The sequence below is a fragment of the Lynx rufus genome, unplaced genomic scaffold (assembly GCF_022079265.1).
Source record: "Lynx rufus isolate CCGP_SWC_20201006 ecotype Redwood Valley unplaced genomic scaffold, mLynRuf1.p SCAF_12, whole genome shotgun sequence".
In the NCBI taxonomy this organism is placed as follows: Eukaryota; Metazoa; Chordata; class Mammalia; order Carnivora; family Felidae; genus Lynx; species Lynx rufus.
This window is the reverse complement of record NW_025814826.1, coordinates 18,839,025-18,911,113: the sequence shown is the minus strand read 5'-3', so window position 1 is coordinate 18,911,113 and position 72,089 is coordinate 18,839,025. Positions and strand designations below refer to the sequence as shown.

Genomic DNA, 72,089 nt, shown 5'->3' with positions numbered 1-72,089 from the left:
GACTCCACTTGCAGGTCCTCTGTGAATTCAGGAGTCACACGGTGTGGAGGCTGGGAGGGGAAACCAGATTGTAATCAGGGAGCATCTCTGTACAAGCAGTTCTGGTAAATTGCCTGAAGAGAGCTCAGAAGAAAAGATCAAAATCTCCAAATCTCCAGAAATTTGTTGTGATTTCCTTTTTCATTCCAAAGAAATACTTAATTCTGCTCTCAACTTTGTATTCTTTTTAAAAAAATTTTTTTAATGTTTATTTTTGAGAGAGACGGAGACAGAATGCGAGTGGGTTAGGGGCAGAGAGAGAGAAGGAGACACACAATCCAAAGCAGGCTCCAGGCTCCGAGCTGTCAGCACAGAGCCAACACGGCTCTGGGCTTGAACTCACGAGCTGCAGGATCATGACCTGAGCCGAAGTCGGACGCTCAACTGACTGAGCCACCCAGGCTCCCCTCAACTTTGTATTCTTAAAGACCACCTCTCCTCAAATTGTAAAAGCTTTGGGCCCCGTAAGATATACATCTGCCCTCGTAGATAAGTGGTAAGGTGGTAGAAATGCATTTCGAACCTGGGCCTTCTGATTCCAAGACCTGTTCTATTTTTAGACTATGTAGAAACACAGAAAAGTATAAATAGAACATCAGGTGAAAAAACAGAGTAAGAGAACTATAATTGTAATAATGTAAAATTTTTGTATCTGGTAAAAAACTCAAAGGAAAAACTTTCAAGCTAGCTGTGGATATGTTAGAATTTGTGGATTATGAGAGATTTTTCCCCCAAATTTTCTGAAATGCTGAGTTACTTTAATAGTATAAGACAAGACTGGAACTATAAGAATTACTTGCATTTGAATTTTTTTACTGGTTTAACGAATTACAGGATTAGTTAAGTGCTGATAAGGCAAGGGCAATTTACCAACAATTGAACTTATGAATTCAAATAAATTTCAGCAAGTAGTTAATTTTTTCTTAAAGCATTTGTATATGATTTATCTTATCTTGGTGGAAGAAGTAAGATTGAATTTGATTTCCAAATACTACGAGGTTGCATTTGTTTTGCAACATATCCTGACATCCATTGTGCTTAAATGTGTTTTCTCATTTATAGAGTAGAGCTAATATTGCTTATCCCTCCTCTAAATCTGGTTTCTGGAGGTGGTGGAAGTGAACAGGAGGTTAGAAGGCCAGAATCTTCATCCTGTATCTGACATCAGCCTTGGTCAGTTAACTTAATCTCTCTGAATTTCAGTCTTCTTGCTTTCTTTCTTTTTATCTTTCTTTCTTTCTTTTTCTTTATTTTAGAGAGAGAAAGAGAGAGAGAGAGAGAGAGAGAGAGAGAGAATTCCAAGCAGCCTCTGCATAGTCAGCACAAACCTGGACATGGGGCTCCAACCCACCAACTATGAGATCACAACCTGAGCCAAAATCAAGAGTCAGACACTTGGCTGATGAAACCACCCAGGTTCCAGTATCCACTTTCATAAAATGGGCACCTTTGAGTTGGCATAAAATGAAATAATGAATGTGTATGTGTCTGTCAACCATGGATTGCCTATACAAATGAGGCATTCTTGTTAGCCAAATGACTAACTATCAGGAAAATAAGTCATTGTAAATAGAAACGCTGCTCAAATTCTCAGAATAGACTGTCCAACCAGCAGAGGCAAGGATGATGATGAGGGCAGGAAACCCCATTTGTCTCATTAACTACTGTGGTTTGAGCACATAACAGGCAGATAGCAAGTGCTCAATAAATTTTTGTGGGATATATACACATATGCATGTATGGAAGAACAGTTCCATTTTGCTCTACTCCAATGTTGGGCTCAATGCTAGAGGGTAATTTCGATCAATGATGGATGATGGAAGAATTGCATTTTAGGCAGAGAGAATAAGAATGATTAAAGAGTGGAGAAATGGAAAATTAAGGACATTAAAAGGGGATGACAAGTGGCTCACTTTGGTTTGAGTGTGGAGTGCAGAGTAAGAAATAATACAGTGAAAATGCACATTAGATCCAGATCCTGAAGAGTGTTTAAAATCCTGGAAAGAGGTTGAACTTTATCCTGAAGGAATTTGGGAGCTTATCCATCTCTGAACATGATCAAAGAATTATGTGTATAAACCAGAGCCTATGTGTAAATAAGATATGGTATGTATTATTCCCATGGAACAATGGGAAAATTTGTTCTGGCAACAGGATGGGAGACGAACAGTATGGTTCATAAGTAATTAAAACTTATTCCCATTCAATTAATCAACCAATATTCATGAATACCTCCTGTGTTCAAGAACTTGCTGTGGGAGCCGTGTGTAGCAATCACAGATGTGCAAGACAAAAGCAAAGATACATACTGCTTAAAGCTTCCCCCGAAAGATGAACATATACATGTGAAAAGTTTAGCAAAAACACATACATTCCTATATAAAGAAAGGGTTGTATATAAAGAGCTTTAAGAGTTCTTGGAAGACTGGAGGCTGGGCAAGAATAAACATTTCTATGAAGGTCATTGGAACCATTAGCGTATTAGTCTGCTTGAGCTGCTGTAACAAAATACCATATGGTGGGAGGCTTATACAACAGAAGTTTATTTTTTCCCAGTTTTAGAAGCTGCAAAATCCAAGGTGCCTGCAAATTTGTTTTCCGTTGATGGCCCTCTTCCTGGCTTATAGAGGGACACCTTCCCTTGTATGCTCACATGACCTTTGCTCTGAGCTTGTGCTCAGATAAAGACAGGGAGAGAGCTCTCTTGTGTCTCTCCTTATAAGGACACCACTCTTACTGGTCAGGCACCCCCTTTATGATCTCATTTAACCTTAATTTCTTCCCAGGAGGCCCCATCTCTAAATGCAGTCACAATTGGGGTTTAGGGCTACAACATATGAATTTTGGGGAGACACATTCAGTCTAATAACAATTACCAACACTTGAATAAAATTCATAGATTAGATAATAGTATTGTATCAATGTTAAACGTCATGATTTTGATTATTATACTATGTTGTAAAAAGGAATAGATTTTCTAGTAAATATTCACTTACATATTTAGGGATAAAGAAGTATGATGTCTCCGACTCTCTTCTTTAAGGAAACAGTGTGTGTGTGTGTGCGTGTGTGTGTGTGCATACAGAGAGAGGGAAAGAGAAAGAATGAGAAAGCAAATGTGGCTAAAAGGTCAGCAATTGGTGGAGCTGGTTTGAAGGGCTTTAGGAAAGTCCTTTGTACTATTTTTGCTACTTTTCTTTTAGTGTGAAATCATTTCAAAAGGAAAAGTTAAACAGAAAATGTTTGGGGGAAGCGCAAGAAGGCTGGGATTGTGGGAGAGATAGGAACAAATACTCTCTTCCAAACATTGTTCCCTTAGCCTTCCCTACACCTTTGGTGTTGAGGGCCTATGCTCTAGGTCCCTGTCTTATCTCCCTCCTTAAGGATTGCATCCAATTCGTCTCTGCCGCTCACAGGACCAAGGGAAGGCAGGCAGTTGATTAGTAGGTGGTTGATAAACCTCATTTAAAGGACTTGAAGTAGTAAATTTAATTTATACTTTTATATTTGGTTTACTGTTCACTTTTGGAAGGAGAGAGTATATGATGTAACCAGGGAATCATAAATAATTTGGGGGATAGGTATGATAATAGTATCTAAAGGTACTGGAATTATTGAGCACTTTAGATCTAGTGATAGGTTAGTTGTATGGCTTGAGTCCTTTAATTGTTTTCTCTCACTGTAATTTTTACAATGTGGTTATAAAGAAGAATGCTTTCTCATGTTTGTTGAAGGAGAAAGAGTAGCATAAGAAATCATTTCCCTAGGCCGTAACACAAATAAAAGGTGTAGCGGGGACAGGATAAGAACACAAACTCTTTGGAATTCATTAGACCATTGCAGCACTGTATTATATTGCCTGAATTCTATCATTCAGTTTGGGATTGCTTTGATCAACCTTTTGATCTGATTAAAGAATTATAAAATGTTTTTCTAATTCCTTTGTCTATATGAAAAATGATTCTATCTTGGATGAGGATATGCTCTTGAGAAAAGTAGGTGGGCATAATACATTAAAAAACTTTTTTTAATGTTTATTTATTTTTTGAGAGAGAGATTGACAGAGTGTGAGCAGGGGAGGGGCAGAGAGAGAGAGGAAGACACAGAATCCAAAGCAGGCTCCAGGCTCGGGGCTGTCAGCACAGAGCCCAACGCAGGGCTCGAACCCACGAACCATGAGATCATGACCTGAGCTGAAGTCGGATGCTCAACCGACTGAGCCACCCAGGCACCCTTGGCATAATACGTTTTTAAGTAAAAAAGAATTAACTTATAGAATAATCATTCTGAGAACGTTCTTTTTATTTTGGAGGTGTTCAGATAATAACCTTTCTTTTTAAACCAATGAGGAAGGGGCACCTGGCTCAGTTGGTTAAGCATTTGGCTCTTGATTTCGGCTCACGATCTCATGGTTTGGTTCATGAGTTTGAGTGTTGGGCTCTGTGTTGACAACATGGAGTCTGCTTGGGATTTTTTTCTCTCTCCCTCTCTCTCTCTGCCCCTCCACCAGTTGCTCACTCACACGCTCTCTCTTTCTCTAAATAATGAACATTTTTTTAAAAATGAGGATATCTTTCTTTGGCAAAATATCCCAGACTCCAAAGGTATCACTTCTCTAAGCTCCCAATGTTTTTGAAATCTTAAATTTAAATGTTTGGGACCCACTCCTGGGACTCCTAGATAAAAAACTCCATCTCCAGAGCTTTCTGCTGGAGGGTTCCAGAAAGATTTCTGACTTTTACTCTCTTCCAGACACTTCCTTGTATTGTCGATGTTCTTGGATGTGTTCTGTGGTCAATGAGCTAGGACATCAAGCTTGAGGAGAAGTTAGGATTTAGGTCTTCTTGTTATTTTCCTGGCACATTGATATCAGAAACTGTACTCATAGTAGTTGGCAGGGTAGTTGCTTCTATAATATTAAATGTGAGATAAATGTGTGTCATGATGGTATCTTTCTAGAGTCTGTGATGAAGAAGTTGGTCAATGGTTTCCAACCCCAAATCCTCATACAGAACGTGAGGTGTGGGAAAGAACAACTGGCCGGTGGGAAAACAAGGACCATTGCTCTCTCAACAGCTGCATGGATTTTCTTCTCTGATAATCCAGAGAAAATGTCTTAAATGACAAGTCAGGATATCCATTTAGTAAAAACCACAGTGAGAGTGGGTGGCCGAGAAGGTAGAACGGTTGGGTGAGCCTGAGCAGAGGAACCTTAGAGGCAGAACTACGCTGGGCTGTGTAATTAATTATCAGTTGTCAGCTCTTGTTTTTTCCCCCGGCATTATAAAGAGAGAGAGAGAGATCTCCTCGTTTGTGATATTTTCATGAAACCATAAGGTGGAGTGTGTCCTGGGAAAAAATACTAAAGTACTATCATGCTCAAGAATATGATTGCTGTTTTTTAATTCTCGTTTATTATCTTAAGAGTTGAGATGAAGTCATTTCCTGACACAGATATAAATTATTATAAAACTGAAGGAGAGAAAGTTCCAGAGTGTATATTTGGAGTTGTGTGCATTAAATAATTCATGTTAATAGAAAGCTCAAGATATACTTGATTTCCCACCTATAAATAAAATTAGTCCAATTATTTTATTTGGTTTCACAACTGTGAGTTTACTAAAAATTACTGAATTGAGCGAGTAAAATGAGTAAATTTTATGGTATGTAAATTGCACCTCAAAAAAGCTATAAAAATTCAATTTCGTTTGATATGTGTAATCAGTAAAATCGTAACAAAATTAAAAAATAGGAGCAAAATATTTTTAGAAAGGTATAGCTCAGTTCACACCCGTGTGTAATACACTGGGGTTGTGGAGGGATGGTCAAAAGTGAGAATCTGACACTGATCCACATGATAACCATGAAAAAGTTTTGAATTTTCAGTTTGCAGACTGTTCTGAAAGGTTTCTCTCAAGCAACCAGCCCTCATCTGAATTCCACGACCTCTGATGACTCCATTAATAATTACACCGTGAAAATAAGCATAAGCAAATCCTATGCAAGGTCCCTCTAGCTTGAGTCATGTGTCTGATAACATGACCAATGTTAATATGTTACTCTTGCTGGGTTTTATAAGCAGAGTTTGGAAACAGAAGACCTATGTTTATCTTTCTTAGTCTTTTTTTTTTAATATTTATTTATTTTTGAGGGAAAGAGACAGAGTGCAAGTGGGTGAGGAGTATTTATTTTTTGAGAGAGAGAGAGAGACAGAACATGAATGGGTGGGGGCTGGCAGAGAAAGAGGGAGATTCAGAATCTGAAGCAGACTCCAGGCTCTGAGCTGTCAGCACAGAGCCCAACTCAGGGCTTGAACCCATGAACTGTGAAATCCTCACCAACTGTGAGATCACTACCTGACGCAAAGTTGGAAGCTTAGCCAACTGAGCCACCCATGCGCCCCTACCTTTCTGAGTTTTTATTTCCTCAGTTCTAAAATGAGGAAACTTTTTCCTCCTTACCTTCCTCCCTACCCGCTCCGTCCCTTCTCCTTTCTTCCCTTCAACACCTGTGTACTGAGCTGCTAACTACTTCAGGAAATACAGGTAAGCATAACCCATAAGCCCTCAAGGAACTCCTAGTTTAATTTTCAGATACCTAATTACAGTTCGTGTGCTTAGTGATAGCAACTCCCTCAGCTCTTTGAAGCCTGCGACCCCTAAATTAAGTCTTAAAGTCAGTAAATAGGCTTTGGGCCAAGGTGGAGAAGTCTTTGCCAGCAACCGGCTGAAGCACAGCAGAAAGGAATGCTTGGCGGGTGCAGGCAGCGTTCACGACGCCCTGGCCATCCCCATCTGCACCGTGGGAAGCCCGCTCACTCACACAACACCAGAGCCCGGCTAGAGGCAAACACACAAGAGTGCCAACCGACCTCCTGTATGACGTGCATGGGTGCGGAGGCCGCAAGCACAACCCTACCCCGCACCCCTGCACAGCTGACTCTTCCCGGGTTTGAGGAGGTCGTGCCTACCTCTCTTCTCAGACTTCCCTTCACTCACAGCTTGCTCCTTTTTATTTATTTATTTTTAATTTATATATTTTTTAAATATGAAATTTATTGTCAAATTGGTTTCCGTATTTGTTTGTTAAAAAAAAAGTCTAGCACAGGTGGAAATACCTCACCTCTCCCCGGCCACACCTCCCAAGCTTCCTGCATCGCGCCCACCTGTCTGCTTTTCCCTCCTTGACGGAGGTGAGCTGGACCCTGCGCCTCTCACTCAGCCAAGCTTGTGCTTTTGCAACCCTCCCTTCTCTCCCAGCATCCCTCGCTGCTTGGCCATTCTTGTCATCCTTACAGCGGTGTTGAAATATCTCCCACCTTTAAAAAACAGCCCTCCCTCAGCAGACAACAGTCTCCACATCTTCCATTTTTGTCTTTCTTCACAGCAAAACTCTTCCTCAATTTCCCTCTTATTCTGCTTGCCCAGTTTGCTGTCCTAATCTGATTACCTGACCGCTTAGGACGAGTGACAGTGCCTCTCTCTTCTGCCAGAGCCACTTCTTTCACTCGGCCTCTGGGGTCCTTCTGGTTTTTCCCCTCTCTTACTAGCTGCCCCTTCTTGTTTTCCTTTCCTGTCTCTTCCTCCTCCTATGCCCAACTTCTAAATATTGGTGTTCCTAGTCCTCTGCCCTGGAACTCCTTCTCTATAGTTTCCTTCAGATGACTTCCTCTAGTCCATGCTTTAAATAATATTTGTAAGTAAATGAAAGAGTGGTCTCCAGCATTCATTTTAAAATTTCTTTGTTATATAATTATAGAAAATGTTTAAAAGTCAGAAAATTCAGATAATCAAAAATAGAAAGAAAAATCAGCCATAAACTCAATATCCAAAAACAATGAGTTAACAGCCTGGTACATATATTTTTTTCTACATACAGACATACCCACATACATGCATGTATATATCAATTTACATAAAAATATTTTGTAATGACATAGGCTTATATCATATATATTATTTTATAGCTTGCTTTTTAAATTTAAGAATGTTTTTGTGGATATCCTTGGATGCCAACATCCACAGGCCTCCAGCATCACCTTTCATCACTACATGGTATTTTATAGTGTGTATGTTCCACAATTTATGCAACCCAACCCATTCTTAATTGTTAGAGTTGTTTCTAAGTTTTTGCCATCGTGTGAAAAGGTGGTGCTGGGAACCTTTGAGGTCTTTGTCTTTGGGCCCTTCTGAATTGCAGTCTGGGACAGTCTTAGGAGTTAGGAATTGCTGAGTCAGAGGCAAGCGCATTTTAATGCATACTGCCAACTCAATGGGGTCCTGGGGCTGGTCCATCCTGGGGCTGGTCCATCCTCTTTCTCTGGCTGAGAGCCATAACCCCCGCCCCCTGCCCCGTCACCTGTCAGTCCTGGGCTGACAAACCATGCTGGTGCCCGCCCTGAAGCACAGGCCCACCTCGCCAGGCACGGCCTTTGTCTTCCTCCCCTGAGCTGCCAGCCGGTCTGAGTGCCTGGGAGGCCCCTGGGCCTTGGCGCACGCCAGCAGTGCGCCCTGTCGGGCCTGGCAGGGTGGGCCTAGCCCATGCTGCACAAACGCACAAAACTGCCCAGAGAAAGGCCGGGGGCGGGGCCGGGCCGGTGGCCTTTGTGTGTGCCAGACACCAGATGGGACGCAATTAGGGACCTGCGGAGCAGGTCAGATGGCAGGCTCTCCACGGACCTGCTGCTGCTGCTGGTACAGACATTTTGGCGGGAAGAGAAAATTCTTTAAGCACACACACACACAAGACTTCTCCTCTGTGACAGGCCCTTTGGACAAATGTCTTTTTGACTTTGTGTGTGCTTAGGGGCGTGGTTGCTGCTCAGAACTGAGCTCTTTCCTTCTGAGATAAAAGACTTTAGCTCTGTCAGATGTGGCGGACAAATGAGGGGGAGTTTCCATATGGCCTTTCAGGGAGCAGAGAGCAGAGCCCTGTTTGCACTCGGGTGAGCGCCCGGCTGGCCATTGTTCAGAGAACTCTTTGAAAGCAAAGGATGTCAGTGAGGGATGGGTTTGTACTGGGTCCAGGCTGTGTGAGCTGCAGAGAGAGAGGGTAATGAAGAGGAGGGAGGGACATGGGGACCTCCCAGAGAGACTCCCCCTGTTGATGTCTTAGGCCAGGGTTCATGGGCAGAGCAACACCTGACAGGTAGGAGATGTGGCCAGCTCCTTGACCAGGTGTTGATTTGTAGAGTGTTTGTGTGTGTGGGAGTGAGGGAGTGGGGAGCAGGGGGGGTAGGTTGGTAGGAGATAAGTGGACAGAGCCTTACTCTATCCGCAGCCACATGCCTCATGGCCCTACCACCTGGGGTGATCCTATCTCTAGGTCTGCAACAGAACTGATTCCAGTAAATGGGGCTTACCCCAGTCTGAGGCTTGGGCACTATTTAGACGAAATGGTAAATGCCCTATTGTTTAGGTTTGAATGGGGCATTCATTTCTGGAGCACCACTGACCTGGAACAGTAGACTTAAAAGGAAATGATGTGAAGATCCCTCTCTATCTTCTGAACATCTGCACCACTGATTTACTCTCTTCAGGTCTAGGTGTTCTCTCCAGAAAAGGTCCCTGTTATATCTGCTGTGGTGACTTTGAGTCCAACACATGAGCATACTTCATCATTTAAACAGAGAGAGCAGTGTGTGCAGGTAATGACACTTGGCCCAAATGTACTATGGGGCATGAGGAGCAGGGAGAGGTCCATAGTGAGTGAATCCAGGGTAAGAGCCCAGCACAGGGGTGAAGGGAGGAGGCGCTCCAGAGAGGACACCAAAAAACAATTCTGACATGTTTGTCCATGGCCAGCCTTTCTTGAATCCACCTTCCCACCTAACCCCACATTTCTAGAAACCATCCTGGATAATATACACAGACGCCCATCTCTGTTGGGTTGATGTGTCATTGGTCTTCTAAAAAGAGAGTAAAATCTGTGTGGGACAGACAGAAGGATGTCACAGAGAGTCCCCTGGAGTTTCAGGAATTGTCTCCTGGAAGTGGGGCTCTTCCAGAGCATTGCATGGCCAGCATGAGGAGTCAGGAGGCCTGGGCTTGAATCCTATATCCACTTATTCCCCGGGGACTTTGGCCCAGCCTTTAGACTACTGACCCTGTTTCCTTATTGTTAATCAGGAGAGAATAATATCCAGTTCACAGGGTCAGGGTAAAGATGAAATAAACTCCATAAAGACGACGATGTGGTGGCATCTTCCCAGAGAAGCCATCCCCCTTTGCCTCGACTGCAGTAGGCAGGCAGCCTCTTTTCAGAATAGTGGTGTCCTTAGATTATCTTCCTCATTTATTTTTAGTTCTCTGACTCTGAGGGGTTCAACACAGTGGCCATTAACCACGTGTTGCTATTCATCACTTGTAATGTGGCTGGTTTGAATTGAGATGTGCGTTAAGGGTAAAATACACACCAGGTTTTGAAGACTTAGTACAAAATGGAATGGAAAATATATCCCTAATAATTTTTATATTGGCCAGATATTAAAATGATAATATCTTGGATTCATTGTGCTAAGTGGAAATATTAAAATTAATTTCTGTTTCTTTTTGCTTTTTAAAATGTGGCTTCCAGAAAAATTAAAATTCCATACGTGGAATGCATTATATTTCAATTAGACACAGCTGACATAAGTATTAGGAAAAAGACGACTTTCTTACTGTCCAGCCCTCATCCTCCCTCATCAGGCTGGCTGCTTGGGTGACACAATTCTCTGATCTGTCTTTATCTTACTCTCAGGAATTCCAGTCTTTCTGACTTCAGTGTTTTTTGTTTTTTCTTTTAATGTTTATTTATTTATTTTCAGGTGGGGGAGCAGAGAGAGAGAAAGAGAATCCCAACGGGCTCCATACTGTCAGTGCAAAGCCTGATAGAGGGGTCAATGCAGGGCTCAATGTGGGGCTCGATCCCACAACTGCAAGATCATGACCTGAGCCAAAATCAAGAGTCTGACACTTAAATGACTAAGCCACCCAGGCGCCCCTGGCTTCAGTGTTTTCTAGTACGAGATTGTTTTGAAGCTGGGAATCTTGCCTTGTTTCTAAAAATCAGGAGCCAAGCAAGGCTCTGCCCTCCGGTTGACTGGCACTGTTCTGGAAATGAATTCTGGCTCTTAGCCTTGTGTTTTAGCACCGGTGATTAGACAAAGCCCAAGTCAAAGGAAAATCTGCCAAGAACTTTCAATGTTTGTTGTCTTTTTATCTCACCGTGTCTTTTCTCTTTTATAAGTTTATTTCTTTAAAGTTTATTTCTCTATTTTGAAAGAGAGAGAGAGTACAGGGGAGGAGCAGAGAGAGAGGGAGAGAGGGAATCCCAAGCAGGCTTCGTGGAGGGATTCCACAGCCCAGAGCCCAATGCAGGGCTGGATCCCACCAACCTATCTGTAAGATCATGACCTGAGCCAAGATCAAGAGTCGGAGGCTTAACTGACTGAGCCACCCAGGTGCCCCTCTCCTTTATAAGTTTAAATCAAAGCGTAAGACAGTTAAGGCCTGAGGGGATATTTTGATATGGTGAGACCTGTGGCCGTGACTTGGAGAAGGTGTCTGTGAGCAGCAATAAGCCCTGAACACTTCGGCAGGGAATTTCCCCACGTGTGGTGGTTCTCCACAAGGACTCAGAGAAGGATAACTCCTTCTCACCTCTGCTGGGAAGCCACTGAGCGTGTCTCACTTAGTTCCCATTGAGGAAGTGATTTCACACCAACCTCTTTGTATTTTGGTCTAGGCCAAGCAGAAGAAGTTGCGTTTTCTTAACGTTGAATTCCCTTCTAAATAGTTTATAATTCCGTTACATTTCTGTTTTTAAGAGGAGTGAAAATGGGAGTCAGGCCAGGGGTGGGGACATCCAGGCCAGGCCCTGCGGGCAGGTCTCCTGCTTCTGCAGTCAGAGGGTCTGCCGACCTTGGCACCTGGTGTAAAGGAGCCTTCCCACTGGCCTGCAGCCCACACTGAGGCTGGAGCTGGGCCTCCTGGGCACCCACCCAACAGACTTGTGGACGTGGATGATGGGGAAGCCTCCCCACTTCCGTTCCAAGTGTGTGTGTGTGTGTGTGTGGGGTGCTAGGGACCCTCCTCCAGGTTTTACATTTTGTTTATTTTTAAAAACATTTTTAAAAGTTTATTTATTTTGAGAGAAAGAGAGGTGGCACAAGCAGGGGACGGGCAGAGAGAGAAGGAGGGAGAGAGAGAGAGAGAGAGAGAGAGAGAGAGAGAGAAAGAGAGAATCCCAAGCAGGCTCCACACTGGCAACGTGGAGCCCCATGTGGGGCTTGAACCCACGAACTGTGAGATCATGACCTGAGCTGAAACCAAGAGCACTTTCTACCTACCGAGCCACCCAGGCACCCGTATGTTTTGTATATTTTTAAAAGGTCCTGTTCTCGCCTGGCTGATAGCAGTTGGGTAAGTCGCCCAGCCTCTCCAACACATGATGGAATTGGCAAAATGGTTCTGCAGTCCTATCCAGTTCCCAAGTCCTGTGATGTGAGAAAGAAGAAACAGCTGGTTCAGGGGAATCAAGTTCACCAGAAAAGGGCCTGGATGTTCTTCTCAGAACAGCACATACCCAGAAACAGAACAAACAGAAACAAGTACAGGTGAAAGGAGATTGTTGTCAAGTGGGGTTTCTTATCTGATCATCTTCTCATTTCTGATGATGAACATGCCCAGTGGTAGTCATCACAACCCCAGGCTGTGATAAATCGGAGCCTTTAATATTTACCGTCATAACACACCTGTGTTCTGTGGCCATCTCCCTGGTAACAGGGCTCGTGCCACTTCCCAGCCCTCGGGCATGGCCTTGGGGTGGGGGGAGGGGTGCTGGACTCCACTCCAGCCCCTGTTAACTTCGAGATGCTGAGCAGGTACTGATTGCATGGTCGTAAGGAAGTGGGGGGAGTGTGGGGATGGAAGACCATGAAGGAAGGGGATAATATCTATGTCTTCCACTGGGAATTGCAGGAAGCAGTAGAATTCTCATAAATTGTTATCCTTTCCCACTCACTCCCTCACCTGCAAAGAATGCCTGGCGTATAAAAACTCCAAAGCACAGATATGGTCAGGTCAATGCTCTACTCAGAAATCTTCAGTGACTTCCTGCTGTCACATTTGGGCATTTGGGACTATGCCCGAACTCCTGGCCTTGCTTCTTGGCTTGCTCCCTCACACTCCTCAGTCGGCTTCTCTCATCTCCTCAGAGAAACGCTTCATTTTCCCGCCCCCATACTTCTTCTGGGCTAGCTGTTCTTTCTAAAGTGCTCTAATTCTATGTCTACCTCTTGAAATCCTAACCATCATTTAAGGCCCAGATGGGTCTGCTGACTTCTTCACAAAGCCTTCACAAAGCCTTCCAGGATTTCCTGAGCCAGGAATTTTCTCTCCCTTATCTGAACATTCATCGTCTTCAGTTTCTCTCTCTCTCTCTTTTGAGAGATACTACTTGCTTTCTACCTATTCTTAGAATTATTTCTACACATCTTTGACCACTCCTTTATGTACCTGACAGCATTTAGCTCATGTTAGGTACTTACAGGTACTTAATAGGTATCCCCTGCAAATGTTTCTGGATCCACATATGAGATGAAACCAGCATAAAAATGCACGCATTGGTGCTGATGTGGCAGTACAGCAGGACAGCTGCCAGGCCAGGTGAGACAGGGATCTAAGAGCAAATGGCCTCAGACCACCTCAAAGCACAAAGGCTTTCTTTTCTAGAATTGAATCTGCTGGTAGCTTGCCAGCCCTGTCTGCCTCCCAGACAGGATCTATTTTTTTCTCCTTCTCTTTTCTTTTTTGAGCCTCACACACCTGCATCCCTCTCAGATTGAATAAAGGAAGAATTGGAAATACAAGATGCACTTAAGGGAAAAGAAGGACTAATTTTGAAAGATTATGTTGTGGTTAGGCTAATCTCACAATACAGAGAGTTTAGTTCTGCGTATTGTTTACCTTAAAAAAAAAACATATTTAAAACAAGCTTTAGAGCTGTATGGGCTCGAAACCAGTACTTCTCAAGCTTGACTGCACATCCACACCACCAGAGGGTTTTAGTAAAATGCAGATCCTGGGTAGAGTCTGCAATTCTGGATTTCTTACAAACTCCCGGGTGATACCTATGCTCCAGCTGTGTGGCCCACACCTCTAGAAGCAGGGATCTACACATAATTTTCAAATTGTGCATAGTAACTAAGTTTCTCAAACCACTTTGCTCATTTTGAATCCCCATAATATCTTCTTTGTGCTGTTCTCAAGGCACATTTGGTGGATTTCATTTTATTATAGCTATGGTATATATCAAAAGAAATCTCCCTGAAGACAGAAAAAACTAGCAAGTCCTCCTCAGGGCCCCTGTCTCTTTGCTCCTCATCTGTTTCATGTTCATCCCATTATGTTATTGCCAGAGCTCTACCTCTGTCCCACCTGCCTTCTCTTCTGTGTCTTCAGTCTTCTGTGGGCACTTCACTCATGGCTATTGAAGACATGAAGTCAACAAGGGAAACTAAATCACTGAAAGCTTTCTGAAGATTTTGTCTGCAGATTTGGGGCCCAGAATTTAGCCATATGCTAAAAATTGGGGCTCTAGGGACCTAAATCCCATTAAGCATGCACTGAAAGCATGTGCCTCCTTAAAAAGGCTGATTGGTTGGGCAGGGAGTCTGTCGGTGGCATCTGAGTCACTCATTCCTGAACCAGGACTTCCGACGTCGAGTGGAATTTCCCCTCTTTTCCATCCCTGGTACATTCATGTGACTCAACCTGAGGGCACAGTAAGTAGGGAGCTCACTGACTTGGTAGGTATGACATTGAGGGTGGGGCAATATTTCTTAACCACAAGTAGCCAAATTATTTCCCCTTTCAAGGGGGGTTATTGTTGCTCATGGTCATGTAGCCATCATTTGAAAACATTTTCAAGAAATTTTTTCTTTTTCTTTTCCTGTTAAATTTAAAGACAAATGGTTTCATGCTTCTTGTGTAGTTCTTTCAGATACACTACAGCTGTGGGTAATGGGCCAGTCTAGGATTGAGGCCACACACAGACACAGGGTCTGTGTGACCTTCGGCAAGTTCCTGAACCTCCCTGAGCCTGTGTGTCCTCATTTAGAAAATGAGATTGCAGGGAGGGCTACCTCATAGCACCTATTTGTGAGAACAGGTGCCGGGCCTAAAGTAGCCACATGTACAACATCAAGGGAACCCTAATGTAAACTGTAGACTTTCATAATTTATAAATACTGGCATATCAATTGGAAGGAATGTACCATAGTGATGCAAAGTATTCATAATAGGGTGTGAAGGGGTGAGGGAGTACGTGGAAATTCTGTACTTTCTGCCTATTTTTTTTCCTGTGAAACTAAAGCTGCTAAAAAATAAATTTAGAAAAAGGTTTTTAAAAAAATAAGTAAGAGATGCATATAGTAAAAAAATACTCAGAGTTCAAAAAGATATGTTGTGAGGAGTGATGTTCTCCCCATTCTTGGTCCCCTGTGCCCTACATCCTGCCCTAGAGGTAATGGATCATTGTGTTTCAAAAAATGTCCTTCCAGGGGAACCTGGGTGCCTTAAACGGTTAAGTGTCTGACTCGGTTTTGGCTCAGGTTATGATCTCACAGTTTCGTGTGTTCATTTGAGCCCCACATTGGGCTCCATGCTGACAGTGTGGAGCCCGCTTGGGATTCTCTGTCTCCCTCTCAGTCTCTCTCCGACTTGTGCTGTCTCTGTCTCTCTCAAAATAAATAAATAAACTTAAAAAAATTTTAAAAATATTACATAACAAGCACATATAAATATAAACTGCCTACATTTTTAATATAAATGTTGCATGTTGTATATAATTTTTCATTAAAAAGAAATAAAAGACTAATACAGGTCAGAAAGTAATAGAGTAAGCAAAAATCCTCCATAAATGATGGTGACGGGGACAGAGCAAGTGTCAAGTGTGCCCCTGGGGTTGGCTGATGGGGTGGTTTTGATGCAGCTTTGTCAAATAGTTGTCCTGTCAAAATAGCTGCGTCACAAAATCTGTATGCAAATAGTCTGCTTCTGCCTCTGATCAGATGGTAATATGACGATCATATGAAAGCTGTACATTCTAATGTGGGTTATTTTCTCCAAAACCTTGGCCAGCAGTCCGTTGATTCTGGTGATATCATCTCCCAAATGTTTTTGGAACATCTCCTTTGTAATTGCTCTTCAAAGCCTGTGAGACAATTTGGTTTCTTGCATTTTTTTAATAGTGAGAAAAGGGGTCCTCTGATGACTGAACCCTGAGGGTGTAAGCCCTGGGACACCTGATGGAGCTGCCTGTGCACCTGAATTTGCCAATATAGTTACTCTGTTGTTTGCTTTTTGTATAACTGGAGCAACAGACAAAGCAACAACCCCAGCTTACTCCCACCACCTGCGTCGTGGTATAAAAATGTGGATGCAGTGGACTGCTTTGCATTTGAGAAAATGACTGCTAACATCGCCACTTGATTTGTTTCTGACATTTCCCCCCAGATTAAATTAAATGAAATCCAGGGAATTAGACATGAGATCTGTACTGTCCCATATGATAGTTATGAGCCACATGCAGCCATTGAGCATTTACTACTTACTAATATGCTATATCCAATTTACTTAGTTATTAGTTTATTGTTCATTGTTCCTCCATGGTCCCACATCTCTGCACTCCACACCGCTAAAATATTAGCTCCATGAAGTCAAGGATCTTTGTTTTGTCTGTTTATGTATCTAAAACAGTATGTGCATATAGTAGACGCTCAATAAATGTTTGTCGAATGAATGAAAAACCTTACCTCTACTTGAAGAGATTTTACTCTGGCTGAAATGTGCAGGGAAGAGCATAGGAGATATATATATATATATATATATATATATATATATTTCAGATCATGTGATGTATTAGAATTCACAGAAAGAAAATAGTGAGATCTGGAGCCAGACTTGAAAAAAAAAAGTGTAAGAACTGGGGGGTCTGGAGTTTGGTATCAAGAAAGGATATGGATCTTTAGTTACATGGATTGTAGGTAATGCTCCAAGAGGGTGATGGTAAAGCAGGAGGAGCAAAGGGCTGAGGCCTCAGTGTCCAGGGACCTACAGTTACAGCATGCGGGCGGAGGAGGAGAAACTAGCCAGGAAACCAAGGAAATGAACCTAAGGAGATGAGAACCTAGGGGAGGCTGGCCAAGGAAGCCTAGCAGGCAGCGTCTGGAGAAAGGGAATGTGTAATCATGAGGGTTCCATGCAAAAGCAGGTATGAGATATAAACACAGTGAGGGTCAGTTTGGGCCTGAGGGGAGTTACTATTTGTTATCACTTACTAGATTTTGATTGCCTGGATGGTTTTCTAAAAATTTTTTTTTTCAACGTGTATATATTTTTGGGACAGAGAGAGACAGAGCATGAACAGGGGAGGGGCAGAGAGAGAGGGAGACACAGTATCAGAAACAGGCTCCAGGCTCTGAGCCATCAGCCCAGAGCCCGACGCGGGGCTCGAACTCACAGACCGCGAGATCGTGACCTGGCTGAAGTCGGACGCTTAACCGACTGCACCACCCAGGCGCCCCACCTGGCTCGTTTTCTGGGTAGTTATTGGTATTTGGATAGCTGCCCTGGTTTGATTGGTTCGTGAATAAGAAATCATAGAGGATCCTACAGTCCATTCTCTTAACGTTTTCCTTGAAAATGTGTATCTTCTTTGTAAAATAAGCTATTATGAATTTATTCTCATAAAGAGATCCATAATCTAAAGTAAATACAGGTTAAATTCTGTTGTCGTTAACCTTGATTATTAATTACCAGTAGCTACTTAGGTAAATCTTGGCTTGCTTTTCTTTTTTCCTAATTTAAAGGAACTATTAGAGGCACCTGAGTGGCTCAGTTGGTTAAGTGCTAGACTTACAGCTCAGGTCATGATCTCATGGTTGTGGGTTCAAGCCGCATGTCGGGCTGTGTGCTGACAGAGCCTAGAGCCTGCTTCAGATTCTGTCTCTCTCTCCCCTCCCCCGCTCCTGCTCTTACTGTCTCAGAAATAAACATTGAAAAAATTTAAAGGAAATATTAAATTTTCTTTCACTTTTTAGAGCAAAATCATAGGTCCCGGTTTACTTGGAACAGTCTTTATGATACCTCTTTTTCTGGCATCCTGTCTGGATTCGCCTTTGTCTCAGATTTCCCTTTTTACTTTATTTACTTATTTATTTTTAATATGTTTATTTTTGAGGGAGACAAGAGACAGAGAGAGAGAATGTGAGCAGGGGAGGGGCAGAGAGAGAGGGAGACACAGAATCTGAAGCAGGCTCCAGGCTCTGAGCTGTCAGCACAGAGCCCGATGCGGGGCTCGAACTCACAAACCATCAGACCATGACCTGAGCCGAAGTTGGACGCTTAACCAACTTGAGCCACCCAGGTGCCTCCAGATTTTCCTTTTTAAAAAGGAGATATTAATACTGCTGGTTCCAAGAGAAGAAGGGATGGTTTTGGTAGCCTCTACCGTGGCGTCTGGCCTTGGCAAGCAGTGTGTGAGATACAGCACAGCAGCCAGAGTTCTTCCTTCAACACGCGGTTAAATCTGAAAGACGGCAAGGCACACCGGTCACTTTTCTTCCAGTTTTCCAGATGCAGCGTAACCAGCAGCTTGTTTTCAAGGACAGTGTGCAGCATGCTTGCTGAGAAGATGAAGTGTCCTTGGACAACAGCAGCTAGGGATAATTAACGCCCTCTTGCCCCAGGTGGTGATCGTTGCTGCTGCTGTACCAGCTATTGATCACTCTTGGTGACTTGGTGTGCGAACCAATGGTGCGGTGACCCATGCTTTGGCCTGTGGGATGCCGTATGCTCCAAGTGCCCAGGCTGACAGTCCATGTGGCCAGTGTGAAGTATGGGGAAATACAGGCTAACATAGGCGCACTTGAGATATGTTTAGGAAATAAAGGCTAAGAAGTTCCACTCAGAGCATATAGGGAGTATCTGAAAGTTCCTGCTACATCGGCTGTGTCATTTATTGTACTGTGTGAATCTGCATTTAGTTTTTACATTGCTTAGTGTGGTAGGCTGAGTAATGCCCTCCTTCTCCTGAAGATGTCCCAAACGCTGGGAACTGTAAATATATCACCTCACATGTCAAAAGGAATTTTGCAGATGTGACTAAATAAGGATCTTGATATGGGAAGGTTATTCTGGATTATCCAGGTGGGCCTGATGTACTCAAAGATCCTTATATGAGGGAGGCAGGAGCCCAGAGTCAGTAACTGATGTTACCACCAAAAAAGAAGTTGGAATGATGTGAGGAAGGGATCATGAGCCAAGGAATTCAAGTGGAGTCCAGAAATAGAAAAACACAAGGAGAATGATTCTCCCTCAAAGCTTCCAGAAGGAACCAATTTTCTAAAAACATTAATTTTTTAAAATTCCAGTATAGTTAACATACAGTGTTATATTGGTTTCAGGTGTATACTACTGTGATTCAGCATTCTATACATTACTCAGGGCTCATCATAAGTGTACTCTTTAATCTCCATCACCTGTTTCACCCATGCCCCCACCCACCTCCTCTCTGGTAACTATCAGTTTGTTTTCTATAGTTAGGAATGTTTTTTTGTCTCTTCTTCCCCCTTTGTTCATTTTGTTTTGTTTCTTAAATTCCACATAGGAGTGAAATCATATGGTATTTGTCTTTCTCTGACTTAATTCACTTAGCATTATACTCTCTAGATTCATCTGTGTTGTTGTAAATGGCAAGGTATCATTAAGATTTCATTCTTTTTATGACTCAGTAATATTCCATGGTGTGTGTGTGTGTGTGTGTGTGTACACATACCTTCTTCATTCATTTATCTATTAATGGACACTTGGGTCGCTTCCATAATTTGGCTATTATAAAAAATGTTGCAATAAATATGGGGATGCATATATCTTTTTGAATTAGTGTTTTTGCTTTCTTTGAGTAAATACCCATTAGCGGAATTACTGGGTCATATGGTAGTTTTATTTTTAATTTTTTTGTTTTAGTAGGTTTCACACTCAGTGTGGAGCCTAAAACAGGGCTTGAACTCATGACCCTGAGTTCAAGACCTACACTGAGATCAAGAGTTGGATGCTTAACCGATTGAGCCACCCAGGCACACCAATTTTATTTTTAATTTTTTGAGGAACCTCCGTACTGTTTTCCACAGTGGCTGCACCAGTGTGCATTCCCATGAGGTTCCTTTTTCTCTACATCTTTACCGACATTTGTTGTTTCTTGTGTCTTAACCATTCTGACTGGTGTGAGGTGATATCTCATTGTAGTTTTGATTTGCATTTCCCTGATGATGAGTGATGTTGAGCATCTTTTCATGTGTCTGTTAGCCATCTGTATGTCTTCTTTGGAAAATTTGTCTGTTAGTGTATTCTGCCCATTTTTTAATTAGGTGGAAGGAACCAGTTTAACTGATGTTTTGACTTTAGCCCAGTGAGACTGAGTTTGGGCTTCTGACCTCTGGAACAGCAAGATAATAAACTCGTCTTGTTTTAAGCCACTAAGTTTGTGTTAATCTGTTATACCAGCATGGGAAATCTCATACACTTGGAATGCTTTTTTGCTTTTGCAATAAATCATTCTGCCATAGTCAACTAAAAAATGAAAATTTCACGTTTTATGAAAAATTAGACACTCCAATTTATGTGTCTCAAGATAACTGATGTAACTTGTAACATGTTCTAACATGTAACTGATGTAACATGTAACTTGAACAAAGTGTCAACATTTATTGTCCACAATGGAAGGCCATAGTGGCCACAGGAAAAACAGAAGACACAGGTCCACTGAGGATGCATCAGCATCTATTTCAAAAGTTTTTTTTTTTTAATTTTAAGACTGGGCAGAAAGATGATATAGCTGTAGAAGATGCATTTATGGATCACTCAGTGAAGCATGACTTTTCATTAGATCAAATTCCATTTCTTCTAGATGAATTTCAGTCACTTTTAATTCCAAGTTTCACGTATGTATTCAAAAACTGAAACCATTGATATTAATGTGGTGGCTTCTTTAGTAGCAGAAGAAATGTTTTTTGGTAAATGAGTCCTTTGCATTTAGATTAAAATAAGTTTTAAATGTTTAATCAAAGTATTCAATGAAGGACCAAAAAATTTCAGAATTGGAAATTTATAACAAATTGCAGCTATTGAAAACAAAGTTGCAAATAGGACAATAGTGAAATTTACCCTCACAAGGCAAAGGAGAAATTTAACAATTAAACATTGAAGCCTTAAATGTCGTAGAAGTTTTAATTTAAAAAATCTATAATTGTGCTGATGTTTTGGAGAATTTTGACTTGTGCAGTCTTTTGACAAAACCCCTACTTTTAATTGGATGAATTTAGATTCTGTAGTGGAATGGAATGATAGCTAGAAGGCCTATAATTCTGCAACATTTATTAAAATATTTGTGAAAGAAATGTACTTTGACCTTAGGAAAGATGATAATATCCATGAAAATATTTGGTCTGAATTATTCATTTCAATGTAGAAGTTATACATTTCAATGTAGAGAAAATTAGAACAGTGAATCCTTCTATTTAGCAGAATTTGTTCTCGGTTTACCAGGTATTTGAGCACCTGTAGAGAGTATTTTCCCAACTAAAAATATTGTTGTTCATAGAGGAATGAATTGAAGATGTACACAGTTTAAAATTTGTTAATCATAAAATACAACTTTGCAGAAAAGTGCAGGCAACTTCATCAAATAAAACTTACAAGAATGTAATAAAAAATACACTCTTCAAATTTTTTCAATGAGAAAGATATGACTAAGTAACTGATTACACAAATATGTACTGAGAATGATTTTATTTTTAGTCTTCAGATAATCCATATGAATACATGTTTTTTCTTAGTTTGCTTTAATATACATGGTCATTGGCTGTTTATTTTAAAGAAAGAATTTTACTTCAGAATATAACTATTATATAGGTCCACTCATATAATAAATTCAATTTGTCCATTAAAATAAATATTTCGAAGTGTATATAATTTTAATTTATTTTTATGTTCACTTTTACTTTCAAGAGTGTGTAGGTTTGGGAGATAAATCAGATGGTTAGCCAGCTATGATTTTTCTCATTGCCTGTAAGTCCTGGGCCATTGGCTGCCTATGACCTCTTTGCTAGTGACATGGATTTTAGTTTTTGTGTTGCTCTCCTTGACAAGCATTGATGGCCTTCCTGCTTCATGACTGTAATTGGGTGGTTAGCTTCCTCCAACCACTTAATGCTACTCTTGATAAAACTAATTTGCTCATCTCAAGGAAGCCCTTAAATTCTCTTTTCTTAGATGTAGTACTACTTCATATTTCCTCTTCTGGAGGAGAACACGCACACACACACACACACACACACACACACACACACACACGAGCCTATCTCTTGACTTAGTTCCAATGACTATTTTTTTCTAACCAAAAATTATTTCCTTGGAAATCAAGTTTCTGCTAATTTTGGCATCTCTCTTTTTTGTATGAGTTGCTTTGCATCAAATCACTTGCAATTGCTTAAGTAACCCAGCAATTACCAATTCTTTAAACCATGTAGAAGAAGTTTTATCTTTCCCTCCTGCTGAATATTTAAAATGTGTTTAACAAAGTGAAGTAATTTTAAGAAAAAATTTCATACAATTCTAAAATGTGGTTTTCAGGAGATCTGGTCCAGTGAATTGATAGGTGAGGAGCCAATCATTGGAAAATGGTACAAGTTTAGATAGATCTTTTATTTATTTATTTTATTTTTTATGAAAAATTTTTTCAAACGTTTATTTATTTTTGATACAGAGAGAGACAGAGCATGAACGGGGGAGGGGCAGAGAGAGAGGGAGACACAGAATCGGAAACAGGCTCCAGGCCCCAGAGCCCGAAGCGGGGCTCGAAATCACGGACCGCGAGATCGTGACCTGAGCTGAAGTCGGACGCTTAACCGACTGAGCCACCCAGGCACCCCTAGATAGATCTTTTAGATAATGACTGATAGTAGTTGTTTGTTGACATAAATTTTAATAAGTAACTTCAATGTCTTTTATAACATTTTATTTTATGAATAGGTATTTATTAAGAAAAATACTTTAAAATATAAGATCAAAAAATTTTTTTTCAGTTTATTTCTTTTGAGAGAGAGAGAGAGCACAAAATGGGGAGGGGCAGAGAGAGTGGGAGAAAGAAAATCCCAAGAAGGCCCCATGCTGTCAGCACAGAGTCCCATGTAGGGCTCGAACCCCTGTGAGATCCTGATCCTAGCTGAAACCAAGAGTCGGATGCCCAATGAGCTCAGTCACTCAGGCGCCCTATTAGTGATTTTTTTTTAAAACAAGGATTATTTCATTTAACCCTCAAAACAATCCTTTTGCAGAGAAAGAAGCCGAGATTTAGAGAAGCCAAGCTACTTCCTGAGTTTATGTGGGAAATTATGGAACTGAAATCTTGTCTCAGAGGTGTCTGATTCAACCACATGTTCTAACTACTACTTTATAACGAGATGATTAGGAGAAATCCAGAGGCAGCCCTAGCCAAAACCAGACCAAAAATCATGATCATCTTCAAGAATCAAACCAGGTAGCTTCTGTTTGTTTTTCTCTCTTCATTTACATCTCCCAATTTATTTCAGTTCCTTCTGCTCTTTTTTCAACCCTTTTTAGGCACCTAATCATAGTCTTTTGCTGCTTTCTTTTAAAAGTTTCCTCCAACCTTGTTCTCCACCTGTATTTATTTTCTCTGGATAGTAGTGTGCCTTATGAATAAAAGTTTCTCAAACTGGAGGTCTAACAGAGGCATCAGTGAGAATTTTCAAATATGTGCTTTCATTTGTGATAATCTAACACCTCCTTGGTGATCTGGGTAATTGTCTTGTTACTGAAGTTATGACCATCCCTTCTCAGTGTCAGGCTTTTGTTGATGATGTTATAATGGCATCAGTGTCAAGTAGGTAAGAATATCTTTAATTGTCTAATAGAAAAAGAATGGAGGAAGATGGAATATGTAAATGATGTGTTGGAGCCAAGAGTTTGGACAGCAGCTGGTACAATGGAGGCTTCGTGGTGATTCAAGTAGAAAGTGGTAGGAGCCCTGCACACTCAAGTTTCTCTAGCATAACTTTGCTGCTGTGACCAGCACTGCATTCCTTGTTGTGTGCCATGAATTAGCTTCAGCAAAACAGTTCAATGTGTCACATGAGAGTATGGAATAGTTTGGATTTTGTTAATATTTACATTTTCCATATTCAACATACATTTCCATATTTTAAGGTCTATTTTCCTACCTAATTATATGTTTGCACATATTTACGTTGCCTCAGAATAACACTAAATTGAGTCAGTACTGGGGATACAAGTGATTTTTTTCCTTTAAAAGGAGTCTGTGCATTGCTCATGTTTGGGAAGAACTGTAATAGATACTACTCAACTTCTTCCTTGTATCACAACATGTAATGCCTTCATCTCAGTCCCTTGGGACTCCTTGCTGAGCACTTATGTGCTAATAGATTAATAAGCTGTTACCCTTGAATCCTTTTGTAGATGATGCCTGACTATGGGCAGCTACTGGTGGTGGGGATTTGAGGGCCTCTTGTTGGACAAAGTAAGAGATCATTTTGGCTGGAGGGTCTCTGGACTATTTACGTTACACAGTACAGGCTGAATTTGCCTAAGAGTGAACTGTGGTCTGTGCAAAACTTTGACGCGTTCTGTAGAAGACAGGGTGACCAAGTCCTTATGAAGCTCCACGAATGGACACAGGCTTCATTTCCCTGGACCACCCAACATGAATGTCTAGAAAGCTGGTCTGTGGTCTCCAGTGCAGGCACCACCCAGGCCCTGGTGTCAAATTGCCTGCTCCCTCTCAGCCGATCTTGGATATTGGATCTTCTCTTCACATAGCAGGACTTAGGGCTGGCAGATAATTTGGGGATTTTATTCTAAGTGAAATCCCCTTGTCTCAGGGGTACCGAGGGAAACGTCCCTGTGGTTCAGGTCTTCTCGCAGGTCCTTCTTTTCTTCTAGGTGCAATCAGCAAGGGAATGAGTTTAAATTCTGTTGTCAGAGTCTCAGTGAGCAACAGTTCTGATATTCAAACACCACAAGCAAAGCAAAATAAAACATTCCCTATTTTATGTTATTATAACAATACACATTTGTTGTAGGAGATCAAGAAAACACTGATGTGAAAGTAATAAAAGTTAAATCATCCATAATCCCATTTTCAGAGGCCATCTCTATAAATGTTTTGGTGTATATTCTTTGTCTGTTTCTAAATATGAAGTTAGATCTCATATGTTTCTGTTTTTCATTCATACATCCAGCACATACTGAATAGGAGACCCCTGTGTGCTCTTGGTCATAGCAGAGTGAGACACAGTCCTGGCTTCTCAGGAATTACAGTTCGGTAGAGGAGATAAAACATTTCCACAAATATCCAACCCTGATTTCCACAACTCCCAAAGCAGCCAGCCTGATGCTCTCTGCAGGGTGGTCGGACACCCACCCATATCATGAACAAATAGTGTGCTGGGGGATATTGGCTCGGAGAGATCATCCCTGTGGCATGCGAGGGTCGGGGGTAGGGGGATTAATTTGCTGGGGCCACCATAACAAAACACCACAGACTGGGTGGCTTAAACTATAGAAATTTGTTTTCTCACAGTTCTGCAGGCCAGAAGTTTGACATCAAGTTGTCAACAGGTTTCGTTTCTCCTGAGGCCTCTCTCCTTGGCTTGCAGGTGTCTGTCTTCTCATTGTGTCCTCACATTGCCTTTCCTCTGTGCTTGTACACCCCTGGTGTCTCTCTCTCTCTCTTCTTATAAGGACATAAGTCCTATTGGATGAGGGTCCCGCCCTTATGACCTAAATTAACCTTTATCACCTATGTAAAAACCCTATCTCCAAATATGGTTACATTCTGAGGTACTGGGGGTTGGAACTTCAGCATATGAATTTAGGGGAACACAATTCAGCCCCTAACACGTGGGGCACTTTAAAAATTATTTATCTAATTATTCTAATAAACCAAGCCTGTGAATCTGCTACAAAGCAGACACAGTGAATATGGAGGGGGACAAGCACACATGGGGAGCCTGCCTACTTCCATCCCAAATATCTCCTCCATAGCCTCCTACTTGCTCAGGGCTTCAACATTTGACTACAGGCTCTGAGCTGTAGGAAGCTATCAGTTTCTTAACATCTAGAAGATTCTCTGCAGGGGAACAGAGAAGTTGTTTCCTTAGAGATATACCAGCTTTAGTGCACAATCCATCCAGCTGTCCATCTGATTCTACGATTCCTGGGACTTTTCATCCATGTCCACCCACTGGCATTGCTTTTGAGTGACACAGAGTCTTCCCAGCATATAAATTCTTCAGGGTAGTTTTCCTTAAAGTGACACCACCAAGATCGCCACAAGAATTTTTAAATTCTGGGATTTTATTTCAGTGGATAATCTTAATGCAGAGAACATTTTGTTTTGATTTTTTTAATTCTACAAGAGCAGAAAATATAAATGTATGCTTGATTTTATGTTTGTAACTATTTTTACTAATATTTATTTATTAATTTATTAATTTTATTTTTCACTTTTGAGAGGAGAGAGAGAGAACAGAGCATGAGTGGGGGGAGGGGCAGAGAGAGAGGGAGACACAGAATCTGAAGCAGGCTCTAGGCTCTAAGCTGGATGTGGGGCTTGAACTCATGAACTGTGAGATCACGACCTGAGCTGAAGTTGGATGCTTAACTGACTGAGCCACCCAGGCACCACTATTTTTGCTACTTTAGAGATAATTAAAAAATAATTTAAATTGCCATGGGATAGGTATGGAGCAAGAGAATGTCCCCCTCCACCCTTAAAAGGAATCTATCTGTGCATCATTGAAATTTGAGCACCACTTGAAGGGGGCCGCAGTAGAGAATGGAGCAGGGCTGGCACCTGTGTTAGTTTGCTAGGCCTGCTGTAGAAAGTACCACAGGCTAGGTGGCTTCAGCAACAGAAATTGATTGTCTCACAGTCTGCAGGTTAGAAGTCTGAAATACAAGTATCTGTAGGGTTGATTCCTTCTGAGAGATGTGAGGGAAGTCTCTGTTCCAGGCCTCTCTCTTTAGCTTGTAGATGGTAGTCTTCCCTCCACATCTCTTTGCACTCTGTTCCCTTCAAGTGTGTCCAAATTCCCCTTCTTACAAGGACATGTATTGAAGAAGGGTCCGCCCTAATGGCCTCATTTAACTTGAATACCTCTGTAAAGACCCTATCCCCAAATAAGGTCACATTCTGAGGTACTGGGAATTGGGACTCTAATCTGTGACTTTTTAGGGGGGGACACAATTCAGCCCATAACAGCATCATTCCTCTGAAGTTTGGTTCCATGTCTTTTGCCCAGAGTTTCTTCTACTAAGAGGCACAACCAGCAATGGGGTGACATTTTTTTCCTGGGCCAGGGTGCCATGAAGTGGCACACTCTGGGCAAGAGCCTCCATCACTGCAGCTATAAGCACCATGCCTCTCAGCCTCCCACCTCTCCATTCAGGAATGATCTTGGCAGTTCCAGGGTAATCTGCCTCATGTTCCCATGGAACCCATGGTCTGTGGGGCCACCACCAATGCCTCTACTGTAGCTCCCCTCACATGGCTGGCAAGGCAGGAGTGTTAAAAGGAGTGGTTGGCAAGGCAGGCTCTTATTCCCTCCTTTGGAGGGCATAGTACCAACCCCACTTTCTTAGGAATTCTATTTTCCAGGAAAGCGATGGATTGTCTTGATTTCCTCTAGGTAAACTGATATAGTTAACTTTTAGTTCAACAAGTATTTATTGGGTTCCTACTTAAAAAAAAAAAGAGTATTTAGTGATCACTCCCCCCAAAACATGTTAGGGGAGTGGGTATCCTTACCACGTATATTATTATCTCTATTTTATAGGCAAGTAATCTGAGGTGAAAGCCTCAGATTTTATGCAAAGTATAATTAAGACCATTCTCCCTCGCTTCCCCTGCTCACCATGCTTTTTCAGTTTAGACTGATCTGTAGTGTCATTTTCCAAAGCCCTTAACAAAAAGTCCAGACATCTTGCCCAGGATGCTATCTGCTCTCATAGTAAGAGGCATCTCCCTGAACTGACTTCTTTGCCCTTTGCTTCAAGTTCTTTGTAACTGACTTACCTTTGGAAGGTCCTCAGGCCCTTTTCCTTTCTTGGCAAAACTTGTATCATCCTTTCCTTTCATCCCAGCTTGAATGTCCCTGACTCCCCCAGTCAGATGCTTATTCCTTTATTTTTCCTTGGCCTCTAAATTCTCAACTGTGACTAGGATCATGGGGTTTTTGAATTGGTTTATGTCGGTATCTTCCACTAGACTGTTTCATTTTTCAAGCAAGGACTATCTTTATGTTTTTGTATTCTCCATGTCCAGGATAGTTTGCTGAATGGTCAGTTTCTCCTGTCTGAAATCATCCTGCTTTCTCATTCTAAGCTTCTTTAAACTCCTTGTCTTTTCTTTCTACCTGCCCTCCCACATTCTCACATCTGATTCCCTGAGCTCACTTCTGCTAGTTCTTATCTCCTAACTTCCTCTTCCTCTTGCTTGACCAGTAATTCCTATATAGGCACCATTAAATTTGGTGTTTCCTTAGGATAAATTTGCTTTTTATTGTCTTATAGGAAGGCAGGGGTTGCATTTCAAAACAGTATTAAATTGTGGAGGAGGATGTGCTTCATAAATCCCTGTCACAAATCCAAGTTTCATGTGAGGGAGGGGCTGTCATTCTGAAGGTCCTGTATAAATGACTTAGGTGGGAATTGGGCCCACGGTTTCTTATTAACTGTATTTCTAGGCAAAGTAAGGGGCCTAGAAGTGTTCCAAGACTGGAGAAGTGTTCTCACGTCAAGAAGCGTACCTGTTTTATTCTGTGCTCTGCCCCCTCTCAGCACACATGAGGTAGGAATTTTATGTGAGGGAGTCCTGACCTGAACACCCCCCCGCACTGTTTGTGCTGTTGCCCTGGACACTGGGACAACTGTCTTTTGCAATCAGCTCACCTGCTGAGTAACAGGCTGGGAACATCAGGCAGCATTTCCTTCCTCTGAAAATTAGCTGTGGTTCTGGTCAGGAAGGCTGGAGTTTCTACCCTTCTCTTGGTCCTTAAAATGAAAGACTATCCGACAGAAACAGATTATTGGAAATGCGGAAAATATCCATGCCCTTTGCCCTGAACGCAGAGGAGCAGGTAGGCATGATCTTCATGGTGTAGAAACTGGATAGGGACACCATTCTAGGAGCCTGGACAGTCCCAGGCTGGGGACATCATCATTAGACCTGGCACTTTCTCATACCTCCCTCCCTCCCAAGACATTTCTCCATCAATATTAACTAATTCCAGAAAAGTTCCTGCCTTTGGAGAGGAAACCCAGAGTACAATGACCACTTCTTCTTTAGGGTGATTGTTGCAATCAATAAAGTGTGATGAGACCTTGCAGGCATTTTTGCTGCGGGAGTGGTGGGTGGAGGCAGGGGTGCGAGTCTGGGCAGTAGAGAACCTGGAGGCATTGCTGTTTAGGTCATTTTTTCTGCTGGAACTCCCAAGTGGAGGCTGGAGGGCGTGAAGTGTCCCAGGGAGCATAGATCCACCAGGAAGGAAACCTCCACTCCCTGGGGACACTCAGAGCACCTGGTATTTCTAGACAGCTTGGCTTGGGTGTGGCCAGACTCCCCAAATACCCTTCCTTTAGTGCTTCTAATGGCAGAAGACCATGGAGATACGCCCTGGGGGTCTCCAACCTAAGAGCAAATTTTCTTTCAAGGCTTATGTTTGGTTTGTGTGTGTTTTCTTGTTAATTTTTAAGATATGCTGAAACATTCCCAACATTACATTGCATTACACACATTACACACATACCACATTGCATTACAGTGCAAATAACTGCTTTCCTCTGAAACACGTAAAAGTCAACTGGCTATATATTTTTTTTCAAAAGCAAACTATATTTTATTAACCTTTTTTGACTTTAACAACCAATGTAATGAAAGTTTCACAACAGTATTTGTGTGTGTGTGTGTAGTGAGAATTAAAAATTTTTTTATTATTTTTACTTGGCTATTTTACTTTTTTCAGTTTTATTGAGATATAATTGACATATAACATGGTATCAATTTAAGGTGTACAACACAATGATTTGATATATGCATACATTGCAAGATGATCACCACGATAAGCTTAGTTAACATCCATCACTTCACATAGTTTCCATTTTTTTCTTGTGATTAGGACTTGAAGATTCTTTCTCTCCCTTATATATTTGTATTCTATGAAGATATCACCTTGATGATAGTGGTAGCTTCTGACAAAGGCACTGATAATTGAAAGGGAGGGAATGGTACTTTTATTTTTTAATGAATAACTTCTGTATTGCTTGCTGTTTTTTTCACAGTGAGAGTATATGCATACATTACTAGTTTGTTTTAAAAATAAATGAAAAAGGGTTCTCTTGGCCTTAGCACCATCTTCTTGGACACCTCTGTGCCATGAGAGCCAAATGGAGGAAGAAGCAAATGTGCAGACTGAAGTGAAAAAGAAGAAAGATGGGGCAGAAGTCTAAGTAAATTGCTAGCTTGTGCACCCATGGAAGCCAGCAGAAATAAGGAAAGCCAGAGGGACAAATTGTTGGACTGCATGCCTACTTTCTAGAACTTGATTCAATGCATCTAGAACATCCATCCACCTTTGAGAGATCCACCTTCCTCATACTAAAAGAGTCCATTTTGGTCCTTTACCTTGAACCTGTGACTCTCAGGACTAATTCTATTTTCATTTGTGGCTGAATGTAACCCACGTACAACAAATCATCTCTTTGGCTGTCTTAGCTGAAGGAAAAAAAAAAAAGTAAACAAAAAGGTAAAAATAGTAAAGAAGAACATTTTAAAAGAGTAAGTCTCTGGCATCATCCTCCCCCCCCCCCCCCACAAAGACATTACCGTATAAAACCCAAAAGACTCATCCAATCAGGAAACTCACATGGATACATGACTGTCATCTGCAAACGCCACTCGAGTTTCTCCAACTGACCCAGTAGTGTCTTTTACCTCAAAAGGATCCAGCCTGCCTTCTCACTGGGTCACTGTGGCTCTGCCCCCTCACCCTGCATGGATACCTAGCTTGCTCTAAGGGGCCAAACTACATTAGGACTGAGTTATTTAGGAAGGGAAGAACAAGAGGAAGAGTGAATATACATGATTTATATTTTACTTTACATCTAAAAAATAAATTATATGGATTAGATGTTTTATATAACATATATAATTTATATTGTTGTTTGATACAACACACTCAAAGAGAGCTCAGGCTTTAACTGAAATATTTGAGTGAACTTTGCCTCCACTGAGCAGGTGCCCCTTCAAGGCAAGCTGACAGGTGCTTGTGTGTCAGGCTCCTGAGCCAGGGCACATGGCACTCGCCCCTAGAAAGGCCCTTTAGAGCACTGAACAGATTGGACATGTGCATGTAGTGGGCTCTGGAGTCAGGCTGCCTGGGTTTATATCCAGGCCTGCCACCCACAGCTGTGGGAACTCTCTAAGCCTCTGTAAAGGGAGGGAGTAAAGGAAAGAACTATATCATAGCACTGTTTGCAGCACTGCAGGAGCTGAGGTACTTTAAGCACTTAGCCCAGTGCCTGGAACATGGTAAACACCCAATAAGTGTTTGCTCTGATTAATACACCTGTATTTATCTTAATGTAATGAAGTCCACCACGCCCTGCTGGAGGGCTTAGGGAGATATGTAGGTTTAGCCTGTGGCTTCAGGTAGACCTTGGCACACAGCCCTGGGCAACTGCAAGTTAGTTTCTCCAGTTTCTGAAGCCAGGATGGCTTTCCGCCCTTCCTCTCCTCCCGCTGGAGGAATAGAGAGTAAACAGCCAGAGCATCCAGGCATTCCTTCTCTTGCCCACTTCCTACTTCTTCCCCGAATCTCCACCTCTCGCCACATCCTGAGGAAGAACAAAGTAGCAACAGATGGGGGAAGTGAGACAGGGCCAGGCTGAATGCACTCAACAGCACCCGCTCCCCAAGCTTGCCCAAGGCAGCATGATGATGGCTCAGAGCCTGGCCAGGGCCCTAGAGAGCCCAGATGACAGATAGCTTTGGCTTTGTTTTGGTTTCTTTATGTTGTGGCAAGAGGGAGGACCCTGAGGTGGAAAATGACCCCCCTGCTCCAGCCTCCAGTCCCTACCCCTCTGCCCTGGAATGGTGGTTTCTCCAGACAGTAGGAAAAGAAAGCTCCCTCCCTGCTCCCAGCCTGCTTCCAGACTGGCCACCTGCTCATTCTACAGGGTAGGCCTCTCTGGGACTTTTCATGACAAACAGTCTCCTGGGTTGTTTGGGGATGTGGGGTGTGTGTGAGACACTGGGGAGCCTGCTTTCCTGATGAGGTCACTGTTCCTTGAGTTATTACCTTGCTTTCCTTGGCCTGAGCCAGCAGCAGGAATGCCTTGGAGCAGTGTTTGTTTGTGAAACATCAAATCCCTGCCTAGTTACATCCAAGCAGGCCAGCTTGCCTCCAGACCCCAATCCCTCAGTAGGTCTTCAGTCTTTAGTCCTGTGGGTACAGGTGTCTGTTACCTGCCTTGGAACAAAAGGGCTGGAACATGGTTGGGGCAGGATGGGCAGGGGCCAGCTTCCTTCCTGGAGCGGGAGCATGTGGGCAGGGCCTGTGGTCCCCTGGGCCAATGTACTTTGTAGGTTTCATTTGCAGGCTAATTTCGCTGGTAGGGAATATGGGCAAGAGGCCAGGGCAGCATTTGGCAGCAAGGGGACATCTAGAGAGGGAAAGCCGTTTGAATTCACAGTGAAGTCACCCGAGTTGTCACTGCCCTTCACTTCCTGCCTGTGAGCCGATGGCCGTTGGCCTGCACTGACCTGGCCGAGGCACAGCCACCGGGCTGCAAGCACTGGCCCCACAGGCCATGTCAAGGGAGCAGGTAGCCTGGGCCCCTGCCAGCCTGGAGCTCCTGGCTGCCAGCTGCTGGTGGGCCTGGTCCCGCAGTCTGGCCCCAGGCTCTGAACATGATTCTATTTTAGGTTGCTGACTAGCTCTTCAGCCCTCATTCCTGTCTTGAGCTTCCTGAGTCACTTCTCACTCCCAGCTCTGTTTCTTTCTGAATGGAGTGGATTAGCATAACACCATATGTTAGAAGAGCAATTCACAATTTATAAAGCCTTTTTATGCACCAGCTCTCTTCTGGTCTTTCATCAGCCTGTGAGGTCCACCGGGCAGGTAATTTAATCTATGTTTCACAGATGAGCAACAATGGAGGCTCAAAGAAACTCAGGCAGCTTGATCAAGACACCCATGCACACAGGCACACTGCAAGTCAGTGTGGAGTTGAGTCTTAAGAACCAGGCTTCCTGTCTTGAGTCTGGTGTTCATCCCTACCACTCTACCTGTCCAGGTGTGTCCAGGATATAGGGCACTGGCAAATGAGACACTGCAGGACCACCTGTGGTGGCCATTTCTTTTCTTCTTGATGGAGGAAGTTTGCTTCTGGGGAGCACTGCACTTTGGATCCAAGGTATTTAAAATGCTGGTGGGGGATAAGCAGGACTATAGACAAAGTAGAGGAAGTAGCCTGAATTTGCTCCCCCATGAGGGACCCTTTCTAGATGCTCACTCCTTCCTCAGCACTTTACCCATTCCTTTCACCTTACCTCCAGGTTCCTAAGAAAACCTCTTCTCCCTTCCTTCACTCTCCTAAGGCATAAATGATTGACTACAGTTTAAAGGGCTATTGCTCCAGGCCTTAGCTTACCTTACAATTATGTAGTTTATGCCTCAACTTACAAGAAAAGCATATTCAAACCCACGGTCTTGTGAAAATGAATTAAAGAAAGCGTCACTAAAATGGAGTCAGGAGGTTCAGGAGGGGAGGCTCTCACACCCTTCCGCTTCTCTTCAATTGCAAATTCAATAGGAAAAGGTGGATTTTGCTTGTGGATACCACTTCACTACAACAGCAGGAGGAAGGAAAGCTTTCTTCTCCCCTCGGTAACAGCCCAGCCAATGAGGGACAGTGATAACTCAGCCAATGAGAAGCCACTATACTTCAAACTCCCAGTTTATTCCAATGGGCTTGCTGTTTATAACAGCCGCCTTCTATAAAAGAGCGGTCCTTTCCTTTGTTCCCTAAACTTGATTGTGGTGTTTGCATAGCTTCCGTGTCCCAGTTTGTAGTTCTCTGCTGTTCCTTAATAAATGCATTTTTGCTGGTTAAAGAACCAGAAGTTTTATTTTTAAGGTTATTAGTCTCCAAGAGAAAGTATAAATTTTTAGCGACTGGCATAGCCTGAGCAGACGACTAGCGAGAACAAACAGCGGCTAGAGCACGGAGTGGGTGTTGAAGCCTCTGTCACCCCCTCCATAGCACCAGGCACCACCTCAGCTGCTGATCCATGGGGAAGGTCTGCAAGAATCCCAGGAGGGGGCTGGGCAACCAGGGCAAGTGTGGCGCCTTGGGGAGCTCTGGGCATTGGCCATTGCCAGCTAGTGGGGAAGCGCTCTGATATTTCCACACTTGTACCACCGTACTTGGGGGCACCATTGTATATTAATGCCAATTGTCTTGTTTAGTCTTTTCTAGGATATTTGGAGGAAGATACTACATTTTCTTTTCAAAGACTGAGGAAACGATATCCATGAGGTTCAACAGCTTCTCAAGCTCTCACAGCTGGTGAGTTTCTGGCAGTTGGGTAAGTTTAGAGCATGGGTTATCCAAGATGGGAGGCTCTTTGTGAGACAGAGGAGATGGGAGCTCTGGGCTGGCAGAGGGCACCACACGGGCTCTAACCCCAGATGTCAAGGAGCAGATTGTGGGGAAACAACAGAAAGACAAAGTGTGTGTGTGTGTGTGTGTGTGTGTGTGTGTGTGTGTGTGTGTGTGTTTTGATGCTGGCTGGGAAGATGAAGGGGGGTGGAGGTGGGCAGACATGGGAGACATTGTTGGCTTTGTTTCTTGCCCTATATGGGAAGATTGTCACCCAGAGAATGTGATCACATTTGGAGCATTAGCTGTGGCATTTGATTTTAGAAATAGCTGTGTCTTGTTCATCAGGGGCTGCTGATTAACTCCTGATGCCCACCCCACCCCCTCCCCCACTCCCTGCAGTTGCTAAGCTGCGTAGAATCCTGAGCTCTGTGGATTGTGATGCGAGCAAAAACCTGGTTCATGTTGGAGTGGGGCCTCTCTTTGAAGAATTGCTGGGGCCTAGGTTGTCAAAGATTAGGAAACTCAATTTGCTCCTCTGTGGATGGAGTCTGAAATGCTGATCAGCACTTGCCCAGAATTCTAGGTACCACCCCCCAGCCCTGCTATTTCAGGGGCTAGATGGGGTCCAGGTTCCTCCTCCCCTCCCCATTTTTCCTGGAAAAGCACATATGCTTCTTAGGGTATCAGGTAAAGGCCTGGCTGCTTGCCCCCCTGGGAGGAAAGTTTAGCCTCATGACAACCTGTGCTCCAGTGGCTCTGCCCAGGACTCGAGATGTATGAGGTCTCTAGGAGCACCAGGGGTGTGGGGAGGACTTATGATGTGAAATGCTATGAGTCTATCTACTTGGTTTCCCCACAGATCCTGACTAGGGGCTAGGAACCAGGTTGACACGGGTCCTGTCAGTGAACAAGTCCCATGTCAGGTTTCTTCTGCTGCCACTCCCTTGATAGCACATGGCCTTTCCCCAAACTACATGCTCCCTCCCAACAAAGGATATTAATAGGTGTGAGTCTTGTGCCAGGTCCAAAGTGACCAAAAAACCCCCAAAGTAAAAAACTTTGTTTCTAGGCACGTGGCCTGTCTGCAAAATGAAGTTTTTCTTCCTCTGCACTTTGGCAATGCATTCACCACCAGCCTCTCAACAGAGGCTGACATTTCTTATATTAAAAACTACGTGCAATTCCTAAGAATTAGAATCCTTAGGCGAGTTATCTTCGTGTGTTTTTCCTTGCTTGTCCCTAGGTCTCTGCCAATTTAGAGTCAGAGACAACACATCACATGATTCCTTTTAAAATTGGGCTCTGGCTGCTGCTGCTCTGCCTGCCCACTGCCCATCTGCCTGCTCTGAAGGCAACCCAAGTATTGGGAGGGGTGGGGGGACTTCCAGAGAGCACACAAGTAAGAACTGAAATATTTGACTGGACTTGGTCCTAACAGAGGCGATTTTATTACCCTAAATGTCCTGGAAACCCTGTTGCCTCTGGCACAGGAAGGCTCCGGGCTCCGTCATCCTGGACAGCAGTCTGCAGCTGGCCTCAGCGTCCTGCAAGTGGCTGCAACGTGAGTCACGGGGCAGTCTCCAGCGAGGCTGAACGTGAGGTGGGCACAGAGGAGAAAGGCTCTTCTTCCCTCGCCTCAGGGGAGAGAGAGACCAGCAGGCTGGGATGGCCACTGGCCCCCCCTGGACTTTGTGGTGGGACTGAGGGCTCAAGATGAGGGAGGAGGGTGAGCCCAGAGAGGATGGGTCATGCCAGGCCAAGCCCTGTCAGAAATGGCCCTAGTGTTGACCGTTGGGCAGGGCCTGTAATATCAAAACCAGACACTGCCTTAGGATGGAAAGAACATTCTGGATTCTTTCTCACAATCCTTTTCATTTAGGTAAAGGAGCAGTGAGGTCCAGATTCATAATTCTTTCCCTTGGTGAAAGCTTCTCAGTCTATGAGGGAGCCTCATACTCTTGTGGTGGTTTATTGAGGTCACAAACAAAGCATACTTTATTTTTATTTGAACTGGTCAGTTAGGATGTTTTATGCCAGGCAAACACTTAATCATGAAATATTTAAATTAAAAATAAGTTAGTTCCTTATAAGTTAGATCCTACAGAAATCTCCAGGTGCCACATACAAATAGAGAACATCAGCTATAAATTAAATAAGTTAAAATAAATAGTAGAATAGATACTCTGATAGGTCCAGCATAAATCACCACCCCTCCCGCCCCCCATTATCTATACTGTGCAAGACTATTAGTCCATTGAGACTAGGCCCTCACTGAAAGAGAACTCAATGCACAAATATTCAAGTCATGTTCCAACGTGAGGATTGGGTGCTGAGAGTCTAAAACAATGGCTGAAGGGCAGGGATCAGCAAGGTGAAAGCCCAGAAGCCCAGGCCTTTTATTCCTCCATGCCTCCTTACAGTTGACCTGGAGACATGGAAACAGGTAACTCAGCAAAAGGCAACATGTGGCCACAGAGCAGTAGCCTATGAATAACCATTGAGTCTGAGACTGGTAACGCAGCCAAATTCTTCACTGTACCAAGACCTGACAATTTCCAGCCCAGTCTTGGACTTAAATTTCATCATGGAGTGTCTGATTTTGTTAAATGGGTTGGATTAATTGAAGCTTCTGAATTAGAAAACAAGCCTTTTCGGGGTAGAGTTGACGCTACAGATGACAGATATTCAGGACATGTGCAACTAATGCCCTCCACAGGCAGGCATTTCTAATGGACCACCACACTCCTTCATCTCAGACTCCTCCCCACACAGCACCCTAGGCAGCCTCTGCCCATCATCTGTGTTTAGCATTTGAGACGAAAATTGTTTGCTAACCATGATCCTTCTCTGTGTTCTGAACTATTCTGTGTAAAGGGAAACAAGCACAGGCACTGATGCCTGACACCCATATGGGTCAGGCACCTTCAGACTAATCATGTAACTGCTTTAAACTGTCATCCAGTAGATAGATAAGGCCATCTAACTTAGAGTTGTTAGAAAGATAGGGAGGATGTATGTAAAGTGCTCAGTGTCACGTCTCGTGCATGGTAGGCATTTAACAAATGAGAGCTGTCATTATCACATTATCATTGTAAGTCTATTGATATTAAAGATGGGATTGATGACATTTCCATTAAGAGAGGGAAAGCACAATATTATATATTAGGTTGAACCATATGAAATAAATGATCAATTTATTTTTGACCTATAGAAATGGTAATTTCTTCTAGTTCAACCTACTACATAATGTGTTTCATTTAAGTCACTTTTTCCAACTTTATCAAAATTTTCCTTTCAAACATTGCCCCCAGAGACATACTTCTGTCCTTCAAAACCTTCCTCAGTTACTAGAGTAAGCAAAGCAAGGAGTCTGGTGGACTTAAGGACCTAGTATCTAATACCACTAACTATATCCAGTCACATAACTTCATAAGGCCTTGGCTTCCCCATCTGTAGATTGGGAATAATTGTGCTTTCTTTAACAGGGATTTTGTGAAGATCAGAGATATTGGATGGGAAAGCACTTTTAAAAGTTAAAATCATTATACCAATGCAAGGTATTATCAATTTCACTAGACTATGCCACTTCAGAAAACATTAGCATTCAACATTTAATTTTTAATCATGTTTTTCTATAGAAAAACTGCATGTAAAAGAATAGAGAATTCATGCAATCATGCCAAATGATCAATATCAATCTTGACAATACTGTCAAATGGATATTAGAAGTAGAAGTAAATATATAGTGCTTTGTCATTAAAAATTGTACTTTGTCAAGATGAAATAAATGTGATAAGAGGAATAGTAAGAACCACTGTGTTCACAAGTGCCTCAAACATCAAGCTCTTATATTTATACCAGAAATCACACACATTAGAACAACTCACAAGGAAGACTGAGGAATTGCCTGCTTTCTTCCTTGGAGGTCTTTAAAATGGGTTGAGAAAGTTTGATTGTGGTGTGGTTTGCTTAAAGATAGGTATATAAACTCCATGACCTTCCAAAGCCACTTTCAGACCAATGGCTTTATCGATTCTAAGAAGGCACACTTTTCTTTTGCCTTCGAGGGAAGTTCCTTGCCTGTATCCTAAGCCGGGGCTATCGGTTAGTAAGGGGCGGTGATGTGTTTGGACCAGCTACTAGCAGAGGTGAATGTGGCTCAGTTCCCATCTGGAAGTTTTCTTCCCTTGTACGGTGAACTTTGGCCAACGCAGGGCACCTAGGGTGGGTCACCTTTAGTCAGCCTCAAACGCGCTGTTAGTAGCTCCCACATATTCAGACTTCTTCTTGTGCCTTGTCCACATTTTCCGGAGGATGCTAGGGACACCGCAGGAAGCACTTCCTGTCAGCGGTAAGGAGGCTTCTGCCCCCTGGGGAAGTGTTGGATACTCTTCAGTCATCTTCTTGAGATGTCTGGATCTAAAGAGAAAAGCCAGGGGTGGGTAAGGAGGACAGTCATTTCACAGAGCCAGACTTTTAATTTTTTCCCTCAAGGAGTAGACCCCATTCATCACTCCCTAACTCACTTTTCCGCTATGTGCAGTATGGAGGATAGTGGCAGGGGCATAAATGTACATGTTGACTTGAGTTTTGCTTACATGCTTGCCATCTTAATGCAACACTGAAGGCAGTGAGGGAGTTCCTGGTGGGGGGATTATCCCCTCCTGCTATTCTAGCTGCTGGTTCTGGATCAGTTAAATCATGGGGGTTATAAACTTGATTAGAAACTTTTCTTACGTACCTCTTTACCTTTGGGCAGGAGCCCTTAACCTTATTTATGAAGCATTTCTGAGACCAGTGTGCCTACCAGCAGGCTCTGAATATGACCTGTAATTACATTTATCTAATTAACCAAAAAACCCTCCCAAATGACACTTCTCTAAGTCTACAGAGTGGTGTTAATGAAGTGGAAACCATCAAAAACACTTCAGCTTAATACTAGGGAAACAGTTGAGAAGACACTGCAGAGACCCAGGATTATTGCCCTCATTAAAAGGTAATTTAAAGCTGGCATGGATTTTGTTTTAGCATCTTGAGAGTCTGTAAACCAGGCCACCTGTTACTGTTCTGTGGCAGGACCAGGACTGTGTGGGGAGCCCTGCAGGCAGCAGGCGGGGAGACAGCACTTACCCTCTTGTCAGAACAGCTCCGTTCTCTGAGCCTGTGGCTGTCGCCTCTAGCGTGGCTGGGGCTTTCACGGAGATCCGGGCCACCGGAGGAATCTGGGTTGTGTGGAAGGGGAAGGGAATGTGAGGCTGTGGCCATGGTCTCAACTCTGGCACTGACTGGAGCCAGTTGACTAAATTGATCCACCACCTAGGACGATGGTCCTCACACTTTGCCAAGCATCAAATCTCCTCTGTGGGGCTTGTTAACACAGTGCTGGGCCTACCCCAGTTTCTGATTCAGCAGGTCTGATATGGGCCTGAGAATCTGCATTTGTAGCAGGTTCCTAGGTGCTCCTAGTCCCAGAACCCCACTTTGAGAACCACTGACCCAGAGAACTTGAGAGAGTTCTTACCTGAGAACCTGTCCCCCCTCATGTTCCTGTTGCCTGTGTCCACTTTGTTGTCAAATCCTGCAGATTCTTGCTTTGAAAGACTGCCTACATCAGTGCCATTCTCTCCATTTCCTCTGCTGCAGCCTTCAGATCCTGTCACCCGGGACCTCCTTGCTTCCAACCAGACCCACCACTTATCCCAGCCCCGCTGGATTTGCAGGGCCTCCCCGCTGCAGGCCAGACCTAGGCCAGCTCTGCAGCCCACACTTCCAGGCTCCTCAAAACTGGGCTCCACCTCATCTATGTGGCTCCAGCTTCTGGGATGCCTGTGGGTACTGTGACAGCTCTGGTCCCAGAAGGGCTGGTCCTGTCTGTCCTCGTGCTCATGCACAGCTCTGCATCTTCCCTTAGCTTTTCCTTGCTCTCTGGATTGAGCCTCATCTCTGCCTGTCCTTCAAGGCCACTTTTTCCAGGAAGTCTTTCCTCAGGCTGGTGGCCCAAGATGGTTTCTCTCTGCCCTTGTGTCCCGTGTCCTCGCAGCTCTGAGTACTTATGCGACATGTTTTGGCATTTCACCAATTCTGTCTTTGTTGTTGTTGTTTTGTTTTGTTTTGTTTTGTTTTGTTTTACCAATTCTATCTTTCTACCGTTCTCTTCTTGTGTCATGTGCTTGTCTAGTCTCCTGATCCCCAGAAACGTGGCATGGTGTGTGTCAGGGTCTGGGACTTAATCCCTTTGGTGGCCCACTGCAGCCCTCCTAAAGAAGGTGGTGAGTGCTCAAGAAACATGGATTGAATTGAAAAGTAACTGAGGGCCTAACCAGGGCTAACTCCAGAGTTTGCTCAGTCAATGGGTATACACTATGCTTTGTTCCTTCACCCCAGCCCCATTGAAAGCTCAGGGTCACCACATTCCTGGAATTGCTGGGAAATTCCAGGTCAAGGACATCATGATTTCACAGTCCCTTTCTCTCCTGAGCAGGCCAACTGTGTGGGCAGAGTTACTGTGCCACCTTGTGGCCTCTCAGGAGCTCTCCTCCCCATCAGGCCAACAGCCCAGCCCTGGGAACATACATACATACATCCCTCCTCTTCCACTGTCCTTAGTCCTCCTCCGGTGCATGGCAGCATTGAATCAGATTTAGCTGTGCAAGCTCTGAATCACTCTTTCACCCACCCTGGGATAAGGGGCCTCCTAAGAGCTGCATGACCCCAGCAGCACTGTCTCAGGCTCAGAGGAAAGGGTCAGTCATGCTGCCCTGCCTCCTTGTTCTCTGCATTAGTATTGCCCTCCTCCTTTGAAACTGTGTCCCCATTACTACCCTATCCCGTCTCAACTCATTCTGGCCTCTCAAATGCAGTTACCTCTCTGCCAAGGGTACTGTCTGACTGCAGCCCAGAGTCTGGGGGCAGGTAATCCAAGACTGTGAGCCATCCTCTACCCCTTAACCTTAGTCTTTTCTGGGCTGAGCTGTGGGCAGTTGTTAGAACTGTTGCAGCCTGACAGTCTGCATTCTGTGGTAGTAGCTCAGCCATCTTCAGTTTCTCCTAGGTACTAGGTGGGGCAGGGGGCTCCTGATGAAACAGCTTGTCCCATCCCTACCCTTTGTAGGGTTTTCCTAGTACAGGGATGACCTAAGTGAGGTATTTAGATTAGATTTTTCTCCTCAGACTGGGAATGAAGTGCTCACTGCCCACTTTGTTCCTTAAGGACGAGGGGGCTGGCCCACACAATCTCCAGGATCTTTTCTGGTCCTCACATGGAATGATCTATCAATCTGGAGAGCTGATGCTCACACAGCCCAGGATGCCTGAGCTGACCTCACCTGTAGCCAGAATTCCACTCCCTACTGTGCTAACGCAGAGTACCCACATTCATGCCCAGAAGACAATGTAGATGTCTTCTGTGCTAGATCTGGACATGCACCACCTGATCTCCCTTCAGGGAAAGACAAGCTGCCCAGCTGCTAGGGGGCAGGCAGCAAATGGCTCTCAGCTCCTTTGGGTGGGCTTAGGATGCAGAGGGCCTCTCACCCCAGGGGATGCCCTCCCTGCTGACCCTGACCCACACTCCATGGGGCAGCCCACATACCATAACAAAGCAAGGAGGAAACAAAGGACAATCAGGATGGGTAACAAAGGAAACTCAGGACAATCTGGATGGGTAACACTTGCCCTGGAGCTCCTACCAGCAGGTATCAGGTGTGCATGGTGGTTTAGCAGTTGACTCTGTTCAATCCTACTTCCCTTCTCCTATCACACATATTGACCCCTAATGTACATCTCATACCCCATACCCCACATCTGAGTCTGCTTCCAGAAAACCTCACATGGAGCATATGTCCTCCAGAGTTGTCCTGACCTAAGATGGCTGGTGTTTTGTATTTTCACAATGTTCAAGACCCTTACATCTCATTACCCCTGCAGCTGCCCCTGGGAATCTGTCAGGCATTTCCACCTGGCATGTGCCTACCACAGAAACCATGCCTTTCCCCACCATGTTTGAGATGTCCACTAGGTAATATCTTCTGTTTGCCTAAAAGCTGAATTTCTGGCAAGAAAGAGAGCAACATCCAGTGGTGTGCTATAAGATGATAGACTTGGGGAGCAAAGAACCCTCAGGGAAGCTCTTCTGACCATCTTCAGGCCTGGAACCAAGGGCAGGGCAAGAAGTTTGAAGCACACCAGATAGAACTAACCAGGCTTATTTTACTTACCAAAGATTTTCCATATGCTCGATTCCCACACAGATTTGATGATTTGGGTTCTGAAATCCCCACTGCAAGGATGAACAGAGGAGGCATTAGTCAGTGGAACTCTGTGTTCTACTTCCCCCCTAGTTCTGTGTCGATGATCTCATTAGCTAACTGATCACAAGCTGGGAATTTCTAAAAACCTTCATACCAAGCAGCAAAATCAGGCAGTAGGGTCAGGCAGTGGGGCAACTGTTGAGTGGGTAATCTGCACCCCTGGCACTCTTCCAGGGGGTGCTGAAACTAAGGTCTAATGAGATCACATGTGTGGAAGCATTTGATACTGTGTGTGCAGTAGGTACTCAGAGAATGTGCCCTTAGCTTGTCCTTCCCTCCTAGGGTGCAACATCACAAGAGGTTATCAGGGGTTAAGTCTTTACAGCTGGGATCTATTCAGCCTGCTGATCCTGGACTCCCCTCTGTGGAAATGAGCAGTGACGTCCTGCCTGTGTTGGGAAGCACTGCTTCAGAATGTGGGGGGGTTGGAGTTTATCAGAGTTCTGAGCCATTGGCTATGGAAGACACATGAGAACCTTCTTGCTAGGCCTTTATTCCCGAGGCCCAACCTACTTCTGAATAATCTCTACCCTGACATCTGTAGCTTCTGAGAATCAAGTTGTTGAGCTGAGGTAGCCAATAACAGGTGGGGGAAAGTTGCCTTTCAATATAATTCTCTCCTTGGGCAGACATTCCAGAACAAGCCCCATTCTTCACACTATAGCGGATAGAGATAAAACACTCCCCAACCCAAGGAAGAAAACATTTCAATGCCAATAAAATGAAGTTACAAGACTCCCAAGATTACATCATAACGTACAGTGCTCTGGCATAACAGCAGCTCACATTTTTGAGTATTTACTGTGTCAGGCACTGTGCGGAGTGTAAAACACATAAACATTGTCTCATTTAATCCTTACCATATAACCCTGTCAGGTAGATATAATAGTCCCCACTTTCTAGATGAGGAAATGGAGGCTTTGGAGATACATAACAATTAGAGGAAGCCGGGTGAGGATGATCTAGGGAATGGCAGACTGCTTTGGGGGTCTTGCAGGGCTGGGGAAGCTTGACTGAGGGACTCTGGGAGGTGTTTGCCAGGTAGAGACAGGGAGGGCAATCCAGGGTCAGGGAAGGACCAGGAAACTGAATATAAGGAAGTAGTCACAGAATCACCCCACAGCTCAGGGTTGCTGCTTATATGGACAGGCAGGGACAGGAGTGTCACAGGAGGTGGCCCTGGAGAGGTCAGCAGAGGGGGGTTCTGGGGGGCCTTGGGCATGGTCTGCAGGGCAGTGGGGATGGGAAGGACACTGAAGCAGAAGGATGGTAGAGGCAGATTTTTCTGCTTTAGAAGGACCCCTTTGGTAGCCTTGTATAGGGAGAGGGACTGGTGGCTGAGGGCCACGGTGGGGTGCTAGGCACCAGAGATGAAGGGGTCTGAGTCCAGGTAACCTGAGGTAGGTACCAAGAGGGAGAGATGAGACATCCAGGAATTGACATTGTCAGTATTTAGTATGTGGCATAGGGGGTGGAGTAGGGATGGGGAGGACAAAGGGGATGTTAAGGAAAACATCCTACTTGAGGAAGGAAGAGCGGTTTGAAGGAGGAGGATGCATTCCATTTAAACAAGTTGATTCTCAGGTGCCTGAGGACATCCTGGTAGAGACATTCCAGAGACAGCCAATTCTCTTGGGCCCAGGAGGTGGGTGTCCCTATTCCAGGCACTTGAGGTTCACCTGCTCAGGGCCTCATGGTGAAGGCGTCTTCCTTCAGAGTTCCTGCAATTTCCGAGATCCTCAGAGAATCTTTCTCCCATGTGAGAAGTCTATGTCATCCAGGAACCTTCTCCTGTAGCTCAGAAAAGAAGCATGCCCCCAGATCTGAGATTCCTGGAGACACACATCCTTTTGATGGGAGGATGGGAGACTCATTGCCCAAGGCCAATACCAAGCCTTTCCCGTGGAAAGCACTGGGTCTGGCTTTGACTCAGAAACCTGCTGTCTCCCCCAACCCCCTCTGGAGTCTATCAGATTGGGGGAGCTGAAGGAATTGAATCCATGCCCAGCTCGATCTTTTTTTTTTTTTTTTAAACCTGACTAGCACATTCCCTGCATGAGCTGACTGTCACATGTTGGGCAGATTCTCTCCATTTCATTACTTACTGTTTTCTTTCAGAATAAAAGACTGACTTGGGCAGTTAAGCTTCCACAGGCTACTTAAAAAGGAAGGAAAGTGGCCCCTAAAACTAGACAGTTGGGAAGACATTGTTCTCTAGGGGTGGAAATGAGGGGGGTATAGAGGCATTAGCTAGGAAATTAGAAGACCTAAGATTTACTCTCAGTTCTATTGCTAATAAGCAGTGTGACTTTGAGTCAAACAGTTTCTATGGTTTCAGTTTCCTTTTCTGTAAATGGGCATGGGGTGGTTGCAGATCAGTGGTTCTCTACCTTCAGTGTGCTTTAGAATCACTTGGGAGGCTTGTTAAATCAGAGATTATTGGGTTGTAGCCCAGAATTTGATTCAGTAAGTCTTAGGTGGGATCTAAAATATGCATTTACAGCAAGTTCCCAGGTGATTCTGCTGCTCTGGAGACCCCACTTCAAGAACCACCCATTAGACCATCTCTAAATCCTTGCTAATCAATATATTGTCTTCAGACCAACGTCATCAACATCATGGGGAAGCTTCTTAGAAATCTGGGGCCCTGCTAAGTCCTACTGAATTGAAATCTGCATGAAAACAAGATTCCCAGGTGATTCTTTTGCACATTAAAATTCGAGAAGCATGGCTGTAAATTCATTTTATGATTTTGTAGCGAAGATATTCTCTTTTTCTCTTTCTACACACACATGCACCCACCCACCCTCCTATATATAGACACAGAGAAAAATTTATCTCCTCTTAATTTGCAAGGCAGATTGTGGTTTTCCTAATGCTTTCACTCTACATATGTGTATATGTAATCACTTAGCTAGAGAATATGGCTTGATTTATGTGTTATTATATGTAGGATAATAAAAACAGGATCAGGGTGTTAGTGATCAAAGAAATCTTAGAGATCCAGTCCAGCATCTATGGAAAGAGTAGATGGATGGATAAAGATACATATTCCATGATGTATTATTTCAGTTCTTATATAAAATTGCTGACACTGAAAAGCCTTGAGAAGGACATCCCAGACTTTCTATTGTGTATTTTTGGAGTTAAATTATGAATTAGTTTAGGCTGTGGACATAACATAAATAACTTAAACCAGCGATTGAAGGTGAAATACCATCACAGACTTCAGTGGGCTAGATGCAGAATCCTGTTTAACTGCTTGGGGTGGAAGCCATTTTTCAAAATAGTGCTTAAGGTTAAGACTTACAGTGTTTCCGGTTTCCAAAACAAATTTGTCCCTAAATTCTTTTTAGAGATTGTTGAAATAGCCCTAAGTCATTCACATTTACAATTCTGAGATCTTAAGATGGCAGTTTATGAAGGATTGTATAATTTACACACACAGCCTGTAAAATAATGTAAGCTTCTGTTTCTTCATGAGTCATGTCTACACTGGTTTTCTGTCCCCAAAACATAATGATTTTCATCTCCTCTTGAATCCAGCAGGACTTCCTGTGGAGCAAGATGGTAGATGAAAGCATTTGCTCATTACACACATCCAGGAGTGTTTTTCAGGCAGAAGGTGTTTTGTGTTGCAGCTGTAGGTGGGGCCCGAGAGCGGGTGCATTCAGAGCAGGAACATAACGCGCCAGCCCCGGCGGCGGGGGGCGGCGGGGGCGGGGGAGGAGGGGGCGGGGGAAGCGCACGCCCCACGCCACAGGTGCTGCGTTCACCTGGCGAGATGGAGGACGCCAGGGAGGATCGTGAGGTTATTGGACAAAATGCAAGCCAGGCCACAGACACTGTGGCTGCTGGTCTAAGCGCGTCGTTGCCCCCCAGGGAGATTCTAGGGACTCGATCCAGGACGCACATACCGGGTCTGGCTGGGGCCTTGGCAAGGTGGGGTCCCTGCTGCCGAGCACCGTGGAGCCTGCCCGACCTGCGGCCCTCGCCGTCGCGGCGGTCGCTGCGATGTGGCAGCAGCTCCAGGGGCCTCGGAGTGTAGAGGTCTGACTCGATCACCACCTGCCGGGAGGAGGAAGGACAGTCAGCTTGTTCCTCTCCTCCGATCTTCAGATGCACTTTGTGCCAACAGTGAATTACTGGAGTATTCCTTACTCCAGCGAATGCTACCAGCAGTGAGAGAACTTGGGTAAACTGGTCTCCAACAGTCAACGGTTTTATTCAATTTCAGCATGCCAAATGGTGCCATGGTGTAGGAAAGTGAAGGTTCTGGGGGTTCCTCACCAGCAGCCCTTCACAGAGTCAGGAGCCTGAGCCATCACCTGGTTTGGTAACAGAACAGGCTATTTGAAATGAGAACAGTTCTGGGAATCAGGGTCTTCCAGTCTTTGAGCTAGGCAGACACCCTTGTTCACACAGAGGACAGTTTTCTGAATGCTCTAGCAGAGGGAAGAGCTAGGGAGAGGACTCGGAGCCCAACTGATTCTGAGGTTTTAAAAAGAAAGAAGCTGCTGGCAAGACGGAGCAGGCACAGCCCCCTGCTCGCGTTTCCCCTCCTTGCAGAACGCCTGTGTCAGGTGGAGCTGGGAGATGAAGTTCCACTGTGTGTGCTTCACTAAGTGGAAACTCCAGAAAGCCAGACAGAATGCTAGGAGCTAAGGTGTTCTAACCTGCTGAATAGTTATCTTGGGAAGTACATTAAAAAGAAACACCCCTTTCATCAGGACCCACCAAAATGGGCCTTAAAAGTTATAACAAACATACTTAAATCACTGGAATAATTTAAATGTAAAAAGTTGAGACAATACTGTATTTTATCTTAATACCAGGAGTGATGAAGGGAACCTTAGCAGTTCTTGGCTCATACCCTGCATAGTATTATACATATCTAGGACATTGGGGTCATTCATTCTGAATTTCTTCACTTTTTGAAGCTGGTTAGTTATCTCCAGTAGTACACCATGGCTTCTCTGAGGTTAGCATACACTCATTCTCTTGCTCCTTCAGCAGATATCCTGTGAGGCCATGTTCTGTGCCAGATCCTGGGCACTGGGGGCATCTGTGAATTAGGTGGACCCACCTCAGCCCCGTAGTCTGACCTGTGATAGATCCCCCTCAGTTGTCCATACAGAACAACTGTGCTGCTTTTGGAGGATGCTGAAGCAAATAAGACTAAATTTATAAATATTTTAATAGGGTTATAATTCAATTTAGTGGAGAAAAATTGGATTTTTAATAAATAGTGTTAGAATAAATGTCAGGTCACTGGAGGAAATGAATCTGTGTTCACACTTCTCATACTAAAGTAAATACCAGACAGATAAAGATACATGTTCAAAACAAAACAACAAACACTAGAATTGAATATGGCTCAATACAACATTTGTTACATATGAGGAGGAATTATCCCATGTATGTAGAACTCTTACAAATCAATAAAGAGGAAGAAAACAACAGAAAAATGGTGCAAAAAACATGAGCTGGCAATTGACCATAGAAATACAAATGCTAAACATGAAAAGGTGTTGAATAATAATTAAATGCAACTGAAAACAAAGTTCTTTGTTTTGTTTTTTGTTTGTTTTCTCCTCTCAGATTGTCAGTGATGAAGAAGGGAACTCCATTTGGGGTCATGCAGACTGGAGTTCACACCTGACTTTTGACACCTTGTGGTTATGTGAAGAGGAGATCGATATTCTTGTGTGTCCTTGCTGTATTGGGGCATGGTAAATGCCTGTCATTTGTAGAGATTCTATTAGCATGGCTTGCGCTGTCTCTTTGTGCCACATATTTATCTACAGAATCAGAGAGCAGTTCATATCTCCCAAAGAGTAAAATGGGAGAAGCTGTCACTCTTGGCTTCAGTTTACCACAAATAGTCCTTTGCTTAGAAAATTAATATATCCCAAATTTGGTCTTATCTGGATTAGGAAATTAACTCTTCTCAAACCCATTTTAGGGCCCAGACTCATTCATTCTGTGCCTTTGGAGAAAGCTGATAATTGAGGAGCATGTAGGATTAGTCCTTTTTCTCCTCTGGGCACTGCAGAAGGTGGTCCCTCCACCCCCCCCTCCCTGATAACTTCAAATATTTATTCCTTTTTCCTCCCATTGTACCTAAGGTATACAATGTGTTGATTTGATACATTTATAAATTGCAGTATGATTAGAAGGTGGTGTTTCCATTGAGCTGGGGGCAGCATGGATCCACCTTGCACCAGCTCACTGGGGACTGTGAAGCACAGCAGTGAGTGTCCAGCACTGACCACCCTGTACTAACAGTCCCCTCTGCTCTCCCCTTACCTTCCTTACCCTTGGCACTGTACTTAGCCATGATGTTGCCCCAGAATACTGGAAATTTCTGGATTAATGGTTGTTCAGGGCTCCATTCCCCTGGACACGTAATCTTTGGCCTAAAGGCCTTCCTCTGGAACATGAACCTCCAGGTTGAACAGGAGAGACCTGAACCTCATTACTGACACAGGGCTCTCAGCTGTCAGTGGTATTTCTGGTTTTATTTTCATTCTGTCCGCATTCTTCTAAGTGAGGAGGAGTGAAAACTGGTATGTTTTCAGATCTACTTTGTACAAGGAGAAAGTAAGGCAGGTAATGAGAGCCTGAGGAGTCCATGGGGGAAACCCAACATTTCCTCCTCTGAAAGGGAAGCAAATGTTCCCTTTCAGGAACAAGAAACCACCTCCGCAGTCCCTTCTCTGCACCGTGGGGTGGAAGAAGAGAACTGGGAAGGATAGAGGCATTAGCTGCTCAGCCCTCTGCTGGATGCAGGAGGTTTCCTGGGGATGGGGATGAGGCTGGTTACTTCCCAGGTCATGACTTAGGGCCAAGTGCCTCTTCTGGGTATCTTCTACAGTCCCCAAAGGATGCCAATGGCAGGAAAGGAAAGAGAGAGGTGTTCAGCTCTAAGAGGGCTCCAGAGGAGTACAATGGGCCCATACCAGGGAATGGACAGCTGAATGGATGGCTGTGGCCTTCTGAAAGCCTGGGTTATTTTCTGGTCTGTAGGGCACAGTTTGAACTTGAAACTGCTGCTGGTCTTAGAAAAAAATGATCTGAGAGCAGGCTCTTTAGCACCCTGAGTACAGGGGTAAGACTGGGGAATGAGGAGAGGGAAGGGGGAGACCAGGTTAAATGCTGGATTTTCCTTTCCTAGTTAGCAAACTGCCTTCTGAAAGTAGGGGAATGTACTAGCGCCGTATGCTGATGATCCCCTGCTGGTCTTGGGTCAGAGATTGGAAGAACAGAAGGCATGGGCTAATACCGAAGCCTCAGGATTCCATCTACTGACATCCTTGATTCACACTTCTGTTTGAAGTCTAGGGGGCTGGTGGGGCGTTGGAAAGATAGGTGAGACCTAAGTGATGGAGAATCATCATGATTTAGGGCTGATGGGATCCATAGCAATGTTCTAGCCAACTCCCTAATTTTATACATAGGGAGGCTGAGGCCAAGAGAGGTCATGTGTCTTCAAAGTTGCAGAGCTATAAGGGGCAGAGCCAAGGATGAGAGCTATGATTTCATGACTTCTAAGTGAGTGCTTTTTGTAAAACCTGTAGAAATGCCTACATCCAGATAAGAAATTTCAAGTACAATTGATTGCTCAGTGCATTTTGAAAAATCAGTAGATTTCTAGACCAATTTCTCCCCGGCAAGGTTGAAATCTGGGAAGAATGTGACATTTACACATTTTATTTCTCCATCTTTCCTGGTGGTGGTACTTATGCTGCTCATTATCCTGGGACTGGCAATCAGTGGCAGTGGCTCCACTGTACTGGGAGGCCTAACTGACCATACCTTAGTGATGCTGTGGCACTAAGGATGGCTTAGAGAGGAGAGATATTTGTAAAGGAAGGAACCTGACTCCACATGGTAGCCCAAGGAGTGGGAATAGATACAAATAAGAATTTCAGGACAAAGAAAGTCATAGACATTGGTAGGTTTGAGCAGTTGCAAAATACTGTTTTTCTTGGGAACTCAAAGGGAAGCCAAGAGCCAGTTGGATGAAGAAACAAAAAATCCAACAGTTCTTTCTTTAGGACTCACTTTCCTCATCTTAGGTAGACTAAAACCTTTCTTGTCTTTTCTAATTTGAATGTTCTGTACAGCTAGGCTAAGTTTTGCAAGCAAAGGATGAGTCAGGCTGTTAGGGGAAGTGAGAAATTTAGAGAAGAGATCAAAGGCCAGAGGGTCTTATTAAGTTGTCTCACCCAGAAGATTGCATAGTTGAAAACAAGACCCTAGCTTCCGATTTTATTTTTTTAATCGAAAGCAAATTTTAATATGTATTCATATACTTGAGTCATTTTTTTCTCTGAGTAAAAATATTTTGGAGAGGGAGAGTCGTAAACCATAAACATAACAGTCTTTCTCAAAAATTTCCACTCCCAAGAAACCTGAGAGCCTGGTTCTACAGTGCCCGGTTGAAGTCAATTGGATATTCCAGGAGACTGTGCCCCATGTTTTGGTTCTTTTATGTATCTTAGGCCTGTGTGGCTTCATCATCACTACTGAGAGTTGTCTCCTTTATTTAGGTTCTAAATCTTAACTATTGGAAAGCATAATGATTTAGTTTCCATTTTAAAAGCTTTTGTAAATACTGTTCTATCATTATAAAGCCGGTAGGTATTGGTATTAGGAGTGATTCAGACAGGGACATTGTTTAAGGTTAGAAATTCAAAGCAAGAACTTGGTTGAGAACCAAAGATTCCCAATTCCCAAGAGATCTGCTCTGATTCTTGAATGATTTGTGTCTCCTTCAAATCCAGATGCCCCTTGAGCGAAAAGTGTGTTGTGAAACTTTTCTTAAATTCTAAATTACCTGCAGACAACGATTTCCCTTTCCATTTTTGGTAACATTCACTACTCCTTGAAAGTCAGGAGCATTTTTCTTTGAGACTGTGGGCTTAAGTTTTCAAGGACCAGGAAAAAGGTAAGAATCTCTTGCCCTACCACAAAGAAATTTTCCATCCATTAAAAGCCCTTTTTTGAGCACCTGGTGGCTCAGTTGGTTAAGCATCAGACTTTGGCTCAGGTTATGATCTCGTGGTTTGTGAGTTTGAGCCCCGCATCAGGCTCTGTGCTGACAGCTCAGAGCCAGGAGCCTGCTTCAGAATCTGTGTCTCCCTCTCTGCCCCTTCCCCACTTGGGCTCTGTCTCTCTGTCTCTCTCTCTCAAAAATAAAATTAAAAAAAACTAAAAAATTTTAAAAGTCCTTTTCTTTCTTAATATATAAAATATTCTTAAAAGTCATTTTAGAAAGACGTACAACAAAAATGGGCAGAAGACATGGATTAGGAATCTATAGAGAAAAAATATTCAAATCCCTGAAAATGTGAAGAATGATATTAATAATTAAAGAAATGCAAATTAAAACAAGATATTTTCACCTATCAGATTGTCAAAGATTAAAAACATTGTGACATACAGTATTGACTTGGGTATTCTGGTAAGAGTACTTGAAAACAGTTGCTAAGAATTTGGCAATGACTATACATTTTCTTCAATGTTCATATCCTTTTAGCATTTTCTTATTTAAAATTGGATATAATTGATATATAACATTATGTAAGTTTAAGGAGTACAATGCGTTGATGTGATGACCCAGCGTTTTCATATCTATGAATTTATCCTCAAAAATATTTGCATAAGAGCATGAAAGATACGTTCAAAGATATTGCTTGTGGCATTGTTTTAGTAGAAAGAAAAATTACCATTTGTTGGTAATTTGGTTAAATAATCTAGAAGACTTCAGATTTGATTTGGGTAGAAAATTATATAGTACATTCATATAATGGTATGGTATGCAGTCTTCATAAGGAAGAGGTAAATCTATATGTATTAATTGGCATGTAAAGATATTCAAGATTTATTGTTTAGTGAAAAAAGCAAATTGCACAACAGTATGTTATTGAGCAATGAAGCACAATAATGATATGCTAGTATATGGGAAATTTTCACTTAAAAAGTACCAACTCTGGGGTCCTTGGGTAGCTCAGTCGGTTAAATGTCTGACACTTGATTTCGGCTCAGGTCATGATCTTGAGGTTCTTGAGATCAAGCCCTGAGTTGGGCTCTGTGCTCGCAGCATGGAGACTGCTTGGAATTCTCTCCCTCCCTCTCTCTCTCTCTGCCCCTTCCCCACTCATGCCCTTTCTCTCTCTCTAAATAAATAAATAAACATTAAAAAAAAAGTTTAAAAAGAAAGTGCCAATATTAATTGAATGCTTAATGTGTCACAGGTTCTGGGCTAAGCACTTTACATGTATTAAGTCATTTGCTCCTTCCAATGGTTCTTGAGATGTGTGCTCCTATTATTCCCATTTGAATGCTCTTTAGCATTCAAATTGAGGCCAGTATGGTGGGCAACTTGCTCAAGGTTACCTAGCTAGAAATGAATAGGACTGGAATTTAAGCCCAGGCAGTTTGACTCAAAGTCTGTACACCTAACTGTTCTGTTCTACAGCTTTTTAGAATTTTCTGATATTATACTTTATATGTTCATATTATTTGAAATTTTATAATGGGCACATATTACTTTGGGAATTAAAAAAGTAATGTTTATAAAACAATGACTAAAACCCCGTCTCATTCCCAGGACACTTAAATTCTTTTTTTTTTTTTTTAATGTTCATTTTTGAGAGAGAAAGCATGAGCAGGGGCAGAAAGAGAGGGGGTCAGAGGATATGAAGCAGACTCTGCACTGACAGCAGTGAGCCCGATGTGGGGCTCAAACTCACAAACTGTGAGATCATAACCAGAGCCAAAGTCGGACACTCAACCAACTGAGCCACCCAGGTGCCCCTCCCAAAATTCTTTTTAATGGAGAAGAGGCTTTAAAAAATTGAGATACTTAGAAGATCAAAATGGTGTTCTATGAAAAATTGTGATAGAAACTCCAGCATAACTGAGGGGAAACAATCAGCAGTTCAACCTTTTCAATGAAAGCACAAAGATGTATTGACAATTTTTGCATAAAGAAATCTGTAAGTAAAATGAGAAATTTACAGTATCATTTGGCTTTAATGACATGTAAACTAATTTTAAGGTAATGTATATGCTTATTAGAATAGCAAAGATAATACAAAAAAAATGAAAGTTGATGTTAGTGAGGTTGGAGGCAAATGGAAAAGCATTGCTGGAAGCCTGGCAGCCATTCAGAATTCCTGGTAATATGTGACAAAACTGAAAGCAGAAACCATTTTTTAAAAAAAAATCACTATTCTCCACATCTAGCAGTGTCTCTTACATATAGTAGGAATGCAAATATGGGATGGATGGATGGATAAATGAAACTATTCTTATCCTTTTACTTGTTAATTCACCAAGGAATTAATCCAAAAGAATAATATTTACTACAAATTAATTGCACTGCTATTTATAATAGTGAAACAACGGAACATAGCCAATTGCCAACAATAGAAGAACACTTAGGTCAGGGATGCTATACTCACATCTTGGACTCTCTTTAAATAAGAACAACAATTTTTTAAGAGAGTAAGATTTGCTCTATGTGTCTGGGGAAAATGGCAGAATTGGGGTGGTGGAGTCCAATACGGGGCTGTTTGCTGCCTAGTTGACATTTGTCAATCATTTTGGTGAAGTGGAGGACAGGAAATACAGAACAGCAGTATGCGATAGAGAAAAACTTCATGGTTATTGAGAGCAGGGCAGAGGGAATGAAGAAGCTATATGCTGCTTTTGAACTGAAAACCAACAAAAGGGATGAAAACTGAAGTTGTCCTTACATTCTTGGTCAAGAGGTGTTGAGAACTTTTGACTCTTCTTCTGGCTGGACTGGACACTGCAAAGAGAGAGAAAGGGATAGTTTTAGAGAACACTGGTGAGGCTGATGTAGCCTCAGAGAGGGTTTGCACCTAGAGTGGGGAGGGGCAAGTGGGGAGAATGGGGTGTGATTACAATTTTAGGTGTTACTAAAATTCATAGCAGCATTACTCAAAATAGCCAAAAGGTGGAAACAGCCCAAATGTCCACTAACAGATGAATGGGTAAACAGAATGTGGTATATATATACAATGGAATATTATTCAGCCTTAAAAAGAAGTAAAATTCTGATACATACTGTAACATGGATGAACCTTAAAAACATTAAGCTAAGTGAAATAAGCCAGACACAAAAGGACAAATATTGTATGAGTCCATTTATGTGAGATACCTAGAGTAGTTAAATTCAGAGACAGAAAGTAGAATAGAGGTTACGAAGGGGTTGGGGGAAGAAAGGAATGTGGGTTGTTATTTAACAGGGATGATGAAGAGTTCTGGAAATGGATAGTGGTGATGGCTGCACAACAATGTGAATGTACTTTGTGCCACAGAACTGTATACTTATAAATGGATAAATGGTAAATTTTTTATTATGTATGTTTTATCACTACAGTAAAAAGCTTAAAAAATCAACCATTAAAACATGTTAGTTGGTGGGAAAAGGTGTGTACTTTGTTGAAATGGAGATACTCAGACATCTGTTTTCCATATTGCTGCTAAAATGATATACTTGGAACTGAAATCTTCCATGTCACTGCCCTGCCTAGAACTGAGATGACTTCTTGTCACCTACCAGATAAGTGATCAGAGGAGTGCTGGCTGGTGGTACTTTCTGCAGAGCACCTACAGCCATGAAACCTGGAGTACGGTGTGCTGGTTTATAGCCAGGGTTCCCGATTCCTTTCACGTGAGGATGAATTGGAACAGGACCCTTTGCCAATTACATGACTTGGGCAAATTACCCATCCTTTCCACACCTTACTCTCCTCATCTGTAAGACAGGGTAATTAATAGCAACCATCTCAGAGATAAACTAATTTTTATAACACCCTTGGTCCAGTGCCCGGCAAAGAGAAAGTTCTCAGGAATTAGTGGTTTTACGATTTTCTTTCTTCTATCTCTGCAGACTGAAGGCAGGTAGAAAGAATAGGTGATAACTTCTAAGTTAGCATTCCTTCAGGATTTCTCTTTCTGGAGTTTTCTCCATTTCTTCCTACTGTCCCCTGACTCCCCTCACGAATGCCTCCCCATTGCTGTTTATCCTCAGAAGAATTATTTTGAATGCTGTGGTATTATTCACCCTAGAATTAAACCCATTTTAGTGTGTTGCTCAGGAAATAACTTCTGGTATAACTTCTTGGTAAAACCACAGCTTTTATCTTTGGTATTTACTGTGAATTTTGTCTATGAAATCTTTCCCTTCAAGTAAGGTTCTTTCTCTCCAGAAAGTAAAAATCCACACTTATTCTCAGTCATAGACTTGATCCCATACCTTTAAGCTGAACCCAATATATGTATGTATGTGTGTGCTGGACAGGAGGATATAATACAATAACATAAATGTAATAATAGCTCGCATTGAGCTTTACCAGCTGATGGCTAATTTGCCTTATCTCATTCACTCTTCTAGCAACTCTGTGAGCTAGGTATTCTTTATTAACTACGTTTTATTGGTGTGGATACTGAAGGTTAGGGGCCGCACAGCTGATTGTGGAACAAGGCCCTAGACTTTTAACCATTGGCCACACTGCCCATGCTGCTGAAGCTGTGCTCAGAAACTGTTTTGGTCATTTTAGTCATGCTAAACGATAGCATTTGGAAAAGGGCATACCAGGGAGGACTGTAACACTTGTTAGATAAAATTAAGCCAACTTCTATTTCTGCTGTTAAAGAATGTGGGGACATAATGAAGAGTTACCAATCTCTCTTATAAGCAGTTACTTAAGAAGACCTAGCACAGTCTTCTCTCACTGAAAGCCCTCTGCTTGATAGCTTTGGAGAAGGCAAGATGAGGCAAAAAATAAAAACAAATAAAAGAGGTGAACTTCTTCCATTTATGGTTCAATGTAAAACTGCAAATACTCCTTTTCTAGAGAACTTCCTGAGCAGTGACATGTCCATGAATACTAATGAATATTTGGTTTATTACCCGGAGATGGCCATGAATGAAAATGGCAAGAAAGGAATATAGGATTAAACATTTATCTTTGACTGAATATTCATTGCTGTAAATATGGAATGAAAATAGAAATCATTTTGTAAGTGATATATTTAATGGTGCTTACTACATGCTGTTTTAGATGCATTATATATTTTATCTGTATTTCAGTTTTCCCTCCATAATAACCCTGGGAGATAAATTCTAGCTCTCCCTTTTACAAAAGTGGAAACTCAGACCCAGAGAGGTGAAGTAGCCTGACCAGGGTCACACAGTGCGGAAGTGGCAGTTGTCTCTTGACCACTATGCTAAGCAAATGGGATCAGAGGCCATATTTTAAATTATTTTATTCAGGTGAAGTGTGACATTGCTCTTGAATTGTTGAATAAGTTTTTAATTAAAAAGGGCCATTGGGCTTTGATTTTTTTCTCCCTTTAAAAATTGTTAAATGGGAAAAAATTACAGAAAATTGACATTTTAACATTTTCATATTTGCTTCCAATTTGTTTTTTCGTGTAAAAGAAATAAAAAAATTAGGCAAGTTTAGATTCCCTTTCTACTCTCCCCCAATTCTGCTTCCGTCCCTCCCCAGGGCTAATAAGATCACTAATTTTATCTGCATCTTTCCAGCCTATGTTTTCATACTTTCTCTGGATATATATCCATAAATAATGTATAGTGTTGTTTTTTATTTCCAGATGTAGTAACTGTTATCATACATATAAAATTTTTCAGCCTGCTTTTTTTTTTCACTCAACATTATGCTTTTGAGATCTGTGTATACACATAGATCTAGTTCATCCCTGTTGACAACTGTGGAATATTCCATAGTATGATGATACCACATTTTACCCCTCTCCTCCTCAAGGACATTTATTTTCAGTTTTGCTCTCCTAGAATCAATGCCACTGTGAACGTCCATGATAAAAGTATCCAGCAGTGCAACTGCCGGGTCAGAGGGTGGTAGGCTTTGACTTTCAGGTACTTTTCAGAGTCTCTGGAGTTCCAACTCCTGCACGTGGGCAGACTCCTAGCTCTTTTTTCTCTCTCTGTATGTGGCAATAGATGTCAAAAGCTTTATTTATGTTCTGCTGGCTGTCTCTTTGTGACCAGGCTGAGTCTCTCCCTTCCCCCCCCTGAGCAGTGGCCCTGTCAGTGGCTGACACGGGAAGAAGAAAAGAATTGTTTGAACAGGGGGTCACAACACCAGCAAACATCCAGCCCCCTTCATTCAAGTCTGACAATGAAACCAGGGCTAAGCCAGAGTCCCAGGCTCTCCCAGCAAGGCAGGGGCTGCAGGGAGGGACAGAGGGAGCAGGAGAGAGGGCTGAGCTTTGGAGGGGATGGACGGGGGAACTGTCCAGTAACCAGACACCTGCTGTCCTCTGAGCTTGAACACAAAGCCCTTCCTGGGACTTGACACCATTCACCCTGGAGCACAAGGGCTTACAGAGTCACACTTTTTGGCAGTGCTAGCTCGAGGTGAAGTTTGGGAGCATGGCCCTGGGATCTGTGTTAGAGGCCAGCCCTGGGTCAGGGCACTATTTGACCACTTTGTTAGACTTTAGGCCAGTGCTGGGGGTATTTCCCCTCACATTTCACAGCATAGCTCGGAATCATACTTTTGAGCCAGCTGGTTCTCATTTCAAAATCCACTTGCTCATTGGAGAACATGAAAGAATCTCTCTGGCTGCCCTGGGAATTTTGTTTTCATCTCTCTTTCCTAAAACAATGGCTTGCTGTTACTTTCATTCGGTGGCGTATTGGGTTGCCAGTGTTCAATTAAGTGAAACTGGGAGTATTTAACCGCCCTCATTCCCACCCCACCCCCTTGATCAATTGTTTCTCAATGATTAATGTCTATCCATGTACCTTATTTTAAACAACAACAATACCATCAAAACAGAGAGCCCATCAAACCCTCTGAGAGACCCGAGGAAAACCATAGTAAAACAGCACGTGATTGTCCTTACCCTCCGGCATAAGGTGCCGCTAAGGAAACAGTCAAGGGCAATTTTACTCACCCTTGGAAGGGATCACGGTGGTGAAAACTTCTATATTTTCATCACTGCAGCTGTAAATCTGATGCATCGTTTCAGCCTTCTCTCCCCCAAAGTGCCGGGAACCGGAAGCCTCTCTCTGAACCCCTAGTCGCGAGGTTTCCTAATCCAGTCTGGCTCGGGGATCATTGTGCAGGTCCACAAAAGACAGGCTGGTGCTGTGATCTCATCTCATTCCAGAGTCTTCACTGCAACATTTTCTAATCCCATCTGTCTTTTTTTTTTTTTTTTTTTATGAATCCTATTATTGTAAACCTTTGATTGAGTGTGGAGGCTTCAGTCCCCTCCCAGCCAGGATGTATTTAACATTTTTATTTTGCCTGTCTGCCGCAGTGATTTTGGAAGTCTTTTGTGAAGTAATGATGAAGTGAAATTGCCGACTTGGTTAACGCCAAGCTTGGCTGGAGAATTTCACCCAAAAGGAAACATGAATTTTGGTACCAGCAATTACTCTCTTCATTTTAGAAATGAAGGGGCTCCCCCCCTGCCCCCCCTTCCCAACAACAGGATATTCAGTAATTTGTGTGTTAATTTGGCGTCCTTCTATGTTTCTATTTTAAACAAAAGGACTATTTTTCCAGAGCCTTTTCGCCTCATGCCCGTATGTGACAAGGCTGACAGTTCTAGAGAGCCGTGTACAACCTTGCAGGTGCTTGCAGAGACATGGTGACAAGCAGTGCCCTGACACTCAAGGTGTTACAGGAAGATTAGATTTACAGGAAGATTATGTTTTTGTTATCCTAAATATGCTAATATATCTTATCCTATATATTTTATTATCCTATATTTATATAGAGTAGTATATATATAGCCTATATTTTGTCTTATATTTTCCATATATATATATACATACACACACACACACACACACACACACACACAAACAAGGTATGGCTGAGATGTATGTGTATTATGTCAAACCCACTGCCTTTCATTACACGGTGACAGACTTACTTCTTCATATTGGTAATGATGATGTAATCATATTAATAATGACAGTTGAGGGGCACCTGGGTGGCTCAGTCGGTTGAGCATCCAACTTCGCTCAGGTCGTGATCTCACAATTTGTGGGATTGAGCCCCTAATCAGGCTCTGTGCTGACAGCTTGCTCAGAGCCTGCATCCTGCTTCAGATTCTGTCTTCTTCTCTCTCTCTCTCTCTCTGCCCCTCCCCTGCTCATGCTCTGTCTCTGTCTCTCAAAAATAAATAAATGTTAAAAAAAATTTAAAATAAAAAAATAATGACAGTTGATATTTATCAAATGCTTGTTAGGAATTAGGAAGCATGATATATAATTATTTTTTAATGTTTTATTTATTTTTGAGAGAGACAGAGACAGAATGCGAGTGGGTTAGGGGCAGAGAGAGAGGGAGACACAAAATCCGAAGCAGGATCCAGGCTCCAAGCCATCAGCACAGAGGCTGACATGGGGCTCGAACTCACAAATTGTGAGATCATGACCTGAGCTGAAGTCGGTCACTCAACCGACTGAGCCACCCAGGCGCCCCTAATCTCACTTAATATCTACAGCCACCCAATGAGATTAGCTATTATTTTTGCCATTTTATAGGTGAGGAAACTGAGGCCTGAAGAGATTGAGTAATTTGTCCAAGATTAAAATACCTAGTTCATGGCAGAATTAGGATGTAATAACTAATTTGACTCCAAAGTCAATGTACTTAATCACTAAATTATATTCCATTCTTTACCTCCAAAGCCTTGCCCCCTAGTTTGAATCTGGGGGTTCAGAGCTGCTCTTAGATTTGGACTTGGTGTCCACTGCTATTTCTAGAGTAGACAAATTTGGGGCATTTTCTCATCAGTTAGTTGTCAGTATAACAATTGTTTCAAAATTGCACCCAGCCACAGAGGATGGCTCTGGGAAGCCATGTTTATTCTATCAGAATTTGTCCCCTTGACCACATTTGATTGGACCAGGTAGACACCTAACCCAGACTGCTACTTCCTGGAAACAGAAATTGGACCTTAACCTGGGGCTAGAGGGAAGGTATAAACTATCAATATCTAGGTGGTTCTCAGGGTCAATGGGGATGACATTGAGGGGAAGCCAGTGGAAATAAATGGAGCCCATGGTCTGGAAGGGGCCTGAGGCCTCAATGCAAATCCAGGGTAAAGAGTTTTTTCTGGGGGAAGGAAGCAAGTACTTTCACCTTGACCTACACTTGGTGGGTCTGTTGTTACCTGCACAGGTGGGTGAGAGCCAGTGGGAGAGATGGGGGGTTGAGGGTAAGGAAAGCATTGAGAGAGTAAGGGGTGGGTATGGGAGATTGAGAAAGAGCATGAAGAGACAGAGATCAGGGAGGGAGAGTAAAATGCTCCAATTTGATAGTTTTCCATTTCCTGCCTTGTCTCTCTCTCTCTCTCTCTCTCTGGCCTAGTGTCCCTACTTTGGGGTCAATGAAATACCTAGGTCTCTACCTGATAAAGGTCCTTTTTGTTTAAGTAGGTTTTGGTCACTTTAAGCTAAAAATAGTACTGTCTAAAAGACATGTCTATAAATTTTATAATCTCCACACTGATTAAATTTTTGAATAACAGATATTTAGAGGAATATATAATGCAATTGAAAGTAAGGTCCAGGGGCGCCTGGGTGGCGCAGTCGGTTAAGCGTCCGACTTCAGCCAGGTCACGATCTCGCGGTCCGTGAGTTCGAGCCCCGTGTCAGGCTCTGAGCTGATGGCTCAGAGCCTGGAGCCTGTTTCCGATTCTGTGTCTCCCTCTCTCTCTGCCCTTCGCCCGTTCATGCTCTGTCTCTCTCTGTCCCAAAAATAAATAAACGTTGAAAAAAAAATTAAAAAAAAAAATAAATAAAATAAAAAAAGAAAGTAAGGTCCAAAATTATGTTAACAGACTGAAATTATGTTAACAGACTGTAGGTAATAAAACATACACGGAATTTAATAAAACTAAATGTAAACATTTACCTTTATATTAAAAAAATTATACAGAATTGGGGTGACCTGGTTTAGCACTATTTTATTAAAAAGAAATTTGGAGTTTTGGTTAACCGCATGCTTATTAAGAGGTAATAGTAAAGGGCAGGGGCTAAAAGACACAAATGTAATTTCAAAGACCTGATACTAAATTAAAATTTACCTCTAGGGTACCCAGAAGCCAAACAGGGTCACCTGGATTTAATCTCAAGGAATCCAGGCTGGATTATTTTTTTTTCTAAAAAAGCCCAAATTTAGTCAATTAGAGTATGTTGTATTAAGTCTAATGAATAAGCCTGAAACACAGAACTAAATGAGCTAATGTAAGGAAACACACCTAGAGAAAAACAATTCTGAAGAAATCATTTTTACCTGTTGCAAATGTTTTTTAAACAATAAAAATAATACATGCTTTTTATAACACATTCAAAAATTATAGACATGTATACAGAAAAAGTGAAATCTACTTCCCCTATTCTAGCCTCACTTCCTAAAAGCAATCACTGTTTACAGATTGGTGGTGCATTTCCAGATTTGTTGTACTACACACACACATGCATGCATGCATCTGTTCATGTATGAACATTTATAGTTCCCTTGTTTTTTTAATTTATTTTTATTTTTTATTTTTTACATTTATTTGTTTTTGAGAGACAGAGAGAGACAGAGCACAAGCGGGGGAGGGGTAGAGAGAGAACACAGAATCTGAAGCAGGCTCCAGGCTTCGAGATGTCAGCACAGGGCCTGACGCAGGGCTTGAACCCACGAGCCACAAGATCATGACCTGAGCTGAAGTCGACGTTTAACCAGCTGAGCCACCCAGGCGCCTCTATAGTTCCCTTGTTTTAAATTTTTTAAAATGCTTATTTATTTTTGAGAGAGAGAGACAGAACATGAACAAGGGAGGGGCAGAGAGAGAGAGAGAGAGAGAGAGAGAGAATCCAAAGCAGGCTCCAGCTCTGAGTTGTCAGCACGGAGCCCAACGTGGGGCTCAAACTCATGAACTGTGAGATCATGACGTTAGCTGACGTTGGACGCTTAACCGACTGAACCACCCAGGTGCCCCTATAGTTTCCATTTTTTTTTAAAATGTGCAGAAGACTACTGCTCTATAAGAATTTATCCATTCCTTTCTTGATAGATGTTATAGCTTATTTAAAAAAATTAGAAACAATGCTGCAAAGAACATTCTTATGTATATATCTTTATACATATCTTCTAATTTTTTTTTTTTTGGTAGGATACATATCTAGTTGTGGGAGTGTGGGTCATAGCATATGGGCATTTGAAGTTTTGAGGGATTTTTCCACATTGCTTTCCAATAATACTGTATGAGCTGACACTTTCACCAATTGGATATGAGGGGCTTATTCCCCACACCATAGGCAATACTTATTAAATTTTTGCTAATGATACTGTTTGGCTTTTGGGCTCTGAGCTAAGAATCTTGATCATACTAGACAGTTATGGGGCTCCTAGCCCAGGTACTTTCCAATCCATGAAGGGGTGCATGGCTGAGACCTCGTTTTGGGACATAAACTCCATAATCTGTACGCAATGCGAGTGCACACTGCACTTATAATACTGGTAGCATTCTCTGCCCCTAAGCCTAAGTAAGGCAGTCTGTCCTGGTCTGGAATCCGCTTCTCTCAGATTCTGGGAAGTCACTGATGAGGATTCTACACCCCTGGGACTTGGACGCCTACTTACTTTCATTTAAAATTTTTGCTTCAACACTTACTCCAAGGGCAGGCAATGAGTGTACTGGAAGACTTTATTTTTTGCATGCTTGACTACCTATCTGGCTGATGGGAAGGGCTGAGTGGTGCTAGCTCTGTGTTTTTCCAACCTCAGAGTTCTGGAGATCTACCTTCACAAAGGTACTAGGAGGAGTCCTGTTAGAAGAAGTTTCATTTAGGTTGAATCCTAAGCAATGCTTCTCAGACTTTAATGGGATAGGAATTAATGCCTTGTTAAAATGCAGATTCTGATTCCATAGGTCTAAGATGGGGTGGGGCCTGAGACACTGAGTTTCTAAGGGGCCCTGGGAAGCCCTTGTTGTTGGTGCCAGGGCACGCTTTGGAGTTAGAGCAGAAAGCTCACTTAAGAGAGCGGATATTCCCTGGCCTAGAGGCACTAGAATTATGAGGGGCTCAGGTCCCTCACCAGACCATTTAAATATGATTCTCCAGGGCCAAGGCGTAGGTATTTAAAAACACCCCTGATGATTGTAATGTGCAGCTGGGGCTTGGATGGAGTGAGGTGGTTCTCAAATTGTCTTCAAACAGCAGCAGCAGCATCACCTGGGGGCATGCAAATTCTCAGGCCCACCCTGCCTGCTAAAGCAGAAACTCTCAGAATGCAGCAATCTGTGTTTTAAAAAGCTCTCCAGGGCCTCTGATCTTCTCTCCAGTTTGAGAACCACTCTTGACAGAGCCATCCTCCAATTTTGGACTTGTGGTTCTTAGCCCTGATTGCCTATCAGACCTGCTAAGCCACTTGATATAGCCTGGGCTGCACTCCCATTTTTTTCTGATTCCAAAGATCTGGAGTGGTTCTTAGGAGTATGTGGCGTTAAAGGCACCCAGGGGATGTGGATTTAGTGGCTGGCAGAGGGGTGATAGCCCCTCAACATGAATGGTGGCCTATGGTCCCTGGCTCATGCTGTACAGCATTCATCCATTCACTCCACATTTAAGAACCCCATTATGTGTCGACACCATGTTGAAGATATCACTGTCGAACACCTATTATGTACCGGGCACTTTATACATTAGTCCTACCACAATCTGGCAAGGCGGACCTACTACCACTTCTCAGTAGAGTGTCCCTAATCCAGGTCAGTCATGACTCCTTACAACCCCACAGTGCTATTCTGTGCAGACTTGAGGGGCCTCTGTGTTCAATCTTCAGTGGCTCATTTTGTAAAATTGGAGGTACATTTGTAATTTTAGCGGGTGTAACATTCACCTTTCAGTTCCTCTGAGGGAAAGAGAGATGGTTTCAATCTTTAACTTATGCAAATTGACGTTCTTTGTGTGTGTAAAAGACTCTCTTTGTCAGAGGGCAGGTGCTTGGAGGGTAGGGTGATCAGATAAAATACAGGTTACCCAGTTCCATTTTAATTTAAGATAAATAATAAAAAGTTTTTCTAGTATAGTATAAGTATATGGTTTTCTAGCATAAGACACATGCCCCATATATCGCATGGGGCATACTTACATAAAAAATTATTTGTTTTTTACTAAAATTCAAATGCAACTGGGCATCCTATAGTTTTATTTGCTAAATCAGGCACAACTATCGCAGTGGGTTTTCTGGCCTGGTGATGAACCTACTCCATCTCCTAGTGATCAGTGATGCTCCTGTGTTAGAAGCTTGCAGCTAAGGCTGGAGGAGGGTCAGAAGACAAATTCACCCAGTCTTATTAGGTTCTGTAGTAATCAAGATAATCAGACATAGGCTTAGCCTAATAATACTTTTAAAAAAATAGCACTTATTATGTGCCAAGCACTATGCTTGAGCCTTTTGCTCACTTTTTACTTATTACCACAAACCCGTAAGTAGGCCCAGTGCTAGTATCACCATGTAGCAGATGAGAAAACCAACGCCCCAAATAGCTTACTGATTGCTCTAAGACAGGGTTTCTCAACAGTGGCATTATCAAAATCTGGAGCCAGGTAATTATTGTGGGGACTGTCTGTCCTGTGCATTGCAGGATTTTTAGCAGCATCCCTGGCCTTTACCCATTAGCTGCCAATAGAGCATTCCTTCAGTTGTAATAATTAAACTTGTCTCCAGACACTATACCAAATGTCCCCTGGGGGGGGAGGGGCAGCTGGCAAATTCACCCCTGGTTGAGCACCACTGATCTAAGGTTTGTTAGCTGTTCAGATGTTGAGCCAGGATCGAAACCCAGGCAGCCTGCCCCAAAGCTTGTGCTCTGAGACACTGCAACAATTTCATCCAGAAAAAAAGTTCAGGAATCATGAGAAATCTGTCATATCACATTTATTTGGAAGAAAATCATTTGAAAATGATATGCAGAGATTTTGCATGACCTATTATTGCAGCTTGATTTCTTCTTTGGGGTACTGTCACAGGGCTCTGTACAATTCAGAGTGGATCATGCCTCGACGTGGTAGGCATTTAATATGGTTGTTGAAACATGGCATGAATGAGAAGGTCCCACACTTGCTGCAGGGCGCGTTCTCCCTGCCCTGAAAAGAAAATGAGCTTTACCATGGTTCTTAGGCTGTCCTCCTGTGGCCTGAGGAAGGTACAACACCTCTCATCACTCCCCATTGAGTACTGAAGAGAGCAAAATCCTGAGATGTCCAGACCTCCCTCACCATTCCACAACTGTTCATTCATATTTGAGTTTTTGCTTTTTTTTTTATTGAGGTCAAATTCACGTAACATGAAATTCACTATTTAAAAAAGTTTTTTTTTAATGTTTATTTTTTGAGAGAGAGAGAGAGAGAGAGAGGGAGTGTGTGTGAGCAAGCAGGGGAGGGGCAGAAAGAGAGGGAGACACAGAATCTGAAGCAGGCTCCAGGCTCTGAGCTGTCAGCATGAGCCCAATGTGGGGTTTGAACTCACGAACCACAAGATCAAGACCTGAGCTGAAGTCGGATGCTTAACCAACTGAGCTACCCATGCACCCCTGGGATTCACTATTTTAAAGCATACATTTAAAGCATACATACATTGTTGGTATATTCACAATGTTGTGCTATCATCCCTACTATCACCACTACCTAGTTGCAAAACATTTCATCACCCCAAAAGGAAACTCTGCACCCATTAAATAGTCATTCCCCAGTCCCCCTTCCTCCAGCTTCTAGCAACGACTAATCTGTATTTTGTGTCTGCAAATTTATATATTCTGATATTTCATATAACTGAAGTCATACAATTTGTGAGCTTTGTGTCGGGCTTCTTTCATTTCGCATAAACTTTTTGAAGTTCATCCACATTTCATTCATTCATTCTTCCAAACTGCTATTTATTGAACACCTACAATGCTTCAATCCCTGAGGATGATGAAGTGTAAACTCATGGAGCTTACATCCTATTGAGAGAGACAGATGATAACCAGCTACTATGGTCTGAATGTTTATGCCACCAAAATTCATGTTAAAATCCTAATGCCCAATGTGATGGTATAAGGAGGTGGGACCTTTGGGAGGTGCTTAGGTCATGAGGGTGGAGCTCTCATGTGTGGGATTAGTGTTATAAAAGAAACCCCACAGAGCTCCTTAGCCCCTTCCAGCATATAAGGACAGTGAGAAAGCATCAGCTATGGACCAGGAATAGTGTTCATCAGAACACAACCAGCTGGTGCATTGATCTTGGCCTTTCCAGACTCCAGAACTGTGAGAAATAAATTTCTATTGTTTATAGGCCACCCATTTGTAGTATTTTATTACAGCAGCCTGAATGGACTGAGACACCAGAATAAATGAGTAAAATGTAAATGTATAAATTATAAAAAGGTAAAAAAGGAGAAAAAATACAGTAAGGAAGAAGGAAATTAAGGGTTGATTTGAAAATTTAAAAGGGGTGGCCAAGGAAGATCTCATCCCAAAAAATGATTTTGAATAGCCTGAGAGGCACGAGGAAGTTAGCCTGCAAATAACTGAGGGAAGAACACTTAGGCAAGGCAACAGCAAGTGCAAATATCCTGAGGCAGAGGTTTGTCTACCTGTTTGCAGAATGTTCTGGACTTACTGGAGTAGAGTGGACAAGGAGACAGGAGATGAGGCCCAAGAGGCCACCAGGCAGCTAGCTACATAAAGGGCCTTATAGGTAGGCTAACTATATAGTTTATAATCCAAACTAGGCTACTTTTGATGGAGAAAGCAATTGCTATTAAAATTATTCTGGGCAATCAGGTATAAACTGGGATTGTCCTAGTCATGCCAGACCATAACAAGGATTTAGCTTTTACTGAGTGGAACGAGAGGTCACAGGTGAGCTTTGAGCCGAGCTGAGCCATGGTCTGGCTTGAGACCTTCACTCTGGTTACTCTGTTGAGAGAGACTGAAGGGCAGCAAGGGCAGAAGCAGGGAGAGGCATTGGGAGGCCATTGCAATACCATAGGGGCTTGGATCAGGGCAGTGGTGGGAGATGAGGTGAGAACTGGTCACATTCTGGACATAGTTTAAGGTAAAGCCAATAGAATTTCTGACCAATAGGCTGTGGGTATGAGAGAAAGAGAGAAGTTTAAGATGGAACCAAGAGAAGAAAGAGATTTGGAGGGCAGATCATGTTGTAGATCCAGTTCCCAGGAAGCTGACTCTGAGATGAAATTTGCAGGTAGCAAGTTTGCTGACGAGGACCTGCAGGATCAACACTTGGGGGTGAAGTGAAGGAAGTGGGGTCAGCCAGAGGTAGCTGCTGGGCTGCCATGTGGTCCCAACAAGGAATTTGGCCAACCCCACGAAGGAACTTTGAACCTGGGCAGCCTTCAGAGTTACCCAAACTGGTTCAAGTTAGTTGGTCAGGCCTCCTAATTGACTACATATTGACTGGCACTGGTTGGAGGCCACCTTGGGAAGGGCATGATCTTGGGCAATGTAGTTCTTCCCAATGGAGGACAAGCTCTGGTGGAAAGTCAGCTGTGAGCTGTCAGCAACCAATACTAAGCAGCTGGGGGAAGAGTGTGTTGGTCCAGGAGAATCTGGGTGGCAACCACAGCATGCACTATGGATCAGGACCTAAGTTTTGAAACTGAAGTTTGATATTTAAGGGAAATGTTAAATGACTCTTGTCCCTTTTCTGATACCAGAGGACTGTACAGTCTCTCAGTTCCTTCAAGGTGGCTCTCAACCCATAATGTTCCCCCATTTTACACTGAGCCACTAGAACAGCACTGTCCCATAGAAATATAATGCTAGCCACATATGTAATTTAAAACATTAAAGTAGTCGCACTTAAACAGTTCAAAGATATATGTGAAATTAACTTTAACAATATATGGGTTAAAAAAATTATTTTAGGGAGAGAGTGCGCAAGCAGGGCAGAGAGAGAGAGAGAGAGAGAGAGAGAGAGAGAATCTTAAGCAGATTCCACACTCAGCATAGAGCCCAATGCAGGGGCTCTATCCCATGACCCTGGGATCATGACCTGAGCTGAAATCAAGAGTTGGACGCTCAACTGAGCCACCCACGCACCCCAATAATATATGTTATTTAACCTCAAAGATCCAAGATATTATCTTTTTATTATATAATCAATATAATAATCCTAATGACATATATTATTTTTTTATGCTAAGTCTTCAAAATCTGGTACGTATTTTACACCTATATTACAGCATGTATCAACTTGGACTGGTCACACTTCAAGAGCTCAATAGCCATGTGTGACTAGTGGTTACCATATCAGACAACACAGGTTCTCGACCTGCCAAATCTCCCCTGGCTCTTGGGCTTTGCACTTGACATTCTCAGTTTCAGCATCACTTTTACTGGAAGATTCCTGAGGCAGGTCAGGGGTCTGGACTCCACTGTAGCACTACACTGAGTAGTGATGGATTGTTTCTTTGTCTGCCTGCCCCCAAAAAGCTGTGTGCCCTATTCATTGTGTTAACTCCAGTGCCCAATGCAGTGTTGGGCACAGAGTAAGTTCTCAGTATAGCAACACTCTATTTGTATATAATTTGGGAGTTGGGAGGCTAATAGGGGCCCGGATTTTTCTCTCTTTCTCCTCTTCAAGACTTCCAACAATATCAGGATTGATAGAGACATATCTAGAGCTTCCTCTGGGAATCCAGCTGAACTTGAGACAATGTACCCTGGGTGACATTAGGAGGCTTTACCTAACAGAAATGAACTGAACAGTCCTTTGCAGAGGGCAGTATCATTTTCCTTTTGTTGCTTTCCTTTCCATTTGTTCTTTCATTTTCCATTTCTTTACAAAAGCCCCCTAATTAAAGACTGAACATGCATGAAAAGCCACAAAATGCAGAAGTGATGGTGACAAATAGGTAACTCACTGCAGTGGAAATTAAAAAGGGTGAGAGGTGGGAAGACTGTTGAGACTTCCCAAACATAGTAATCTCCTGGCAGTAGAGCTTGAGCTTCAAGTGATGTGGATTCCTGAAAACTCATAGCGGGTGTTGCCTGATCTCCTCCCTCTGAAATGTGTTGCTTTCCTCTTTGGTGATGATGACTTACTTGCCATGTTAAATGCTTGAGCTGTTGTGTGAGTATAGCTTTTTTTTTTTTTCTTTTCTTCTTTAAGAGAGAATTTGGCAAGGTGTGCCTGGGTGGCTCAGTGGGGTAAGTGTCTGACTCTTGGTTTTGTCTGACTCTTGTTTTAGGCTCAGGTCATGATCTCATGGTTCATGAGTTCGAGCCCGGAGTTGGGCTCTGTGCTGGAACCTGCTTGGGATTCTGTCTTCCTCTCTCTCTGCCCTCTCCCACTCACTGTCTTTCTCTCTCTCAAAAATAATTAAGGAAAAAGAATTTGGTAAAAATGTTTATGCTAAATAATGGAAACTCCCATATCCTCAATTATTTATTTATTTATTTATTTATTTATTTATTTATTTTTAAATTTTATTTATTTATTTATTTATTTTGAAAGAGAGAAAATGAGAGTGGGAGAAAGGCAGAGAGAGGGAGAATCCCAAGCAGGCTCTGCAGTGTCAGTGCAGAGCCTGATGCGGGCTAGAACTCCAGAACTGCAAGATCATGACCTGAGCTGAAGTTGGATGCTTAACTGACAGAGCCACCCAGGCATCCCCCCTCCATATCTTAAATTAAAAACAAAACAAAACAAAACTTTTCATCATGAATAATTTTAAGCATATGAAAAAGTGAAGAATGTATTATAAGGAACTCCCAGATTCCCATCACCAAGATTTTACAATGACCAACTCATGGCCCATCTTTTTTTTCTGTCCACTCCCCCCATTTATTGTATTTGGAAACCAATTCCAGATATCAATATATCTGAGGTATCATATATCTCATCTGCAAATATTTAAGCATGCTGCATCTGAAAGAGTTTTCTTTCTTTCTTTCTTTCTTTCTTTTTTTTTTTTTTAACTTAGAAAAACGACTTTGCCTTCCCTTGCTACCTCTGGTTTTTTGGTGAGATCAGAATTGCAAATCAGGTCTCTATGCTCAACTTTATGGTACATTCTTAGGTATTTAAGTGGCTGGCGAGTTAATGACATGAGCAACCAGAGTTGCTATTAGCTCTTGATTTATGAAGCCACATGTTCAGCTTGTATGACGGATGTCATTAACACCGGGCGTGGCGGGCTCATTCATCTGTCTCTGCCCAGCGCTCTTCAGTCATGAACCACTCAACAGATGGGGGATTTCATGGCCACAAATGGAATTGTTTATCCTCTCATTGTTCCCGTGTCAGCAATCAAACTAAATCCATTACCCACCAATAAAAAGATCAGCCTGCTGCCAATTCAGCCATGGAAGGAACCAAGCTATGTTGAAGGGATTTAGAGTTTTAGAGGGGATAAAAAAGTAATAAGCCCCATAAAAGTTAAGACCCTAGAGAAGAGTTTGAGTCTCTCATTCTAAAGCTGAAGGTTTTAAGAGATTTAAAAGGGAAGGCCTAGAAATTCAATCTTTTCTGTAACATAAAATATACTCTAGAGACCTCTAATTATAAATAGTGCATAGCTTTTATTGTGTGTTGATGGCTTTATTTCATTAAAAAAATCAAAAGCACTCAAATTGGGCTTTGAAGAAAAAGAAAATGTCAGATTCATAATGGAAAAGCTGCTAAGATGTTAATGGTGTTACTAATGGTAGGAAGATTTTCTTTTGTGTGGGTAAATAGTTGTCTGTTCTTTACAAAGTTGTCCCTCATTGGCCTAGCTAGGGGGTTCTCTGTGCATTGATCTGTAAGAGGGGGGCTCCTAAATTCTGTGGACCCCCCCAGGCTACCCTCCCAGTATTCTCAATGGACCAGGACTTTAAAAGACATCCTAGAATACTTTTTGCTTTTTGCCAGGTTGTTTTTATATCAGGATA

General features: G+C 42.8%; 1 protein-coding gene across 1 annotated transcript; it reads right to left on the bottom strand.

Annotated features, from left to right (window-relative positions):
* Positions 1-38,851: 38,851 nt before the first annotated feature.
* On the bottom strand, positions 38,852-59,153 carry VXN (vexin). Its single transcript, XM_047073741.1, has 6 exons — positions 59,087-59,153; positions 54,868-54,923; positions 47,017-47,167; positions 43,007-43,068; positions 39,921-40,012; positions 38,852-39,209 (listed from the first exon to the last, which is right to left on the bottom strand). The coding sequence occupies exons 1-6, from the start codon at positions 59,151-59,153 to the stop codon at positions 39,026-39,028; spliced, it is 612 nt and encodes a 203-aa protein (XP_046929697.1). The 3' UTR covers positions 38,852-39,025.
* Positions 59,154-72,089: the final 12,936 nt, after the last annotated feature.

Bases quoted from the DNA above. Each gene is read 5' to 3' on its own strand.
- VXN (XM_047073741.1), bottom strand. From the start codon at position 59,153: ATGCATCAGATTTACAGCTGCAGTGATGAAAATATAGAAGTTTTCACC. The intron at 54,924-59,086 runs GTGAGTAAAATT...CTCTCTTTGCAG, and splicing joins CACCGTGATCCCTTCCAAGG to TGTCCAGTCCAGCCAGAAGA. The intron at 40,013-43,006 runs GTAAGTAAAATA...CACACAACCCAG, and splicing joins GAGCATATGGAAAATCTTTG to ATTCCTCCGGTGGCCCGGAT.